This window comes from Pecten maximus, chromosome 5 (assembly GCF_902652985.1).
Source record: "Pecten maximus chromosome 5, xPecMax1.1, whole genome shotgun sequence".
Classification (NCBI taxonomy): domain Eukaryota; kingdom Metazoa; phylum Mollusca; class Bivalvia; order Pectinida; family Pectinidae; genus Pecten; species Pecten maximus.
This window is the reverse complement of record NC_047019.1, coordinates 35,607,995-35,680,083: the sequence shown is the minus strand read 5'-3', so window position 1 is coordinate 35,680,083 and position 72,089 is coordinate 35,607,995. Positions and strand designations below refer to the sequence as shown.

The 72,089-nt window shown below is 38.0% G+C and overlaps 1 protein-coding gene and 1 non-coding gene across 4 annotated transcripts; one reads left to right on the top strand and one right to left on the bottom strand.

The window, feature by feature from the left end:
* Positions 1 to 13,562: 13,562 nt before the first annotated feature.
* Positions 13,563 to 49,634, bottom strand: LOC117327900. 3 transcript variants are annotated; one of them, XM_033885131.1, is made up of 2 exons: positions 49,540 to 49,634; positions 13,563 to 21,453 (listed from the first exon to the last, which is right to left on the bottom strand). In XM_033885131.1, exon 2 carries the CDS (start codon positions 20,600 to 20,602, stop codon positions 15,686 to 15,688), a length of 4,917 nt encoding a protein of 1,638 aa, XP_033741022.1. In that variant the 5' UTR covers positions 20,603 to 21,453; positions 49,540 to 49,634; the 3' UTR covers positions 13,563 to 15,685. The 3 variants fall into 3 exon arrangements, with proteins under 3 accessions (XP_033741022.1, XP_033741024.1, XP_033741023.1); XM_033885133.1 differs by lacking the exon at positions 49,540 to 49,634 and adding an exon at positions 38,089 to 38,239; XM_033885132.1 differs by lacking the exon at positions 49,540 to 49,634 and adding an exon at positions 27,491 to 27,549.
* A 20,934-nt stretch (positions 49,635 to 70,568) lies between these two features.
* Trnae-cuc lies at positions 70,569 to 70,640 on the top strand. Its single transcript has one exon. It is a non-coding gene; the product is annotated as a tRNA-Glu (tRNA).
* Positions 70,641 to 72,089: the final 1,449 nt, after the last annotated feature.

The window sequence follows — 72,089 nt, the reverse complement described above, 5'->3', positions numbered from 1 at the left end:
ATCTGTTGTCTCCTGGTACGACCATTAGATCTGTTGTCCCCTGGTACGACCATTAGATCTGTTGTCCCCTGATACGACAATTGGATCTGTTGTCCCCTGGTACGACCATTAGATAAGTTGTCTCCTGGTACGACCATTAGATCTGTTGTCTCCTGTTACGACCATTAGATCTGTTGTCCCCTGGTACGACCATTAGATCTGTTGTCCCCTGGTACGACCATTATATATGTTGTCTCCTGGTACGACCATTAGATCGGTTGTCCCTGGTACGACCATTAGATCTGTTGTCCCCTGGTACGACCATTAGATATGTTATCCCTTGGTACGACCATTAGATATGTTATCCCTGGTACGACCATTAGATCTGTTGTCCCCTGGTACGACCATTATATCTGTTGTCCCCTGGTACGACCATTAGATCTGTTGTCCCCTGGTACGACCATTAGATCTGTTGTCCCCTGGTACGACCATTAGATCTGTTGTCCCCTGGTACGACCATTAGATCTGTTGTCCCCTGGTACGACCATTAGATATGTTACCCCCTGGTACGACCGTTAGATATGTTGTCCCCTGGTACGACCATTAGATCTGTTGTCCCCTGGTACGACCATTAGATCTGTTATCCCCTGGTACGACCATTAGATCTGTTGTCTCCTCTTGCGACTCCTGACATATTTATTGTTTTCTTTCTTATTGTGTACGCTTCCCTTCTCTGCTCTTCCTTTTCAATTAATCCAATTAATTGAAATATTGAAAATTGTACTGTTATATTTTTCTTCTTATATGACCCTGACTATTTCTGTTCTTTTAATGCCAAGTACACACAACATGCTGAACTGCCAATAGTATTCCATCTATTTCAACGCTCATCTTCACGTACATTGTAGCCTACATGACGTCAACGCAATAAAACATGACGTTCTCTTACTGGGGCGTTTAATTAAATCAAGTATAAAGTCTATCAAGTGCTTGATTCAAAATATGAATTTGCATCTTTATTAGAATAACAGTATGTGTCCATCCTGTCAATTTGCCGGTATCATTGTAATCAGTGGAATTTTAGTAGACGGGAACTTGTTGACAATACGTCAGCATTTTTAAAGGTATACAATATATATCATATTATATGGACATTGACAGTGATGTTGAAACTATACCTTTCTCACAAACACGGAATATCCGGCTATCGTCTGCTCACCTGAAATAGAATCTACCAAGCTTGTCCTCGATCCGGATTTGTTGACACCTTGTCAATTGGGTGCTTTATTAAATGAAATACAACAACAGAATAAGCAATGCCTAACTAACGTCTTTTGTTTCCAGCCTGTTCTAGACGTCTAATTACAATGACAAGAATACATACAATTGATTAGACTTTTCATTATTACCAAAAAAGTCTCACTCATCCTATCGTCTCATTTTTTTGTAATTTATGATTTCTGATGCAATTCGGAAACTGGTTTTTACACATTTCGGATTTTGTGGTAGACTTTATTATTTGAACTTTGTAAACAACTTTTGACCAAGTTTTTACTACTTTTCCATCTGCCTATCCTTACACATGTTTGCAGTGGCAGCGTCAGTGTGAAAATTCCACCATTAAATGTCACCAAGTTTACCAAATGACGTCGTAGGTTTCTTGTTACGTTTGAGCCTAAGAAATTCAATGTTAGTAAAACTTCAGTTGATTTGAAATGCTAGGTTTTCATGTATTCACTGATACCAAACTCCCTAAGGTTAACAAATTACTTCATGAATATCTAAATACTTTTATCCAGTATCAAGCTATATTGTGCCTCAAACACGTTTGGTTATTGTGTCAATATTTCCAATACCATAGCAACTAGAGATATAACCGGTTTTAATACCACACGTGTTCTAGATACCAGTCGATATCTACGGTATTGATTTAGCGAAGAATAATAAGGAGAATTAATAAATTATCTGGCGTAACGTTTTTGTGCATAAACGGCTTTAATTGAAAAAAAATGGTATTCCTAAGCGTGTGGAGCTCCGATTGCTCCATTTTGGCATCAATACTCACTATAGGGAAATATTTACCGAAGGGGAAGTGGACCCCAACATGTCATAGACATAATCAAAATGGGTAAGATACATTATGTTTTATGACAATAATATTTCTTGCAATTCGTTCAATTCGTTTCATAATATAACATGCATGGTTCTTAGAGAAAATTTGGGACGGTCTAAGTGCGTTAAGGCATGCCTGTTTCAACAGCTTACACAGATATGAAATGATTTGTTCTCGTGGGGTATTGTACAGTACATTTCTCTAGTAGGAACCAATTATTAGTCAATCAAATTCATTCATATGAACCTTGCAATTTGCACGTTTGTCTGATCAATTACCACTAGACCAAAGCTAATGAGAGATAATCAATCCATACTAAACACTATCGTAATGAAACATTGTGTCTGGTGTGTTTATTTGTTGGTATTTCGGTCAACATTCATCCTCAAGATTCAACCGCAGGACCTCACATGGTTTCCGGTACGTCACGACCCGCAGGGGGTTGTGACCATAGTATTCCCAGCCTCGCCTTAATGGTCACAATAAAATTAGGTACGCACCTGTAGGGTATGTCACCTCCGATATCTTATTTATTCCACTTATTTGTTTATTATTCTAAACAAATTTATTCGCGTATTGTTGAAATTTATAAGACTTTGATGAGTTGACGCTCTGATTTTTGACATGTTTATTTCTCCATGGAATGCTTGCAAAACAACAATATTGTCAGTGTATGGAACCTTAGCAAACCTACCTAAAACATAGCTTAACAGTACTAACAAGGTCTCAATTCAAAGTTAACAATTTCACACGGTAGGGAGTGAAATAGACTCCTATAAATCCTACACGGACGCAACGTCTGGATGAGTTGCAGACAGAGGTCATGACGCCGCGTGCCTCCTGACAAAGGTCATTACGTCACGAGCAGTTGTCTTGTTTCTGCTGTCAAGCGTCAACTGTGTAAAAACGTTAACTGTTGCAACTTGATAATATCTGTGTTTTTGGAATGTAAAGAAATCCGTAAGTGCATGAATTGTCAGGTGAGCAATGTGCATTTCTTTAATGAAACTCGAGTAAGAATAATGTGTTTTAAGACAGGTTCAATGTTTAATTCCCATCCTGTTTAGAACTGACGCTGAGTGTTGGGTGTTTTCTTTTTCTCTTCTTTCATTTAGAACAATTTTCTTTAAAAGGTTGGTAAACATTTAATAAATACGATATCTCTTGACCTATGAAATGTTCCCGTTTGACATATAGGGTACTTGGTTGGTATGTACTCTGTTACCCTACTCAGACCAATAAATACCATTTACAATGAAGTGTTAAAATGAACGAATAGCTACACAATCCACATGTAGATTATCATACACGTCATAGTAAGTGAAGACCATACTAAATTGTCCCTCGATATTTCGTGGTTACACTGAGTTTTATTGACTATATACTACCTGGGATACCAACGCCACAATAAAGGTATATACTGACACCAATTTCAAGACACACGATTAACTCTATTCTTATTTATTGAAATTGGAATTGAAATTTTGAGGTTGCGTAGTAAAATTTGTTTTGAGGTTCCGTAGTAAGATTTGTTTGGAGGTTCCGTAGGGAGATTTGTTTTGAGGCCCCATAGTAAGATTTGGTTGAGGTTCCCTGGTAGGGTTTTTTCGGGTTCCGTGGTAAGATTTGTTTTGAGGTGTCCTGGTAAGATTTGTTTGAGGTTCCGTAGTGAGATTTGTTTTGAGGTTCTGCGTCAAAATTTGTTTGGAAGTTTCCTAGTAAGATTTGTTTGGAGGTTCCCTGGTAATATTTGTTTTAAGGTTCCGTAGTGGGATTTGTTTTGAGGTTCCGTAGTAAGATTTGTTTTGAGGTTCCGTAGTGGGATTTGTTTGGAGGTTCCCTGGTAATATTTGTTCTAAGGTTCCGTAGTGGGATTTGTTTTGAGGTTCCCATGTAAGATTTGCTTTGAGGTTCCGTAGTAAACAATTTCTGAGGCTCTGTTGCAAAATTTGTTTGGAGGTTCCGTAGGAAGATTTGTTTGGAGGTTCCCTGGTAATATTGGTTTTAAGGTTCCGTAGTAAGATTTGTTTGGAGGTTCCCTGGTAATATTTGTTTTAAGGTTCCGTAGTAAGATTTGTTTGGAGGTTCCCTGGTAATATTTGTTTTAAGGTACCGTAGTAAGATTTGTTTGGAGGTTCCCTGGTAATATTTGTTTTAAGGTACCGTAGTGAGATTTGTTTGGAGGTTCCCTGGTAATATTTGTTTTAAGGTTCCGTAGTAAGATTTGTTTGGAGGTTCCCTGGTAATATTTGTTTTAAGGTTCCGTAGTGAGATTTGTTTGGAGGTTCCCTGGTAATATTTGTTTTAAGGTTCCGTAGTAAGATTTGTTTGGAGGTTCCCTGGTAATATTTGTTTTAAGGTACCGTAGTGAGATTTGTTTGGAGGTTCCCTGGTAATATTTGTTTTAAGGTACCGTAGTGAGATTTGTTTGGAGGTTCCCTGGTAATATTTGTTTTAAGGTTCCGTAGTAAGATTTGTTTGGAGGTTCCCTGGTAATATTTGTTTTAAGGTACCGTAGTGAGATTTGTTTGGAGGTTCCCTGGTAATATTTGTTTTAAGGTTCCGTAGTGAGATTAGCTTTGTGGTTCTAACCAACTTCCACAGTAAAGTTTATTTTGAGGTATTTGCCAACTTGTGTGCTAAGATTTATGTGTAATAAGGTATTGACTAATTTCTATTGTAATACTTAATGAGACAATATGAGCATATTGTCGCTCCCTATAAACCAATAACTCTACGGGGCTCATCACCTTTCATAACATTCAAGACAGGTCCACAAGTGTAAATGAGTTGACGTAATTGTTCTGTGATCCTTTCTTTATCTTCCTACGGAACCTCAAAACAAAATATGTTGCCTTCCGCGCTATTTTGTAACAATGACTATTGTCTTTTTGCTTGTAATCAAACAGGGAGTCTGGTAACTGTCTCTGGTTTCACCAACGGTCCATAACTTCCACATCATGGGAATCCAGCAAAAATGCTTTTTTTTCCCGTATGAATGCATTTATAATACTAGAAAAAAAATTGACGGGCTTTTTACCTACTTAGCAAAAATGACCTAAAGGCTTAATATTTAGTAAAAACTATTTTAGAACATTTGATAGGCTTTCATCCAAATTCTAGTTTTGAATAAGTCACACGGTCCATAACTTCCACTTCATGGGAATTCAGCAAAAAATACTTTTTTCCGTATGAAATCATTTACATATATAATGCCGTTACATAGAAAAAATAACTTAATAAGTTTAATTCCGTTAAGGAATATTGGTGAAACCTGCGCCAGAAGTGTAACTGTAAGATGTGAAACATGATGCTGTCAGCTCAAATTCTAAAGAATCTATTATCTAAAGAACCGTTAAAGTGATTACAGCAAATCTTCAAAGCATCGTGGATACAGAGGGAAACGCCCCCACGCTAGTGTTGAAAAGTGTACACCATTCCGAATAAAACGTGAGTAAAGGTGGATAACTCTTTCTGTATCGGTTTCTGTTCTCCCGTGTAGTAAAGTAGTACATGAGTATCTCGTATGTTACAGTAACTGTTTATAACCTATCTATTATAGACTACACCAAAGAGTATGACCGAGGATCCCCGTGAAGTTGTCTAGTGCAGCTTTCTCTCTCCCTTCGTGCCGACAGCTGACCATTTGAAGTCCACAGTAGTAGATTTCCAGACAACATTATCGGTACAGATCGAGTGCTGGTCGTGGATGTTGTTGTCGGGTAGCTTTAAAGTGTAGTACTAGCGAACGGAAATAAACTGGTTTTATACACAAGTGACATTTACTGGTTTATCTATGTGGACGCTTCATAATTTCCGGACGATTTTAAGGTTCCACTGGCTGGAAACTCTGAGCATTTGACTAATTTTAATTCCATTATTTTTGTAATCGTATAGGTGTGGGAGCTAAAACTTGGGAATTAATTATGTAACTCTATGGATGTTATGCATACCTATTAAAAGTAAGGAGTGATATAAGGGGAATAAGAACAGTTTCATGATATCTCTGTCAATGTTTCTCGTTTGAAACGTTTGTGGGCGAAAATAAAACTTATCAGACAGCAGTTTTCAGCTACGTAAACATTTTATCTTATATTTGCAATGTTTACAGCAGTGCGTGTGGGCATTGGAATATCGTTCTTTGCTACATTGAAAACTATTTTGCCAACGATTTTTTTTCAAAACCAATGTGAAAGATGGTCGCCAATGTGAATCACAAATATTTCCTACTTAAAAATCAATCACAGAGGATCAATGCGCCATAACACCATACAAATCCAGAAAATCTAGGTATATACCTTTAAGTATAACAGGGGGCCGCGGTGGCCGAGTGGTTAAGGTGTCCCGACACTTTAACGCTAGCCCTCCACCTCTGGGTTGCGAGTTCGAAACCTTCGTGGGGCAGTTGCCAGGTACTGACTGTAGGCCGGTGGTTTTTCTCCGGGTACTCCGGCTTTCCTCCACCTCCAAACCTGGCACGCCCTTAAATGACCCTGGCTGTTAATAGGACGTTAAACAAAAACAAACAAACAAACAAACAAACAAACAATTAAGTATAACACAGTAACCTGGATGTTTTACCCATTATTCTTCAAGTGGCAGGTCTGTTTCTCTCGAAAATTAAACCGGAAGCTGCGGTATATCAATACGCAGTTTCTTATGTCGTTATTTTCCCATAAATAAGTATTTTTTCAATAAAACATTCTCAAAAACTATTATTAAATTGATTCATAAATACTATACATTAGAAACTATTTCTTTCATTACGATTTAGGTTAGAGTTATATGTTACGAAAACAACTCTGCCCTTTTTACGTTGGGATGATCTTCCGGTTGGAGATGCTTTTTACGTTGGCATGATCTTCCGGTTGGAGATGCTTTTTACGTTGGCATGATCTTCCGGTTGGAGATGCTTTTTACGTTGGCATGATCTTCCGGTTGGAGATGATGGGTGTTGAAAAGAATAAACATAACATAAACTCGTGTTGAATTTAGAAATCTGCGGATATCTGAAAATAAAAATGCAATTTGTATCTTTTCATTGTCATAATTGAAGTATTAATTGATGGGTTGGCAACATCGTTTTGAACGATTATTGTAAAAATGACATTATTGGACGAGTCATGGTAACGTTTTCCACTCGATTTTTTTTAACATTTCCGGTATTGGGTGAAAGTAACTTTTTAACTCTAGATTTTCTAATTTTTGCATAACAGCTGCATTATGTAAGAAGAATCTTTGACAGTTTTTAAGTCAAGTAAAAACGTATTCAAAATGTAAACGTGACTGCAGCCCTGATATGACACGGGTTTAGCTGGTGTTAGTTGATATTTCTAGTTACATGAATAAATCCAATTTAAGGAACTTATTTCATACAGAATTTTGATTTCTGCACACTGTTTCTAATGTGAACAGAACTTTGAGGACGTAGAACCATATTTGATGTATGAGTCTCAATATAGTAATGACTTTTCCATTTTTACCTGTGTCGTGTCTTTTTTGAACATCTTAATCGAGCTGATGTGAGCTATATAGAAGAGTTGGACCCTGTATGTACCAGTATTATATGTGACCTATATAGAAGAGTTGGACCCTGTATGTACCAGTATTATATGTGACCTATATAGAAGAGTTGGGACCCTGTATGTACCAGTATTGTATGTGACCTATATAGAAGAGTTGGGACCCTGTATGTACCAGTATTATATGTGACCTATATAGAAGAGTTGGACCCTGTATGTACCAGTATTATATGTGACCTATATAGAAGATTTGGGACCCTGTATGTACCAGTATTGTATGTGACCTATATAGAAGAGTTGGGACCCTGTATGTACCAGTATTATATGTGACCTATATAGAAGAGTTATGACCCTGTATGTACCAGTATTATATGTGACCTATATAGAAGAGTTAGGACCCTGTATGTACCAGTATTATATGTGACCTATATAGAAGAGTTGGGACCCTGTATGTACCAGTATTATATGTGACCTATATAGAAGAGTTATGACCCTGTATGTACCAGTATTATATGTGACCTATATAGAAGAGTTGGGACCCTGTATGTACCAGTATTATATGTGACCTATATAGAAGAGTTATGACCCTGTATGTACCAGTATTATATGTGACCTATATAGAAGAGTTGGGACCCTGTATACACCAGTATTATATGTGACCTATATTGAAGTGTTGGGACCCTGTATACACCAGTATTATATGTGACCTATATTGAAGAGTTGGGACCCTGTATACACCAGTATTATATGTGACCTATATTGAAGTGTTGGGACCCTGTATACACCAGTATTATATGTGACCTATATTGAAGTGTTGTAACCCTGTACACACCAGTATTATAAGTGACATATATAGAAGAATTGGGACCCTGTATGTACCAGTATTATATGTGACCTATATAGAAGAGTTGGGACCCTGTATGTACCAGTATTATATGTGACCTATATAGAAGATTTAGGACCCTGTATGTACCAGTATTATAACCTTGTTGGATGCGTATACCCAAGCAGCTATTTTGAGTTTAAGGATTTTTCTTGTTCCTGATTGTCTTTGTAAACATTTATCAACTCACTAGTTATTTTGGCGTCATATATTCTCATCATGTATTGTTATTATATATTATATATTCTCATCATGTATTGATATATTTTATATTCTCATCATGTATTGATATTATATATTATATATTCTCATCATGTATTGTTATTATATATTTTATATTCTCATCATGTATTGATATTATATATTATATATTCTCATCATCTATTGATATTATATATTCTCATCATGTATTGTTATTATATATTATATATTCTCATCATGTATTGATATTATATATTATATATTCTCATCATGTATTGATATTATATATTACATATTCTCATCATGTATTGATATTATATATTCTCATCATGTATTGATATTATATATTACATATTCTCATCATGTATTGTTATTATATATATTCTCATCATGTATTGATATTATATATTATATATTCTCATCATGTATTGATATTATATATTCTCATCATGTATTGATATTATATCATCTCATCATGTATTGATATTATATATTCTCATCATGTATTGATATTATATAATCTCATCATGTATTGATATTATATATTATATATTCTCATCATGTATTGATATTATATATTACATATTCTCATCATGTATTGTTATTATATATTACATATTCTCATCATGTTTTGATATCACATATTATATATTCTCATCATGTATTGATATTATATAATCTCATCATGTATTGATATTATATATTATATATTCTCATCATGTATTGATATTATATATTACAAATTCTCATCATGTATTGTTATTATATATTATATATTCTCATCATGCATTGATATTATATAATCTCATCATGTATTGATATTATATATTATATATTCTCATCATGTATTGATATTATATATTCTCATCATGTATTGATATCATATATTATATATTCGCATCATGTATTGATATTATACATTATATATTCTCATCATGTATTGATAATATATATTCTCATCATGTATTGATATTATATATTATATATTCTCATCATGTATTGTTATTATATATTCTCATCATGTATTGATATTATATATTCTCATCATGTATTGATATTATATATCATATATTCTCATCATGTATTGATATTATATATTCTCATCATGTATTGATATTATATATTATATATTCACATCATGTATTGATATTATATATTCTCATCATGTATTGATATTATATATTATATATTCACATCATGTATTGATATTATATATTCTCATCATGTATTGATATTATATATTCTCATCATGTATTGATATTATATATTATATATTCGCATCATGTATTGATATTATATATTACATATTCTCATCATGTATTGTTATTATATATTACATATTCTCATCATGTTTTGATATCACATATTATATATTCTCATCATGTATTGATATTATATAATCTCATCATGTATTGATATTATATATTATATATTCTCATCATGTATTGATATTATATATTACATATTCTCATCATGTATTGTTATTATATATTATATATTCTCATCATGCATTGATATTATATAATCTCATCATGTATTGATATTATATATTATATATTCTCATCATGTATTGATATTATATATTCTCATCATGTATTGATATCATATATTATATATTCGCATCATGTATTGATATTATACATTATATATTCTCATCATGTATTGATAATATATATTCTCATCATGTATTGATATTATATATTATATATTCTCATCATGTATTGTTATTATATATTCTCATCATGTATTGATATTATATATTCTCATCATGTATTGATATTATATATCATATATTCTCATCATGTATTGATATTATATATTCTCATCATGTATTGATATTATATATTATATATTCACATCATGTATTGATATTACATATTCTCATCATGTATTGTTATTATATATTATATATTCTCATCATGTATTGTTATTATATAATCTCATCATGTATTGATATTATATATTATATATTCTCATCATGTATTGATAATATATATTCTCATCATGTATTGATATCATATATTATATATTCTCATCATGTATTGATATTATATATTCTCATCATGTATTGATATTATATATCATATATTCTCATCATGTATTGATATTATATATTCTCATCATGTATTGATATTATATATTATATATTCTCATCATGTATTGATATTATATATTCTCATCATGTATTGATATTATATATTATATATTCTCATCATGTATTGATATATTTTATATTCTCATCATGTATTGATATTATATATTATATATTCTCATCATGTATTGTTATTATATATTTTATATTCTCATCATGTATTGATATTATATATTATATATTCTCATCATGTATTGATATTATATACTCTCATCATGTATTGTTATTATATATTATATATTCTCATCATGTATTGATATTATATATTATATATTCTCATCATGTATTGATATTATATATTACATATTCTCATCATGTATTGATATTATATATTATATATTCTCATCATGTATTGATATTATATATTACATATTCTCATCATGTATTGATATTATATATTACATATTCTCATCATGTATTGATATTATATATTCTCATCATGTATTGATATTATATATTACATATTTTCATCATGTATTGATATTATATATCATATATTCTCATCATGTATTGATATTATATATTCTCATCATGTATTGATATTATATATTACATATTCTCATCATGTATTGTTATTATATATATTCTCATCATGTATTGATATTATATATTATATATTCTCATCATGTATTGATATTATATATTCTCATCATGTATTGATATTATATCATCTCATCATGTATTGATATTATATATTCTCATCATGTATTGATATTATATAATCTCATCATGTATTGATATTATATATTATATATTCTCATCATGTATTGATATTATATATTACATATTCTCATCATGTATTGTTATTATATATTACATATTCTCATCATGTTTTGATATCACATATTATATATTCTCATCATGTATTGATATTATATAATCTCATCATGTATTGATATTATATATTATATATTCTCATCATGTATTGATATTATATATTACATATTCTCATCATGTATTGTTATTATATATTATATATTCTCATCATGCATTGATATTATATAATCTCATCATGTATTGATATTATATATTATATATTCTCATCATGTATTGATATTATATATTCTCATCATGTATTGATATCATATATTATATATTCGCATCATGTATTGATATTATATATTATATATTCTCATCATGTATTGATAATATATATTCTCATCATGTATTGATATTATATATTATATATTCTCATCATGTATTGTTATTACATATTCTCATCATGTATTTATATTATATATTCTCATCATGTATTGATATTATATATTACATATTCTCATCATGTATTGTTATTATATAATTTATATTCTCATCATGTATTGTTATTATATATTATATATTCTCATCATGTATTGATATTATATAATCTCATCATGTATTGATATTATATATTATATATTCTCATCATGTATTGATAATATATATTCTCATCATGTATTGATATTATATATTATATATTCTCATCATGTATTGATATTATATATTCTCATCATGTATTGATATTATATATCATATATTCTCATCATGTATTGATATTATATATTATATATTCTCATCATGTATTGATATTATATATTATATATTCTCATCATGAATTGATATTATATATTATATATTCTCATCATGTATTGATATTTTTCACTTGGACATTATTCATATATGACATGTGTTTCCTACTCTGTCAACTGTTATACAGATGTATCTCTGAGTTCCATTTAACGCACTGCTCAGTGTTAGAAGATTGTGTTCAGCTGTGATGTTTTGTGGTAGCTCTAGATCTAAATGCTTCAGGTTTCTTGTATTTAATTAGAAGTAGGAGTTATCACCCTTCCTTCAACCGAATGTTGAGGTTTTTTTGTTGACGTAAGTTTGCAAAATGTGTGGGCTTCAAAGTATACGTACATGCCAATACGTTAATATTTTTTTTCTGTAGACAGATGATAATATATACAAATTGGGATACACAGGAAATTGGAGTAGCTTGCCTGCTGTCAGAGGGTACTAATAATGTTGTTTTAAGTCGTGCTAAGTTTGTTGTACATGCTGCAGGGCTTGTAAATACACAAACATCCCGCAGTCACGCAATGCACGCGCTTACTAAATATACATCATTGCCCTTCTATATATTCATTTTATCACTATCAACGGAAAACGCTATCTAAAACTCCACGTGACGCCATCGTAGTGACGCACGCGCGCATGCACGTACATGTGATCCGCGACAATCCACCTGTCATAACCTTTGACTACATAGGTTCAAAGCCCTTAGAATTTCGCCTAATCTCCGACAGATGGTATACGCATCATAGATTAAGCAAGGATCGTTTTTACTAACTAGATCTGGAAATTACGTCACTCGCTCTGATTAATGGCAAAGTTTTCAAATTCAAATATTTATTTGTGGAACATGAATGGCACACTTTTGAATATTTGAATTACAAGATAAATACATATATTTACATATGTTATTATGTAAAACGATTTTGATAATTAATTACAGGTTCTGTATATCACAAGGTTTGAAAAAAATCAAGATTAGGAACGACAATCAGAGTATCTGTGAACGGCGAGGTTCCCGTCTCCTTCGTGATGGCTGATGGTAGCGACCCCTCCCTGACCTACTGTAGTGTTAGACATTCCAGTCTGTTGTTACAAACATAGACCAGTGTACTATACTGTCGTGTCCTCGACAACAGAAAACAGACACAGTTCTCAGTGTGATTCTATATATTAAAATATACTTTGTAAAAACTAGTCATTCGATTACTATACCTGAAGATACAAACAACGTGTATAGATACTGTGAATATATATAATTATCTCGGAAAATGCATGAATTGGTTCGACGCACAGCAGTGACAGAATTCAAAGATATTTATTGTTTATCTATTTATATCATATATTAATTTCGGTCGATTGGTGTTTCTTATACCAAAATAAGAATCAGCCCCTAGTGTTCGGCCAGTGAAATGGATCGAGAACATCTGAAGCTTCTATGCGTCGCACCTCTCACGTGACGGGGTACCTTTCGGAACATGTCTATAATTATTGGTAATATGAGGTGAAATGGTTATAAATACACACACGACTCATTCAATAACTTAAAAATATTTGGATTTGTACGCATTGATGACATGAGCTATGTAAACATATTACTACAATACTCACACATTCTATACTTAAATCAAAGGGACGGCGATTTTTAAAACCCAACTGTCATTTGAAAAATATTACCTCAATATTGATGAATATATGTATTTTGGTTCAAAGTAAACCCACGTTCGGTTTTTGCCCAGTTTAGTAAACAAATTGATACAAATAGTACCAAATTTAGATATGCTGTGATTATGTGAATTAGTGTTGAATATCAGAGCAGTACCAGGATCATTTCATGTCATCCTTTGTCGACGTATGTAAACAAAATGGTTGTCAATCATGTTTAATTTGATTTTTTGGGACCCATGTTTTTCAATCAGTCAATTTTTAGTTGCTATGCGAAGATGGCCTAGGTGATCTTGATAGAAGTATCCCGCAGTCGTCTCCCCTACACCAGGAAAATGCAACGAGGGAAATTTTATTTTAATATGTGCCATTCTAGGACGTTACTACGCTAACAACCATTGTGTACTATTTAAATATTACAGACGGGTGACCACTAAATATGTACCATATCACAGTTGATATATTCTATAATCTATCACAGTTTGGGTAGTATTGCTTTTTGGGTATAGCTACGGGAGGATACAAATACTAATATAAATTATTGTGCATCTAAATACATGTGTGGAAGTATGATATCCAGAATATAACCCCGGCATTCTGATACGCCCTACATCGCTAACGTCTGTTTGTATAATACACAAAAGTTTTAAAATTTGACTATAACTTCAATATTCATTACAAATCAACATCAGGCCACGAATATCTGTGCAAAGTATGAAGAAAACTAAAATGATTTGCCGGAGTGATTTTATAGGTTTTTCCCTATATAACCTGTAGTAGATCGTTATAATAAAATCATGCTCGTACGCAATGCAGTTTTCTATTGGCAGGAATGGGAGCCAAGGAATATCGAGTTTCTATCATACTTATCAGTGGATAGTAAATCGAACATGTCAGATTCCGTCTCACAAACAGGACACGAAGCTTCACATTCTCAGCCTCAGTCTGGTCCAGACACGAAATGGATACAGAATGTAATAAAAGAGCCATGTTTTCTAAATCAATTTCTTTTAACTTTTACCACACCAGAGTGTTCGGCAGTGCAAACCTTAATTAACCAATCTGTAACACTCTCTTCTTCATCATTCTATTTCACGGAGCCAAGAAATGTCCTTGTTTTCAATGTAATATCATAATATAAATAATACTTGATGATATTTTGATATATTCTTCATAAGAAAGATCAGCTATATCATCAAAATAAACTACAGTACTGTATACTACAGGTTTATTACATTCTGTATCTCACGAAAAGTCTTGACAGGGGGATATAGGTTTGAGATCTGATTTATGAAGCGACGTAGAGGATCACATATCATACCGACTTAATCTACACGATACTGATTCTTACCAGGAAATCTGACAGCGTTCGATTGATACACACATTTGTACAGAGTAATTTATCATTCTATATCAATCTGTTTTAACTCGTGAGATTACATGGATCTGCATGGTGACCTCATCTATATATAGTAATCTAATGTATATTGTATCTATATTTGGATATTCAGTATCGGAATAGAGACTGAGAACAAATGTTTGTCCTCCCTCAGAGCCGAGAGGATCCGACACTCCTCCTAACACTAACAGGACACATTTGATCTGTAGTGCTGTCACATATTGTCGTACTGGGACGGTGGACGGTCACTGTCGGACTTGGACTGTTTCGGTTGGGATTTGGTCCCCGATTTCTTTTTCTCACCACTCGTCTGTGCAGTTTTAACACTCGGCTCCTTCTTGCTGTCTTTTAAGTCCTCAACGTTATCTTGTTGTATAGAAAACATCCTCTGCCGGACGTACACAAAAGCCTGTTTCTTTCTCGGCTTTGGAGACTTCGGTTTTGGTTGTTCTACAGCAGGAGGTTTCACAAACTTTTTGCCCGAGGAATGCCGAGGAGGAGGTGGTGGAGGCTGTTGTTGCTGCTGCTGTTGGATTTTCTGACGCGGTTGCCTCTGATCTGATGGAGTCTTTTTCTTTTTAGAATTTTTGGAGAAAAGTTTCTGCATAAAACCAGAAGGTTTTTTATCGTCATGGTCCTCCGGGTTGGTAATGTCGATATCCTCTGTAACCACGTCCAATGGTGTCTGCTCCGGTACGGCAAGGAAGGAAGCGCACGGAGACAGCCGGTTCGGGGGAACATTGATCCGAAGTGACGCGAAGTCCATGTTTCCTTCTGTTGAATTTTCAGATGCAGCCGACACAAATGAAGCCCCCGATCCCGAGTCTGAAGGAGGGGTGTTCGATTCAGTAATGGCCGGTAGTGGAGATTTCGGTTGTTTGGGTTTCACCATGACCGCTTCATTAATGCTATCGCCCTCTGCCCCGACCTGATGACACACTGGGATCTTACACCCCGGAGGAACACTTATCTTAGCCATAGACTTATTTGGGACCGTTGCTATCCTCCCGGGAGCCGAGTGAAAGCGGAGCAAAGGTAGTCGACTCGGACTGACTCGGCCACTTAGTTTCGGAGATCCATCTGAGTACTCCCTGGGTAAACTTTTCGATTTTTGCTCCGGGTCATCCATTGGTGGAGCCAGTTTACCTTTAAGTGTTGTAATCGGTTGTGCTTTCCTTCCCGGCATGCTGTCGTGTTTAGCATCCTTTGACCTACTGATTGATTCGGTCTGTGCTACTAGTTCCAGGATGTTCTTCCGACGGTCGTCATCAGAAGACGTATGCCGTGGTGAAAGGTCGCCATCTTTTATAAAAGAGTCTGTCATTAACGATCTTTCAGAAGAAGAAGTGCTGTCCGATCGTTTCCATGGGTAGTCAGGAGCTACCTTGCCGGTTGGACTTTGAAGCTTTTCAGACACATTCCTTAATTTCGAAATACAGGCAGCCATTCGCTCATCCATAAGGGATGAATCTGTATTGGTTGCCATGTCAACCGTCTCTGTTGTGCACGTTGAAGAGACTTTGTGAGCGACATCGCCGAGCGGCCTCTGGCCAAAACAAGTCTCAGCTATATGACGCGTATGACTAAATGTACTCGTGGATTTATCGCTCTTGGCCAGATCTAATGTCATAGTTCCCCTTGAAAAACTTCGCCTCACCATAGTGGACGTTTGCTTTTCGAAAGTAAGTTTGGGAATTGTGTTGATACCGATATCGCAGAGCACTTTACCGTCTTTCTCCTTTTGTAGAAGTTCCAACAACTGGTCCTCATCAGGGTCCTCGTATTGCCAAGCAGACGATATGACGGTCTGTGATGATGTCTCGGCCAGGGGAACTAGGTCCGTCGTCGTGCAGTCGTCGATCATTTCTATCTGGTCTCGATCATCCTCCATTGGCTCACTAGACGCTATATCGAACGCTGACTCTGGTATAAGGAAGAGTTCATCCCCTTCCACCTCGCTCATGAGGCCTATGTAGGGCAGTGATTCTGTGGACGTCGCCATGTCCGTACACTCTACGTCATATTTTTCTATTGTTTCGAGTTCCGCCGAGGTAGAGACAGATTTATCGATGAAGCATATTTCTGATGTCTGTGTGTTTACATCAATCAACGGGGTGGCTGTTTGTCCAAATGAAAGCGCCATCGTACCCCTCTCTTGCGTGTTGGTTGGTGTTGTTGTGGTCGAGTTGTCCATGCGCGGTACCAGTTCTTCAGAAGATATGTTTGTGGATATGTCCGAGTTTTTCACGGTGACAGTGTTGGTACTACTTGTCATGACATCCGGTGGCAGCGTCTCTGTCCACACCGAAGACGACACTGGCTTGAGTTTCTCGTACCAGTCATCGTCTGTAGACATGTAAGCGTCCTTAAGTAACACAGGGTCCGTATTTGTTTCGTCTGTCTCCTGTGGTATCTGTACAGACGTCTGTGCGTCCTGCATTTTGATTCTCTCCGTCAGCGTCTCGTTGTCCTGGACAACCACAATGGTTTCTGTTTCACTGTCTCGGAATTGTTTGGTCTCTGTATATGTAGCTTGGTCCATAGAGGTCACTTTCGTGGTCTCCACGCCTGTGTCCATCGTTGCAGGACGCGTTGGCGATATACCCGTATTTACCATCACAGGAGTCGGCGTTATCGTCCAGTTGTCTGAAGTGGTTTTTCGCGGCGTTACCGTCTCCTTGTCACAAAGAATTACAGATGTGGTCTCCGTGCTGGCGTCCTGTAACTGAACCTCACGCGATACGGACGCGGGGATGTCCTGTTCACTGTTGTTAGCACTTGGGCCCTTACTCTTGAACAATTTTGAAAATATGCTAGTACCCGCGTGCCACGATTTCCTATTTGGACTTGCGGACGGCGGTTCGAGTTCGTCTATTGACACCTGGATTATTTGGTCCCTCTGTGGTATTGGTATCGGGCTAGTGTTGGAATCCACAGTAATCGGAGTTATCTGGAACCCCTGATCACAAACTTCTGGTTTCATAGTCTCCACGCTTGTTTCTGTCGTTTCACAATTATCTGTACACATTGACCGTTCTGAGGTATTGAGTGCCTCAGTCCACGTACCCTTACTGTCGTGTATGATTGGTTGCATGGTGGTCTCACTGTCTATCATGTTAACCATGTTAGTACCAATACACTGGTCAGTCTGGCCCGCGTAATCCGTGCCCATTGACCGAGATATCTGATTCACTCTAAAAGTCTGAGTATCTACTGTACTCAGCTCCACGCGAGTACACGTCCCAAAACTTCGGAGTCTAGAAGGGTACGTGTATGTTGTCGCGTCACAAGTCTCGACCACGGGTTTATGTTCTTCGATTGTCATTGTAGTCTTATCGCGCATCCGACGGCGATGTCTCCTTCCTGGTTCATCGCAGTTGATTGGATCTAAAGCGACGGTACGCATTTCCGGTTTTGACAGCGACGTGTCATCACATGATAGACTCCGATTTGGCAGTTGTGTCAGCATTGGAAGCGACTTAGATTTGTCCTCCAACAGGCTGTCCCCCGTCATTGAGAGGTCAGTCTGTACTCGCTTGCTACGTATTAGTAGCCGCCTACGTCTTCTCGACTCCCGACTGTCGTTATCTGTGGTGTTCAGGACGATGATGTCCTGTATTTTCGGCGCCTCCCCAACGAATGGCGCTGTTGTAGACAGGTCCTCGCAACACTTGGCACATATACCTGATCCCGGCGTACCCGGATCACTGTACACCTGCAGACCCTTGTGAATCATGGGTATCGCCTGAGTGTTAAGAGCAACATCTGATGACGTCACAGCTGTAGAGGTCTCCTGATTACACGTCTGTACGGACGCCTTCACGCCGTTGCAGACAGCGTGGTCGGTTGACCGCCGTTTTCGCGAGGAAAGCCTATCAGTGTCCTCATTGTACCCGTTAGTAATAACATCACGTGTTTTCACGGGGCGTTCTTTTATCGGCACGACATCTTCATTTATCGGATCTGTCTGTGTGTCACTTGTTACAAGTTTTGGTTTCGACGGCGATTTTTCTAGTGAGCTTTCACTTTTAAAATCTCCGTTCGTAAGAAAGCCATTTTCATCTTTACTGGGGTCCTCCTGGAACGACAGGGTGCCGAATGTAACACTGCCAGGATTGAAATGTATATCTATCATATCGTCAGAAGGTAGAATAGGCAGGTTCGGCTCCATTAAAGAATGAAGCTTGCTTTCCATTTCACGTTTCAAAAGCAACAGTTCGACTCCTCTGTCTCTCATTATAATCTCAGTTAAGTTCGAAGCACTTTGCAGCTCGTCTACATTTTCTTGTAACCATTCACGATGTTTCAGAAAATCCGTAACATTTTCTCCAAAATACTCGTCGACACTTTTCAGCAATTCTTTCTCTGTTGATCGAACCTGTTGGATATAGCTTATCGCTAAATCTCGTATATTCTCGCGCGTTCTCTTCATGCCGTTTTCGCACTTATTGATAGCTTCTATGCGATCGTTTATGTCCGTTATCCTACTTTTTGATTCATCAAGTAGACCCTGCATAGAAGCTTTATATTTGACATAACCGTCGTTAAAAGAACATATATCGTGATCGCGATGTTCTTGAAACGTGCAGACGATACAGATACACGTATCACAAGGTTCACAGTAAAAGCGCACGATCTCCTCCGGGTGGGCCTTACACTCAATGTCCTTCTCGCCCTCAACGTCTATCAAACTGTGTTGCTGCGTTACCTTCGTCTCCCGGTGCAAGGTCACACAAGATTTACACAAAAGTTTCGAACAGTCGAGACACTTTGCACATGCCTCGTTGGAACGTTTTCGAACAGTATGGCATATTTCGCATGGCGGGATTTTCGAAGGTCGTCTCCTGTCGATGATTTCTGTCAGATTTGACAGGAGGAAGTTGTCTGGAAGTCGTCGTATTCCTCCCGTCGGAATTTCCGTTTTTCGACGACATATTGGACACGTGACGTAGCGGTTGTAAAGAGAGAACCGAGAGCGCGATCCCTCGGAATCCACGTGTTGCTGGAGACAGTCTATACAAAACGTGTGTAAACATATTAACGTTTTAGGGTTCTTAAATGGCTCAAAACAAATTTTACAGTGAAGGAACTGGTCACTGATCTCACGCATTAATTTATCACCGGTAGCCATCCTGTTTTAATGGTGATATATACCAGTAGTAATCTTGATGGCTAGTCCTAAATTAACATACTACTCCCATCAAGGGGATATATACATCGTATATGAGAGAAGATCAATCGGGCGTCTGCCTTGTATGTTGGCACCCTGGGTAATATTTTCTCCGCGGTGGGCGAAGACAGCGAGGGGAGATTTATGACACAACTGGTGTATATCCCAAACTTATCTTGTCTCGGAAGGAAAAAACTTTCAGGTTTCATGTTAATAACTGTCCCAGTAGGATACCAACAACTCGCATTGGCTTACGAACTCACAGGACATCACTTTTATCGCCGTCGATACTGGTCTATCCAATTTTAAACGCCATGACGTCACCGTGTCTTCCATTTAATATTGGAATCGCATAAAAGATATAGATGTTGGGAAACAGAGCCTTCCCACTGATCCACGTGTTGGTATAACCGACAGAAGGTACCCCCTTATCACCAGGAGGTATTGAGGATGATAACATTCACAACGGGAATGAAAAAAACTTAGTTTCCTCCAATCAGATATCTCCAAATTCACGTGCACTTGTTATCTTGTCAGAATCTTGATACCGCACTTTACAAATGTGTTCACACATTTCAAGGGCTAAGTAATTTCCAATGAGTTTTGCAGGTTTGTACTTTTTGTGTGATGTTTGTTTCGGTCGGTAGCAGATCTATGATATACCTACATAACTACTCTATTAACTCCGCCTTCGTACAAAAGAGTTCTTCCAAAGGTCATTTACTCCACGTGACATTAACTACCTGGTAATATCAAGGTCACAACATCACTCATGTCGTGTTGGAATCCATCGTTCATCATCCGTCCCGTACCTGAAAGTAAAAACAACAAATCGTTTATATCTATACTGTAGTATACGTGTGTCTATGACTGACTTACTGTATAGTATACGTGTGTCTATGACTGACTTAGTATAGTATACGTGTGTCTATGACTGACTTAGTATAGTATACGTGTGTCTATCACTGACTTAGTATAGTTACGTGTGTCTATGACTGACTAAGTATAGTATACGTGTGTCTATGACTGACTTAGTATAGTATACGTGTGTCTATGACTGACTTAGTATAGTTACGTGTGTCTATGACTGACTTAGTATAGTATACGTGTGTCTATGACTGACTTAGTATAGTATACGTGTGTCTATCACTGACTTAGTATAGTTACGTGTGTCTATGACTGACTAAGTATAGTATACGTGTGTCTATGACTGACTTAGTATAGTATACGTGTGTCTATGACTGACTTAGTATAGTTACGTGTGTCTATGACTGACTTAGTATAGTATACGTGTGTCTATGACTGACTTAGTATAGTATACGTGTGTCTATGACTGACTTAGTATAGTATACGTGTGTCTATGACTGACTTAGTATAGTATACGTGTGTCTATCACTGACTTAGTATAGTTACGTGTGTCTATGACTGACTAAGTATAGTATACGTGTGTCTATGACTGACTTAGTATAGTATACGTGTGTCTATGACTGACTTAGTATAGTTACGTGTGTCTATGACTGACTAAGTATAGTATACGTGTGTCTATGACTGACTTAGTATAGTATACGTGTGTCTATGACTGACTTAGTATAGTTACGTGTGTCTATGACTGACTTAGTATAGTATACGTGTGTCTATGACTGAGTTAGTATAGTATACGTGTGTCTATGACTGACTTAGTATAGTATACGTGTGCCTATGACTGACTTAGTATAGTATACGTGTGTCTATGACTGACTTAGTATAGTTACGTGTGTCTATGACTGAGTTAGTATAGTATACGTGTGTCTATGACTGACTTAGTATAGTATACGTGTGTCTATGACTGACTTAGTATAGTTACGTGTGTCTATGACTGAGTTAGTATAGTATACGTGTGTCTATGACTGACTTAGTATAGTATACGTGTGTCTATCACTGACTTAGTATAGTATACGTGTGTCTATCACTGACTTAGTATGGTATACGTGTGTCTATGACTGACTTAGTATAGTATACGTGTGTCTATCACTGACTTGGTATAGTATACGTGTGTCTATGACTGACTTAGTATTGTATACGTGTGTCTATCACTGACTTAGTATAGTATACGTGTGTCTATCACTGACTTAGTATAGTATACGCGTGTCTACCACTGACTTAGTATAGTATACGTGTGTCTACCACTGACTTAGTATAGTATACGTGTGTCTATGACTGACTTAGTATAGTATACGTGTGTCTATGACTGACTTAGTATAGTATACGTGTGTCTATCACTGACTTAGTATAGTATACGTGTGTCTATCACTGACTTAGTATAGTATACGTGTGTCTCTCACTGATTTAGTATAGTATACGTGTGTCTGTCACTGACTTAGTATAGTATACGTGTGTCTATCACTGACTTAGTATAGTATACGTGTGTCTATCACTGACTTAGTATAGTATACGTGTGTCTATGACTGACTTAGTATAGTATACGTGTGTCTATGACTGACTTAGTATAGTATACGTGTGTCTACCACTGACTTAGTATAGTATACGTGTGTCTATGACTGACTTAGTATAGTATACGTGTGTCTATCACTGACTTAGTATAGTATACGTGTGTCTACCACTGACTTAGTATAGTATACGTGTGTCTATCACTGACTTAGTATAGTATACGTGTGTCTATCACTGACTTAGTATAGTATACGTGTGTCTACCACTGACTTAGTATAGTATACGTGTGTCTATGACTGACTTAGTATAGTATACGTGTGTCTATCACTGACTTAGTATAGTATACGTGTGTCTACCACTGACTTAGTATAGTATACGTGTGTCTACCACTGACTTACTGTAGTATACGTGTGTCTATCACTGACTTAGTATAGTATACGTGTGTCTATCACTGACTTAGTATAGTATACGTGTGTCTATCACTGACTTAGTATAGTATACGTGTGTCTATCACTGACTTAGTATAGTATACGTGTGTCTATCACTGACTTAGTATAAGTGACATAAAGAAGTTTTTAAGTTTTTTTTTATAGTTCAATGAATGTTTTTCTTCACCCGTTACCTTCAATGCTCAAGAGTCTAAATGTTGCTATATTGTTCATAGAAAGTTAATAGGAATTTGTTATAATTAATTACCAACTAAACTCAAGCAATATGACAGTTATTCCAAATGTTGTAATCTCCTAGGCTTGACCTACGTGTCGGTTTAATGACACAATACAAACTAATCATAACTAACACCATTAATACATGTTTACATCCCCACGTATGTTCGTTGTGTTTCTTACTAATTATACTTAATGTACTTTTTTTTTATATTTCTTACCACTTCATCATCAGACAGTGGATCATACAAATGTAATACATTGGACATCGCTTTAAAAACCACCCTGACCCACACCGATGTGTAAGACATCAGCATTCACCCCTACTCCAATACAGTCTCGATATCTCAACGTCAACATCAAAAATCGTCATGGTTGATTAAATTGAAACAAATATAAACGTTGATTAAGTTGGTTTTATAAGACTTCTGACGGTGTGGCAGAGTCAGTAATTTAACAGCTGTGAGTGTTACTATCCTAGTCGTTATCCCCTCTCTATCGCGGCATCCTTGCGCAAAGGCCTCGTCAGCTTACTTCAGATAGAAAATGTGTTCCCCAATTACTTGATAACTACAGGATTTTAAACAATTCCCAGAATTCCGTCACTAAGCAAATCAACAATAGCCATGGTATTGATACAGTTTGTATTCCTCATACGTTAATGTTGTGGGAAATTCCCTGTAAAATCGGGTTTGTTTCTGTAAGCTGAAGAGGCTTTGGACAGTCAGGTTCCGGTGGTAAAGTTTAGCGGCCAATATAGCTGTTGTTTTAAGCCTAAATCAACATCTATGGAAAACAAATTTAGATAAGTATGACCCGAAATTAAGGAAGTCAAACAGTATGACCAATGTTTAAGTAATGAGATACGACTTCCTTGTAGCAGTACCGGCGTGAGCACCACCAAATGTACGTACATCTATGTACGACCAGTTTATACGATGAGTAAGTAAATATCTACCTACAAAACACCTCCGGCGTGTACATAGGTCTAGATGTGGTAGCTCGCCGCGAGGGGTTTGTTTCCATGGCAACGGCGCTAACACCCTCGTCAATTTCAGCCATGAAATATGTATCTATATGACGTTATATTTTTATGAATAGGTAACTGATAGTCTACATCCCTCGCTACACCCCTTCTATTTAGCCCCTCCCAATCCCAAACTCCGTAGGACGTTTTTGATGTTGCTATCATAAAAATTCCTATACAATCCTGCCCAATCAGAATAAACTTAAACATGGCCTTGTCAGCCTACACAATGACAGCTATCCTTTCTACAATAGCGAGAGCAGTTCCCAATTTAGCTTTCTTCTTTTGCCAAAACATATGCATGCTTTCTATCAAAGAGCGGTTTTGTGTTAAGAGCATTAATTGACGCATTGCACCGGTGCATTTAGTTTACGATACTTAAAATACATTACAAAGCGTTAGATTCGTTTGGTGTTGATTCAACAAGTCAGTTAAACTTTATTTAGAGTTCGTACAGTTTCAAGGTGGTTTATCGCGAGTCTTACAGACAACATAGTTATAGGTAGTGAGGCAAACACTTCTAATGTAATTAACTATACACATATAAGATAACATTTAGTAAGTAATATAGATTATATAAAATCAGGTGAACATAAAACAAAAAGCGTTCAGGCAGTTCCTACCGACCTACTGCAGAATGACATCTACTTTCCAAATTAAATTAAATGCCCTTTGTTTTTTGCAATTAGCGCTAAAATTGACTATCGCAAAAAAAAAAAAATCCGTTATGACACAATTGGGATTATGACAGATACTATAATACTGCGATACTTTATTATAATTATCATATTCTGCTAATGTGTACTAAACCAGAAATATTGGAGAAACTGACCACAGTAAGCAGCGAACATAATGATGTCACAATTGAGGTTTTAATACAGAAATGATTTTAGTCAATGAGAGATGATTAGAATCCTTGTCTATTAGTAATTAATAGTGGAGTTTTTCTGAGGTGATGATTTGGTTCTTTGACCAATACGAAAGTTGATATTTTTTCTCGGGTTTGTAGAACCACATATTCAATTTTTACATGTACAATTGTAAATACGGAATAATATTGATATCAACATTTGTAATATTTACAATGACAGAGGAATCGTACTACACTTTCTGTAAGAGAATATGTGACGTTAGAGTTGAGGTGAAGAGAATATCAATCTGTTGACTGTGACCCGAGGTCAATATCAGGAACCGGTAAGCGTGATTCCTTAACACAATAAGGTGGATGTCCAAAGACACAAATGATGAGGCCACTCACGGTCACTTTTATAGTGCTATCACCATGAAATACCTCGGCTACATACGGCAGTGTAATATCCCACGCAGTCACAGTACCCTGACGTCAACCAGTCGTCAAACGAATGGGCATGTTTAATGACCCGGCTAGTTGTCACACTAGAAGACACGTTTATCTGACCCGACCATTCGTCACACGTTTATTTGACCCGACCATTCGTCACACGTTTATTTGACCCGACCATTCGTCACACGTTTATCTGACCCGACCATTCGTCACACGTTTATTTGACCCGACAAGTCGTCACACGTTTATCTGACCCGACCATTCGTCACACGTTTATTTGACCCGACAAGTCGTCACACGTATATCTGACCCGACCATTCGTCACACGTTTATCTGACCCGACCATTCGTCACACGTTTATCTGACCTGACCATTCGTCACACGTTTATTTGACCCGACCATTCGTCACACGTTTATTTGACCCGACCATTCGTCACACGTTTATCTGACCCGACCATTCGTCACACGTTTATTTGACCCGACAAGTCGTCACACGTTTATCTGACCCGACCATTCGTCACACGTTTATTTGACCCGACAAGTCGTCACACGTATATCTGACCCGACCATTCGTCACACGTTTATCTGACCCGACCATTCGTCACACGTTTATCTGACCCGACCATTCGTCACACGTTTATTTGACCCGACCATTCGTCACAAGTTTATCTGACCCGACAAGTCACACTATATAGGGCACGACGTGACTTGATCAGTTTTAGAATTTCGTCGTTTTACGACGACGACAACAACAACAACAACAACAACAACAACAACAACAACAACAACAAAACCGACACATTGAACTGGAAATCTTACCCCAACGCCATGTTTAAACGCAATTTCGATTTTTATCTAGCATTGGGATTCATGAATAATTCAAAATGGATTTCCATAATTACACCAACTATCACTTCCTTTTCTGTTTCTATTCAGACAAATTCCAAAATTGGCAACAGGTCCAAGACATCAGTATCTGTTGTTAAAATACGTGCCAATACAGCGAGATTCCTTCATCATGATTTGTTGATTTTGGCAATAGATACAAATTCATCAATCGGTTAATTATAAATAGATCTTAATGCCAGACTCCAAATCTATGCTGCGTTATTCTGGGTTTGGCGCTAATGTAGACTGGTCCCTGTCTTTAAAATATTAAAAATCATAAATGATATCGAGCTTTTCAAACTAGGGGAAATAATCTTAGTATTAGAATGCAGCTAAAAAATTCCTTACGAAAATTAAGGGGCTAGTGTAATACACGGCAACGCATCATTTCTACAACTAGGGCATTATGGGAACGTATCCCAAAAACGGAAATTCTCACCAGCAATATTTCTTGAGATATTTGAGTGTTGATGGCAAATATAAAAATCTACCGCAATATTCTAACTTAGTGAACATCATTCAATATGTACTTAACTCACCTCTGAAGACATTTTTCGTAAAGGCTTGCAGCCCAAACTGTACCAAAATGGCGTCTATATACATGTTTGACGTTACAAAATGACATGACGTCATAATGTATGAGAGTATAAAATGGCGCCGAAATTTCGAACACAGTTTTGCTACAAGACAGGACAGAAGTAAGGCTAAGGGGAATCTGAGATTGTGGTTAATATCTAACATAAATCACCGTTGTCTTCTCACAAATCACTATTTAAAAGTCAGTTCTGGTAAATATAACATACTGTATCGAAACGATTCTCCAAGATACAATATAAATTTTTTTTTTTTAAATATGAATTTAGTTATAGGCACTGGATAGTTGTAGGATAATGAATTAAACTATATAGTACATGTTAGTATATAGGCCTAATTGAAAGAATAGAGATATTTTAACAAATGGTATTGTAAGTGGTTTTAAGAGTATAACTGTCCTGTTCCTAGTGTAAAAGGAGCAGGTCAGTGTGAATCTATAACAGGAAGCGTAATGACAATATCCTATCTACGGTCACCTCGAACCAGCAATAGCAGCGGCTCTATAGACATCTTACCACTTACGCTAGTCTGAGTTAGAATGGTCACATTTTACTCTTCATTTTCATACCAGTCGTAATGATACTAATGATAGCACGAAGGACATTAAAAAGAATATTTTCAATCAGGAAAACAAGTTCGACCTAAAAAATTGCCAATACATATCATCAAAAATTCTAAAGATGTTAAATTCAAATATTTAAAATATTACGAAATATTAAATAACCAGGTGGTGGGAACTTTCAGCAGCTGACACTGCAAACACAATCAGTATTATATAAAGTTACAAGCCCGATACGTGAAGGTGCATGTATTTCGATATTGGGAGGACAAACTTACTCCAAATGAGACATAGTGGAATATACTAAATATAAAAAAAAAAGGGGATTTTTAAGAGAATTTCTTTAATTTTGAAATTTTGAAATTTTTTAATCGAAAATCTTTTTCTTTCGTCTATTACTGTACGATCAGGTTGCGGAGGCTGTTCCCCTTGGATAAGCTCCATCAGCTAATCTCTAATAGCCAGATTGTATAAACTTGTATATCTGAAACCAGAGAAGTTTGAGGCCGTTACTGATCCAACAAGGCCCAAGTGTCTACTAAACAGGTTCCCAGAGGGGGAACATCACTGTTCGTCAAGCATTTATATTTACGATTAAATTGCATAGTTCTAATGTCAAAAAATTGCGGGCCTCATATGACTTTGACTGTTGCAAGGACGTAAAATCCCAACTACAGCCGGCAAAAATCCGGACACCTGTTTACCTACCTCCATCATAGCTGGCTTATCCTTATAAAACCATCACTATTAAATACTTGTATAAAAATGTTGTCGTAACACATCCTTGTTTTTTCGTGCGATCCTGTTCAAATGACAATTTGGGATTAAAATAAAAGTCAAGTTAAATGATGACCCATACGTCTCGTCCTAAACACGTCTCGTCCTAAACACCTTTTAACTGACTAGGAGAAAATAATTACTGAGGTTCTCAAACAACGTATTGTACACAGACAAAAGTTTGGCTGTAGTCGACTATTTAGGGTTCCGTGGGCAGTGCACCTTAGATCGGATTACTAGCTCGTGTCTGGGGAGGTGTAGGGGGCTGACTGATCACTGGAACAGCCGAGAAATTGCCCAGGTCTGTGTTGTTAATTCAGTTATGGGCTGGGTACTAGACACTTATTGGTTCCAGTACAAGAAAACCAAGACACACCAAGTACAGCGGTCAGAAGTCGTAGACACTTATTGGTTCCAGTACAAGAAAACCAAGACACACCAAGTACAGCGGTCAGAAGTCGAACTCCTTACAATATCTAAATAATGTTTTGATCCCGTGTGACGGAACGGCTAACTCTTCGAAAGACAAATGTTCGGATACATAGGATACAGCCCATGCCAGGCGCAGTTACAGTGTAAAATCAAAATAAGAAAGGTGTCTGTCGACAAAGGTCAGAGTGGACGTAGGAGGTACGGACATCAGACACACGATCAAAGTGGTCAATCTCGCCCATCTTTCACCATGGTAGTCCGGCCAATTTTCACTTTGTATACATGTAAAGTAGGGTGATGTATAACTGCTGTCGGTGAGAGCCATATCAGACAGAATCTCCGCGATATATACCCCTCCTCATCAATACAGCGATATATACCCCTCCTCATCAATACAGTGACATCAGACAGAATCTCCGTGATATATACCCCTCCTCATCAATACAGTGACATCAGACAGGATCTCCGTGATATATACCCCTCCTCATCAATACAGTGACATCAGACAGAATCTCCGTGATATATACCCCTCCTCATCAATACAGTGACATCAGACAGGGTCTCCGTGATATATACCCCTCCTCATCAATACAGTGACATCAGACAGAATCTCCGCGATATATACCCCTCCTCATCAATACAGTGACATCAGACAGAATCTCCGTGATATATACCCCTCCTCATCAATACAGTGACATCAGACAGGATCTCCGCGATATATACCCCTCCTCATCAATAGTGACATCAGACAGAATCTCCGCGATATATACCCCTCCTCATCAATACAGTGATATATACCCCTCCTCATCAATACAGTGATATATACCCCTCCTCATCAATACAGTGATATATACCCCTCCTCATCAATACAGCGATATATACCCCTCCTCATCAATACAGTGACATCAGACAGAATCTCCGCGATGTATACCCCTCCTCATCAATACAGTGATATATACCCCTCCTCATCAATACAGTGACATCAGACAGAATCTCCGCGATATATACCCCTCCTCATCAATACAGTGATATATACCCCTCCTCATCAATACAGTGACATCAGACAGAATCTCCGCGATGTATACCCCTCCTCATCAATACAGTGATATATACCCCTCCTCATCAATACAGTGACATCAGACAGAATCTCCGCGATATATACCCCTCCTCATCAATACAGTGATAAATACCCCTCCTCATCAATACAGTGACATCAGACAGAATCTCCGTGATATATACCCCTCCTCATCAATACAGTGATATATACCCCTCCTCATCAATACAGTGACATCAGACAGAATCTCCGTGATATATACCCCTCCTCATCAATACAGTGACATCAGACAGAATCTCCGTGATATATACCCCTCCTCATCAATACAGTGACATCAGACAGAATCTCCGTGATATATACCCCTCCTCATCAATACAGTGACATCAGACAGAATCTCCGCGATATATACCCCTCCTCATCAATACAGTGACATCAACCCATCTCTCAACAGTGAATATACCCCTCCTCATCAATACAGTGACATCAGACAGAATCACCGCGATATATACCCCTCCTCATCAATACAGTGACCCACAGACAGAATCTCAGTGATATATACCCTCCTCATCAATACAGTGATATATATCCCTCCTCATCAATACAGTGACATCAGACAGAATCTCCGCGATATATACCCCTCCTCATCAATACAGTGACATCAGACAGAATCACCGCGATATATACCCCTCCTCATCAATACAGTGATATATACCCCTCCTCATCAATACAGTGATATATTCCCCTCCTCATCAATACAGTGATATATACCCCTCCTCATCAATACAGTGACACCAGACAGGATCTCCGTGATATATACCCCTCCTCATCAATACAGTGATATATATCCCTCCTCATCAATACAGTGACATCAGACAGGATCTCCGTGATATATACCCCTCCTCATCAATACAGTGACACCAGACAGGATCTCCGTGATATATACCCCTCCTCATCAATACAGTGATATATACCCCTCCTCATCAATACAGTGACATCAGACAGAATCTCCGCGATGTATACCCCTCCTCATCAATACAGTGATATATACCCCTCCTCATCAATACAGTGATATATACCCCTCCTCATCAATACAGTGATATATACCCCTCCTCATCAATACAGCGATATATACCCCTCCTCATCAATACAGTGATATATACCCCTCCTCATCAATACAGTGACATCAGACAGGATCTCCGCGATATATACCCCTCCTCATCAATACAGCGATATATACCCCTCCTCATCAATACAGCGATATATACCCCTCCTCATCAATACAGCGATATATACCCCTCCTCATCAATACAGTGATATATACCCTCCTCATCAATACAGTGATATATACCCCTCCTCATCAATACAGTGACATCAGACAGAATCACCGCGATATATACCCCTCCTCATCAATACAGCGATATATACCCCTCCTCATCAATACAGCGATATATACCCCTCCTCATCAGTGACATCAGACAGGATATCCGTGATATATACCCCTCCTCATCAATACAGTGACATCAGACAGAATCTCCGTGATATATACCCCTCCTCATCAATACAGCGATATATACCCCTCCTCATCAATACAGTGATATATACCCCTCCTCATCAATACAGTGACATCAGACAGAATCTCCGCGATATATACCCCTCCTCATCAATACAGTGACATCAGACAGGATCTCCGTGATATATACCCCTCCTCATCAATACAGTGACTCAGACGATCCCGTATATACCCCTCCTCATCAATACAGCGATATATACCCCCTCATCAATATCGTGATATATACCCCTCTCATCATACAGTGACTAGACAGAATCTCCCGTGATATATACCCCTCCTCATCAATACAGTGATATAACCCCCTATACAGGATATATACCCCTCCTCATCAATACAGTGAATCAGCACAGGAATCTCCGCATACAGTGATATATACCCCTCCTCATCAATACATGAATCAGACGCTCCGTGATATATACCCCTCCTCATCAATACAGTGACATCAGACAGAATCTCCGCGATATATACCCCTCCTCATCAATACAGTGACATCAGACAGAATCACCGCGATATATACCCCTCCTCATCAATACAGTGACATCAGACAGAATCTCCGCGATATATACCCCTCTCAGTCATAGCATACCGCGATACCCCTCATCAATCAGGATTACCCCTCCTCATCAATACAGCGAAGTATATACCCCTCCTCATCAATACAGTGAATTCATATAGACAAATCTACCGGATATATACCCCTCCTCATCAATACAGTGACATCATGACCCAACTCATCACGTGTATATACCCTCCCATCAACACGGATATATACCCCTCCTCATCAATACAGTGATATTAGACAGAATCACCGCGATATATACCCCTCCTCATCAATACAGTGACATCAGACAGAATCTCCACGATATATACCCCTCCTCATCAATACAGTGGAATAACCTCCTCATCAATCATCCGGATATAGACCCCATTACCCCTCCTCATCATACAGTGATAGTACCCATCCTCATCAATACAGGATATATACCCTCCTCCATAGGCAATACAGTGCGATATACCCTCCTCATCACACAGTCGATATATACCCCTCCTCATCAATACAGTGACATCAGACAGAATCTCCGCGATATATACCCCTCCTCATCATATACAGCGATATATACCCCTCCTCAATCATCATAGACAGTCCGATATATACCCCTCCTCAATACAATACAGTGGATTATACCCTAAAATCCGTAATACCCCTCCTCATCAATACAGTGACATCAGACAGAACTCTCCAGGATATATACCCCTCCTCATCAATACAGTGAGATATATACCCCTCCTCATCATACGTGATATACCCTCACAGCTAGATCTCGTGATATATACCCCTCCTCATCAATACAGTGACATCAGACAGGATCTCCGCGATATATACCCCTCCTCATCAATACAGTGACATCAGACAGAATCTCCGCGATATATACCCCTCCTCATCAATACAGCGATATCTATCAGACAGAATCTCCGTGATATATACCCCTCCTCATCAATACAGTGATATCATAACCCCTCCTCATCAATACAGTCGGATTATATACCCCTCCTCATCAATACATCGTGATATATACCCCTCCTCATCAATACAGCGATATATACCCCTCCTCATCAATACAGTGATATATACCCCTCCTCATCAATACAGTGATATATACCCCTCCTCATCAATACAGTGACATCAGACAGGGTCTCCGCGATATATACCCCTCCTCATCAATACAGCGATATATACCCCTCCTCATCAATACAGTGACACCAGACAGAATCTCCGTGATATATACCCCTCATCATCAATACAGTGATATTAGACAGGGTCTCCGCGATATATACCCCTCCTCATCAATACAGCGATATATACCCCTCCTCATCAATACAGTGATATATACCCCTCCTCATCAATACAGTGATATATACCCCTCCTCATCAATACAGTGATATATACCCCTCCTCATCAATACAGTGATATATACCCCTCCTCATCAATACAGTGATATATACCCCTCCTCATCAATACAGTGACATCAGACAGAATCTCCGTGATATATACCCCTCCTCATCAATACAGTGATATATACCCCTCCTCATCAATACAGTGACATCAGACAGAATCTCCGCGATATATACCCCTCCTCATCAATACAGTGATATTAGACAGAATCTCCGTGATATATACCCCTCCTCATCAATACAGCGATATATACCCCTCCTCATCAATACAGTGACATCAGACAGAATCTCCGCGATATATACCCCTCCTCATCAATACAGTGATATTAGACAGGGTCTCCGTGATATATACCCCTCCTCATCAATACAGCGATATATACCCCTCCTCATCAATACAGTGACATCAGACAGAATCTCCGCGATATATACCCCTCCTCATCAATACAGTGATATATACCCCTCCTCATCAATACAGTGATATTAGACAGGATCTCCGTGATATATACCCCTCCTCATCAATACAGCGACATCAGACAGGATCACCGCGATATATACCCATCCTCATCAATACAGCGAGATATACCCCTCCTCATCAATACAGCGAGATATACCCCTCCTCATCAATACAGTGATATATACCCCTCCTCATCAATACAGTGATATTAGACAGGATCTCCGTGATATATACCCCTCCTCATCAATACAGTGACATCAGACAGAATCTCCGCGATATATACCCCTCCTCATCAATACAGTGACATCAGACAGAATCTCCGCGATATATACCCCTCCTCATCAATACAGTGACATCAGACAGAATCTCCGTGATATATACCCCTCCTCATCAATACAGCGATATATACCCCTCCTCATCAATACAGTGACATCAGACAGAATCTCCGTGATATATACCCCTCCTCATCAATACAGTGACATCAGACAGAATCTCCGTGATATATACCCCTCCTCATCAATACAGCGATATATACCCCTCCTCATCAATACAGTGACATCAGACAGAATCTCCGTGATATATACCCCTCCTCATCAATACAGTGATATATACCCCTCCTCATCAATACAGTGATATATACCCCTCCTCATCAATACAGTGATATATACCCCTCCTCATCAATACAGTGATATATACCCCTCCTCATCAATACAGTGATATATACCCCTCCTCATCAATACAGTGATATATACCCCTCCTCATCAATACAGTGATATATACCCCTCCTCATCAATACAGTGATATATACCCCTCCTCATCAATACAGTGATATATACCCCTCCTCATCAATACAGCGATATATACCCCTCCTCATCAATACAGTGACATCAGACAGAATCTCCGTGATATATACCCCTCCTCATCAATACAGTGATATATACCCCTCCTCATCAATACAGTGATATATACCCCTCCTCATCAATACAGCGATATATACCCCTCCTCATCAATACAGTGATATATACCCCTCCTCATCAATACAGTGACATCAGACAGGATCTCCGTGATATATACCCCTCCTCATCAATACAGCGATATATACCCCTCCTCATCAATACAAGAGAGTCTGTGTATTATCTCGTTATACAACAACATAAACAATAAACAAAATTAGATATGGCAAGTGCGCGTGCTGTGCCGGTCAAGGGCAGGTTTACGTGTATCGGTATATAATTCCAATTCTCCTCTGGATTAAGATTTATTGAATATTCCGTTCAGAACCAGAATAAGTTGCTGCCAATTCACTGAAGCTGAAGTCGTGCCAGAAGCCATAATGTTAAATTAAGACCTCGATGAAAATAAAAATTCATGTCGAAATCAATACATTGTACTTTATACGTCATTCAAGACTATATCTTTCAAATATAAAACAATATTCCTCTCTAGATAGAGTAGCATTCCATGATGCATGCGCTTCATCTAAACGTTCCAAATGTAAGTTGTTCTCCTTGAAATTGACAAGCTCTTGAAAGATCGTGATCCATAACGAGACCCCAATCGTAAGATGCTCAGAGATAACCTCGAAGGTCATCTACTATTTGCTAAGGTCACGTGAAAGGTCAACAAAGTTGTTGATCAACGGTAAATCACGTGGAAATGATTGCTGAATAGATATGTTCCTTATGACAGACATTAGTCTGAATCGTAACAATTATGTAAAGATGCTGGGATACCGCCCGCATAGAGGCCCACAGCCTGGGCCGATATACACTGCTCATTATATATATACAGCCTGGGCCGATATACACCGCTCGTCATATACAGCCTGGGCCGATATACACTGCTCATCATATACAGCCTGGGCCGATATACACCGCTCGTCATATACACGAGTGGCTAAATCAAACTCTCATTTACATCTATAAAAGCCCTTACACTTCTGTTATATATACATTGTATATTGTATAATGTTTTTTCATTGGAAGATTATCCCGAATTAAATCCTAATCATGAATATAACCGACAGACCGGAAACGGAAATCGTCTGTTGTTACAAGGCTAATCAGTGTTATTGTCTCAATGGACAAATCATCATAAAGTGCTGGTTAAAACTCCAAATAAAACCATGAACATATTTCCTGTCAATCTTATTAATATCTTACTAAGTTTGTACAACAATACCTCGACATAATGTACATTTTACTCGGTACGTGAGGGAAAACATTAATTTCCGGTAGATTCTCCATTCGTGACGTCACATAATTACATGATTCCCACCGTTTAATGTTTCCTATCTGAAAGTTAAAATTGTTTTATTCCGTTATAGTTAAGTTTGTATTATGATTTATTTGGACCGGTATCCGTTTTGAGTATTAGTTTTTAATGGACTGTGATACAGTTTTAATGAAGACATCTGATACAAAGGGACGTCACTCCGTACTGACAGTGGGTGTTTGTATACGTAATGATAATCACTCTGATTGTACACCAGGATCAAACATAGGGATTTAAATCAGATTTAAAATATATTTCTAAACTTTGAAATACAAATGTAGGTATATCTATCTACTTCACAGTGGCGATACGGCATTCCATATCCCTGGTGTTTTTTATTAATTTATTTCACGATATCTGGGGATCCAAACCATTACCGGGTCTTGTTTAGGAGTTTGAAGAATGATGACATTGAAGTTTACTCGCTGTTTTATTGGCGTCCACACGTCCCCGCTTATAATAAAATCAACTTATATCTGATTGGTAGGAGACATAACACTCCTCACACGTGTGTACATGTCATTATACTATACACGTAATATAGTGACATATTTAATTGGTTCATATCATTATACTATACACGTAATACAGGGACATATTTAATTGGTTCATGTCATTATACTATACACGTAATATAGCAGCATATTTAATTGGTTCATGTCATTATACTATACACGTAATATAGTGACATATTTAATTGGTTCATGTCATTATACTTTACACGTAATATAGCAGCATATTTAATTGGTTCATGTCATTATACTATACACGTAATATAGTGACATATTTAATTGGTTCATGTCATTATATTCGTTACACGTAATATAGTGACATATTAATCGGTTCATGTCATTATATTCGTATACACGTAATATAGTAGCATATTTGATTGGTTCATGCAACTATACCCTTCTCGTAATATAGTGACATATTTAATTGGTTCGTGCCACTATAATCTACACATAATATAGTGACACATTTAATTGGTTCCGTCGGCTATAATCTACAATAATATAGTGGTATATTTAATTGGTCCATGACGTTTTAAACCACATTTGATTAAGTTTGGTTCCTAATTGCTAACTCCATTTTCTGTGATACCCTTATTAATTACGATATAATCTTATAGGCTAGTATATCCGTGACATAAATTGACACCATTTGACATAAATTTCAGTATTGCCTCTCAATCTGAGATGTTCGTGACCGTATTATGGAAGGGACAGTCCGGAACTGGGTTCAAACATAGCATATCACAAACATGGCGTAGATATATTTTATGCCAACTGTGAATCTATATAAAACAGTACAAACAAAGCTTGGCTTGATAAAATAGCGTCAGTTGTACACATCATTTACAAGCGTTTTCGTGACTGATACATTTCTTACTTTTAAGTTACATATAATTTGTATCTGACGAGGTTCCGATTTAGAGAATTTGAGCTATAAAAAATTGCTAGGAATACTTACGATAACGAGAAGTTGTTCAACACGTAAATGGTCGACAGAGTCTGTTCACAGAGTAAAGCATCAATGTGATAATGTAGTCCTGTTCACGAGGTCGTATTGTAATCCTGTACACAAAGTCGGACTATAGGCGATACTTCCTAATAGTTTTTCCAACATACACATCAACAACACTCCACACACATAATATGCCTGGTTCAGAGAGAACGGTGCACCTCATACACATCAACGTTTACAGAGATGACTAAGCTTGTCATTGGCATCCTCCCATTGTCATGGCAACAGCGGGACGCTATGTACCTTGAGATAGGTACGTAGATGCCAGTAAGATTGAGAGCGACCGCACAGACATACTGCTCCGCCGAAACCGTGTGTAGGTATGAATGGGACTTAATGATAGTTGGCGGAAGGATGCCATTTAGATCAAGGAGTGAAATGTCAGGTAAAATTGACACATCGTCTAGAAGCATCTGAACTGGCGTTATCAAGCGTGCCTGAGATCCAGAGTCGAGATTGATAGAATCGAAGATACGGAGGTATGGTAAATGTATCTGAGGATATGCAGTCTGGCGGAGAAACCCGAACATACGAGACTCGCACGTCACGGACACACCAACAGTCACCAGGGGAGGTGTAGAACGCAGCACGCGCAGGAAACGGGCGCAAAATTCTTATTCCCAATTACCTAGATTCCTATTTACTTGTTTAAACGTCACGATTCGCGAGATTTAAAGGTATGTCCATTTGATATATCCAATAAGTCAAATCGTCCATTGTCACCTTGTGTTTAACTGAGTCCATTACACACGAGATTAAAGGTTCGTCTGCGAATCAGCCATTTATCCTCGCATTTACCTTCTGATTTGATGAAATAGCGGGCTTTTGTTTTTGCATTAATTGGCGATATTCAGAAACATGACTTATTTAATTGACATAAACCATTTGGATACGTAACCAATTAAATTAAGCCAAGGAAGCATGTAGTTATACCGACGTTCTATCTTCATTTGCTTACCTTACAAAACTTGATACAGCGAGAGAAGTCAGATTTGTACATCAGTATGATTATTTGAACTTCTTATAAAAAGACAATATTTTCAAACATTTCAGTCTGTAAAATAATTAGTGACATTTAAATATATATTCTAAATACTCAAAAACTGATGCTAAATCTACAGTTCTGTAATGAACACAATGAAGTTGTATTTTGGAAATAATTCAAGAATGTAGGCCTGTATAACGGGCTACTCTAGTGTTCTCTGGGAACTTCTCCTGTAAGTAAACGTGAACCCTCACCAAACAACCGCTTTATTGACAGTCCGACAGAGCAGAATGGTCTATGTCGAGATAGAAAACGAGGCTGGAGTCTTAACACGGATGATTCAAACAGATACAGCGACGTGTATTGTTGTGTAATCTATAAATATATATCAGGAGTAGACTAAAATTACATCACAAGGGAGGAGTATCTTGATGCGAACACGTATATGTGTGAAATCCGGATTCAGTGTCCGGGAATGTTGCCAGCGTTTTATATTCTTAAAGAAAACATATTGATGATTCAGATTCGTGAATTATCTTAAACAGATACGAGTTTATATGCGTGTGTGCTATGGATACTGTCCAGTGGGAACACCTTGCTAAACTTAGATGAAATTGATAGAAATAAATTTTAGAACATTCAATGTTTTTTTTTTCTTGGAGGCGTTTCACTTGGAAGTACGTCCGAGTAGACCTAACGTTTTGGCAGCCGCGCCAGTGTCTGAGGGACGACCTGAAGATTTGTCCAGTCCTGTTGACCTTGTTCAACATTTTACTGATAATAATTGTAATAAAAAAGAAAAGAGTAATTATGACGATTTACATAAAAAAAAAACAAAAAAAAACGGAATTTCAAGTTCATTATGCCAATCTAATTAAAATAAGACTTGTAATTTCCACTCCTCTACGATACACTGCAATACAAGTATTGGAGTGTATCGTAGAGTATTGTAGAGGAGCGGGAATTACAAGTATAATTTTAATTAGATTGTTCATTATCCCAAATATGCCTTACCATATCACATACAGATTGCGTAATTTAAAAAAATTATCTCTCGGACACAAACATGGAGAGAGGTTGTTTTGAGCCTTGCTGACGTCACTTCCTGTGTCCACATTATAATTCAATCGGACGTAACAGTCGTACTGTTAACATTATATCAGCTGTAAGAAAGTGTTTACATATTACCATGACAACGGACATTATAGTATCATCAGCTGAGGTTGAATTTTTCATGATAAGTATTAGATTTTATCTGTATACATATATATCAATGATTTATTATTTTAACCGTAACCTGACTTAGCACTGCTGGCATTTTTTCACGAGATATGTATTTTAGATAAACATGAGATGAAGATAGGAGATAAAACGCATTCATCGTAGAAAAGTACGCTGAGAACAAGGCAACCTTGGTATTACTGCTGTAAAAGAGCGTTTCTTCAGCATTTAAGGAACGCGAGAAAAAACATGACGAGATGATGGAAAATATGGACTAACTTTTATGTAGTTATGTCTGTATAAATGAAAATAGATAATACCTAAAACAGATTTATAAAATTATTTATATATCGGCGTTTAAGATTATTGTTAACCAGAATGATGTGTAGTTTAAATAAACCTCATCTCATCTAAACCTCAGTTTAAATTTCAAATGCAGTTATTTAAAAAAGATCAAATTGCTTTTATTTTTTTACACGGTATATTTCATTGCAAATCCATGCAAAATTAATATTATAAATTCATATTGTAAATACCGGCACTGGATCTACATCTGAATATAATACTGTTATATAACCCTAAGGAATATTAATGTATAACTGTTTATTTTTGGCCTCGGCCATTTATGCAGTTTAGATTCTAGTTTCAGTGTATATATTACAATCCAGTCCGGTGATTACAACACACCACCCAAGTTTGTCTATATCATCTATCGGCCATGTTCATCAGGTGTCTACTATAAAATCTAAGTCGGAATCGGACAGATAAGCCCCTTCCGGAAACATCAGAAACACGCGATATTAGAAATACAGCGGTCATTCACTGCCATACTAAAGTACATTAGATAACTGGAGAACTATGATAACAACTTTTAATTAATCGATAATTACACCCCCTTTCTAAATTTCAAAGGATATACTTCGCGTGCAAAGATCCCATTATATATGTAAAATTGATGAAAAGACTTAAAATCAAATCCCCGTTTTACGACTAAAAAACTCGCAAACATGCCCGAGAACAGTCATTAACTTTATCAGCACATGTGTGCAGTATAACAGGTGCCCGAATCACAACTGAACTAAGATTATAAATCGAGTGCACCCACTTAGTAGTTTACTCTTCTCCTGTTTAACGATGTTCTCTCCTGTAATGTTTAAACATTGTCATCTCGCGGTGTACTATATAAGTAAGTTACCTACTGTGGGAATTGGATTTAGTTGCAAGTTCAATTCAATTTAACTTATATGGCACCAAATCTTAAAGTGAAAGCAAGTTAAAAACCTCAACTCAAAATGGTATGGGACGCAGAGAAAAGTTTTATAATCAAGTCAAATACCGTTAATATTATTCAGCCGTTCCACAGAAATCTGCAGCGCAGCATTTCCTTTGAAAGCTGTCATGTTTTTTGTAAAAGTCCCAGACATCTATAGCATGCGAATGTAAAATTTGTAAGGCAGAAATAACAAACACCACAGCCCTTCAAGAGCATTAACATTGGGCATGTCAAAAATGTTTGAATAACTAAATTTTCTATTGAATTCCGTGACATAGGTTTTATCAAAGACGTTTGACTTTAGCAAGCGCCGCTTCGAGCCTGATGGTGCCAGCGTGACGCAGACGAATGAGAAATGACGCGAGTTCCATATGTTCAAAGACAATCAAATGTCGGAATCTGTTCTCAAAGTAGGACATCGCATGCCTTGAAATATTAAAGTCTTATCTTATAAACTACATATACATGTATATATTACCCTGACGTTTGTCCGTGTATGCGGCGTGTTTATAAATAACTCACCGTGAACAGAAGCCGCGTCTAAACGCAATCCGTCCATAGATACGGCTCCAAGTTTATACCTCACAAAGTCAAAAATATATCTTATTTAATTCTTATTTATCGGTTAATAAAAACGTAAATAGTACACGCGCACATACACTTTAAATCAAGATTAAACGAAAAGTAGATGTTTCCATATGAGTTTCTGTGAATTTTGAGTTAGGCCGTTACACCATGATGTATTACTACTTGTTTTAAACATGGTTACCGTGTCATCAAGAGAATAAAGCAAGGTAAAAAACCTACACAAATAAGACTATTGTAACTTTATCGAACAATTGTAAAGCAATACTAGTCTATAATAAAATCAAATGAGATTCATAGCTCGATGAATGCCATACCCCGATTGTCGGAAAGTCCAAACAAACTCACACCATACGAAGTAAGACACATAGATGTTTACTCACTATGATAAGGTATTAGCCCAGTTACAAAATACTCGTTAGTCTACAGGTAAGGTATATATATAGTACAAATGCCTACTTTCCATTCCTCGCAGAACGCAAATTACGGAGTGAATGAAAGATGTGTAAGTTGGAAGATATGTACAACAGCGAGGAGGAATTATGACGAGCCTGCTGTCTGTGGACAACGGATGTATTAATTACCGACGAACAGATAGCGCCAGTCGATTGGAAGGACAGATGTTGCTTCCGTTGTAACAATGACGGAGAGCTAAACGACCTCTCTCCAACACGACCTTCAGGCTGTTGGCCTTCGTTAAAAACCTTACGTAAAATGAAGCTGTTTGAGTGCTGATTTGAGACGTTACAAGTGTACAAGGTTTATCACTCATTTTTACCATAAATATTATTTTTGTAGACGGAGTATGTGTGTTTGACCTTGAGAATAACTATAAATAGAACTTCGTTGAAATGAAGCTGTCGTCCCCCTAGCCCTGTCTATCGTATCTTTCCTGTTCTGGAGAAGCTTTAAAGTTAAGGAAGCTTGGTTCGATGCAATTATTGAAGAGTTCATCCTAAAGTAGTCAGTTAAAGACAAAACTGGACGGTCGTTTCTATTCTGGATACTTGTGCACAATACGTACTTCCCCTTTGTCTGAATACTTTTCATTTGAACCATGAAATGAAACCATCATATCCAACAAATTAAGTTATCGCAAAATAAAATCAGCATTGTTTTACTGATAGGTATGTATTCATAAATAATAGAATTCAAAAACAATCTTTTCTGCCATTATTGTGTGTCTTTTAAGGCCATGACTACAGTCTAGATCATATGGAAACGGGACAAACCGAGAAAATCTCACATTTAGATGAAACATCGAGTGCGTGTAACTTATTTTGTGTATAAGGAGGTTGTTAGATTTTGTGTAATAAAGATTTTACAGATTAGCCTGACCGATATCAGCATTGATGAACCATTGTCGAAGGATATTAATAGTATGGCATATTCTCCCAGAAAAACGCAAACATTTGGGTAATGATATTCACAATGATACGAGTTCCATCTGGATTGTTAGGGTTATATAGAGAATAGAGACCCCGTCTTCTAGGATAACCTCAGTGTTGGTACCCGAGGGATCAGTTGATTGTAGGGTTATATAGAGAATAGAGACCCCGTCTTCTAGGATAACCTCAGTGTTGGTACCCGAGGGATCAGTTGATTGTAGGGTTCGTTTCTTCCCTGAATCTCTTTGTTCCGTTGGCTGAAGAAAATAACAGTTGTATTTCACGAAGGAACCCTACCTTTTAAAAGATAATGAAATAAATAAATAAGTAAATGCAATAGACAAAATGCATTATTCTTCATTTGTAACCTATTAGTAAAATTTTGGAATTTTTGTTTCGCTTAAGAAATTTACTCTTTTACATATCAATGATTTATTTTTTTAAATATTAGGGGTTTACTCTTACATATGAATCCTGAAGTAACAATCCTATGAGTACATTGTATTACAGACGACAATAATGGTACGATTGCAACGAACACCCTCCTATTTTAAGCTGTTCAATTACGGCGGTCTATCTCGATTTTCGGTCTTTAAATCGATAGAATATTAGTCTATATATCGATAAACTGGTTAATATCTTAGTTCAATCCTTATAATTTAATTCTGAAATAAAACGGATGTACCAATTTAATGGAGCAAAGATTTTTTCTTTGACCAAGCAACGGTTGTGTTTCAAAATTTCCACAATCCATTCGTTGGAATAACGGACGTTTCTATCTCAGTTATAGGTATGTTGTTCCGATATCCATCCGCAAACGACATGATAATGACGTCATCAAAACACGCGCTTGATAGACATACTAAATAAACCATTTGGAATCAGTGTAAAAACGCTAACCACGTGGTGTCAACTACCCAATGGGACGCACAGGTTTATTTCGAGGTGAAATAAATATCCATTCGCCTCCTCCGAGATAAGTATTTATTCTTGTGTTTCTCGCTCTTTTTCTAACACGGCGAGAATAAACACCAAACAGAACGCCCTCGTCGTTATATTTATATTAGATTTCTCAGTACCAGCAGATGGCATGTTAAGTCTGAAGGTTATGAAAATAAGCAATCATGTTTTCATCGTGTACGTTTAAATAGGGGTTTGTATCTGATGAACCAGACATAGCCCCCGTCAGCACAGGGAGGGAAGTTTACATCACCTGTCAAGACATGGTGATGTGTTGGCCAATAACTTGTACATTAAAACAACACTAGAAGGTAAATCTTATTTTATTTCTCATGTAACCAAGCCCTATAGAAAAACTCGTATGGACGATATTAACCCAAAGCAAAGGAATCGTTTGTGGGATAATAATAATACAATAACACACATGTGAGGGCTCTGTAAATGACACACATGTGAGGGCTCTGTAAATGACACACGCTAAATCTATAGAGACAAAACTAATTAAATTGCATCGTGCAGCTTTTTCGTCCATCTAAGTCTCGTCAGTTATGATAAGGGCCTAAAGGCACGCTGATAGTAAGGAGATGATCTAGGAAACTCGGAACATTGTTTGTCCTATCGACAACGAAGGACATTTAGGATGGCGTCTATTGTGTGAGAGACGTATACGTGTGGGGAGTGTGTGTTTTGGGAGGATGCAGTATGATCGTGTTTGTCTCCTTGTGATAGCGTGAAATTGATGCCGACATTATAGTGCTGTCTCACTGAACCATAGAGCCGAGGACATTTATTACATGTACACGTTGTAAAGTTCTAATGTGTACAACAACATCAATTACGTAGTTGTAAGTGAGGCAATGTCAAAGGAAACATTACCAAGAAGAAAGTTGCTAAGAGAGAGAACAGTTGAGATTCCCAATTTAGTCGCCTCTGACGATCAGGGGGCAGCAGGTACAATTCTGACACCCTACCTCCAGGACTGTTGATAGGGGCAATACCGTCATAATGACCTTTTATACATTCACTGACACATCAGTAACCGTTTACGTGATTATCGACACATCAGTAACCGTTTACGTGTTAAATGATCCATCAGTAACCATTTACGTGTTAAATGATCTATCAGTAACTGTTTTCATGTTAATCGACACATCAGTAACCGTTCACATGATTATCGACACATCAGTAACCGTTTACATGTTCATCGACACATCAGTAACTGTTTACATGTTCATCGACACATCAGTAACCGTTTACATGGTCATTAACACACCAGTTCCCGTTTATGTTCATCGACACATCAGTAAACGGTTACATGTTCATCGACACATCACTAACCGTTTTCATGTTTAGTGACACATCAGTAACCGTTAACATGTTCATCGACACAACAGTAAACGTTTACATGTGCATTAATAACCGTTTACATGTTTATTGACACATCAGTAACCGTTTACATATTATTGACACATCAGTAACCGTTTACATGTTCATCGACACATCAGTTACCGTTACATGTTAATCGACACATCAGTAACCGTTTACATGTTCATCGACACATCAGTAACCGTTTACATGTTCATCGACACATCTGTAACCGTTTACATGTTCAGTGACACATCAGTAACCGTTTACATGTTTATTGACACATCAGTAACCGTTTACATGTTCATCGACACATCAGTAACCGTTTACATGTTCATCGACACATCAGTAATCGTTTACATGTTCATCGACACATCGGTAACCGTTTACATGTTTATTGACACATTAGTTACCGTTTATGCTCATCGACACATCAGTAAACGTTTACATGATCAGTGACACAACAGTAAACGTTTACATGTGCATTAGTAACCGTTTACATGTTTATTGACACATCAGTGACCGTTAACATGTTCATCGACACATCAGTAAACGTTTACATGACCAGTGACACATCAGTAACCGTTTACATGTTCATTGACACATCAGTAACCGTTAAAATGTTCATTGACACATCAGTAACCGTTTACATGTTCATTGACACATCAGTAACCGTTTACGTGTTCAATGATCCATCAGTAACCGTTCACATCTTCATTAACACATCAGTAACCGTTAAAATGTTCATAGACACATCAGTAACCGTTTACATGTTCATCGACACATCAGTAACCGTTTACATGGTCATTGACACATCAGTAACCGTTTAATGTTCATTGACACATCAATAAACGTTTACATGTTCATTGACACATCAGTAACCGTTTTAACGTTTATTAACACATCAGTTACCGTTTACATTTTCATTAACACGTCAGTTACCATTTACACGTTCATTAACAAATCACCACTCGGCTACATGCTCTTATCACATTTACACATTAGATCATAACAAAAGACAGAATGAATCTTTACTTGTGTTTTAAGAAATAAAATAAGGTTTCATGTGTGCTATTTTAAGGATTAGAACATATTTTTCAATGTTTTCTTTAAATTGAAATGTTTATCAATATATGTTCAACTAATCAAGTTTGACGAATCAGAATAAATGCCAAGACTGGTATTTGTATCTTAACATCAATAGTTAGACTTTGCGCCCGATAGTTTCAATTTGGTCAATCCGCCTGGGAAATCTTCAAACAGTAAAATAGTTTCCCAATGATTCACCAAATGGTCTATTGTTAAATAAATAGTTTTTGTTAAATAACCCTCTGACGTGTAAACATTTCGATAAATCTAACTTCCGGTGGTATCTTGTTACAAACTGAATTTGTTTAGTTGGCAGAGATGGCAGAGGGAAAAAAACTCAGCTGTTTGGCTGTCACGAGCCATTAAGACCGTGCGTAACATGTATACGATGTATGCATGTAAAGCATGTGTTAGAGCGTTTTGTGAATGAGTGATGACACAAGTGTCCGTCGTGAGTATTATAGCGAGCAATACGTCCCGACAGTCTGATCATGTATACATTGTGATGGCGTCCAAGGGAAAGACTTCACCAGAGATCCTGTACATACATCTATCACCTCCATCACCTATAGGACTGCAGTGAAATAATACTGTATCGTAGACTTGTCAATTGAATCAAAATAGCAAATAGTTTATCAAACACAGAGTGGGGGACACTATGTATAGTTACATAGTCAGAATGAGAAAGGGTTTCATTGTTTTATAGAGAAAGCATTTCATATGTACTTTTTCTTCGTTATTAACGATCCCAAATATGAACCACAGAAAAACATCAATATCACCCTGGCAGGTAATATCTGGACAAATGGCATTCCTTCGTGAACAATTGATAAATAACATTCGTGAATTGGTGATATATCCTGTCCGTATATGTATATTTGTAGGAGCAGGTTTAAATGAACCCCAATGAAATATGAAATATGGAATTGCTGCCAGCGACCACAAACATCGCTTTGTAAGTTCAAAACTTGATTCAGATCAATTAAATCATTGTCGAAGTCGTGAAAATCTGCACCAAATTACAAGTGGTGAATGGTAAACATCGCAATTCCTATAATTCTAAATATCTGTTGATACTTGTAATTAAAGAGTTAAGGTAAGGACTCATAATTCCAAACTAACAGGCAAACTGTTCCATGTTATCATGACACGAGGCGTATTTAAACTAACCGGCAAATTATTCCGTGTTATCATAACACGAAGCGTATTTAAAAAGGAATCATTCCTTGCAATTCCGCAGAATAAATGATAAATATGGAATTACATCTGCAGAAGGCGGCATTAATGGAGTGATACCTGTGGCTGTCACCCCAGACTACACCAAAACACTGTTACGGTCGTAAGATAGACGTATTTCGCCTTTCGTAAGATAGACGTATTTCGCCTTTCGTAAGATAGACGTATTTCGACTTTCGTAAGATAGACGTATTTCGACTTTCGTAAGATAGACGTTTTTCGACTTTCGTAAGATAGACGTATTTCGCCTTTCGTAAGATAGACGTATTTCGCATTTCGTAAGATAGACGTATTTCGACTTTCGTAAGATAGACGTATTTCGCCTTCCGTAAGATAGACGTATTTCGCCTTCCGTAAGATAGACGTATTTCGCCTTCCGTAAGATAGACGTATTTCGCCTTTCGTAAGATAGACGTATTTCGCCTTTCGTAAGATAGACGTATTTCGACTTTCGTAAGATAGACGTATTTCGACTTTCGTAAGATAGACGTATTTCGCCTTCCGTAAGATAGACGTATTTCGCCTTCCGTAAGATAGACGTATTTCGCCTTCCGTAAGATAGACGTATTTCGCCTTCCGTAAGATAGACGTATTTCGCCTTTCTTGACGTCGATGACAGTCTGTAACAAGTACTTTCATCCCTGATGTTTCTATTTCCGATATATCTATTTGATGATATAACCGTCAGTTTATTTCGGTATGAAGTATCTACTAGGTGATAACTGGTTTGATGCCCTACATACGTGTGTGGGAGAAATTTGGTGTCTAATACAGACACTGAGCCAAAGGCAATAGATACCATAACGAACATGTTGGATTTCAAAATGATAACTCATTTAAAAATAGAAAAGTATTTTACAATTTCCTGATAAAGAAACTCCGGATAACATCCTTTACATACATAGACATTTAGCAAAGTCTAACATTCAAATGATTTACTAATGATATAATAAAATATAAATATACATCAATGTTATAAAATCGCTTGATATTTCATTCATTCTGTAAAAGAGAACAGAGTAGAACATACCTTAGAGACGTGACAGTGAGTGCCATGTTATGTAGATCCACGTGTAAATCTATATATATACCAAGTCGTTACAAACACGTTCACTGCTAATTGATTCACGAGAGAAAGCGATCGTGTACCCACTCCTAGACGTGTGAGAGCTAAGTACCAGTCTATTAGGGTTTTAATAGACACACCTGTTCAAACGTATATAAATAGACAGGTGTCGGTTAAGTCTATCACACCGTTTCCTCTTAATGTACGAATAAAAATGAAGACATCTTACCTTTGGTAGAACTTTAGAGAAATTTCATCGAAATGTCCTGTGGGCTAGAGTCCTACTCCTACTGTATATATTAAATGTGTTACGGGGAGCCTTACGCTATATAGCAACGCACGTCAAACGAACGGTAGCGGGCTGATAAGTAGGGCCGCAAGGGGGAGGAAACGGGAGGTGTACCATCCCTCTCTAAAACAACATATCTCCCAGACAGATGGAGAAGGGCTGATAACAGGCTTCTTACTTAGCCAACGGACGCAATCCTCGGACAATCCAGTCATCATTTTTTATTATTATATTCAAATTTGAATTACTGTCAAATTAATATCGGCTAAGTTTGTGAAAAATTGCTCTAAATATTCGCATATCGAACGATGAATTAATTCAGCGATGTTTGTATACAACGTGTTAGATTTTCGTGTATTGTATCTTCCCACGCAGAGAAACATAAGGAGATAACAGAGTATCCCCCGTTCTAGGGGAGATGCTGAAACGAACGCGACCCTAATAATCATTCCGTGATCCGTACTCAGCGGTGAGCAGGGAGGAAACGGATTTTTGTTTCAAGATGGTACCAAGCTAATCGTTTATGTCGAAGGTATTTTGAGAAATGCTCAAGTTCTCTGACGAGGATTAACTCGGATATGAGATTCAAATCGGATGGGAAAATACATCCTTTACACAGCCACCATTTACATATGTTGGTCCAAATGTTTTTTGAGCCAGGAGCTTCTGGAAATGATCCTCAGTGGAATTAATGGTATAAGTACATCTATATAGATCAGTTTAACTTGTTGTACCCATGATCACACCAAATAACGAGCCTCCGAGAACAGATGTAGCCGTCGTGTGTTGATCAAGAAGAACATGGATACAAAATATTATCACTAAAGATTACAAGAGAACGAAAATGAGTAAACAGATAGGTTTTATTATGTATTCTGTGTCCAAATAATTAACGTTGTGATAACTTATCACTACAGATATAAAGTCATAACATTAATAATCTCCTATGTTACAATGATAGACAACTGGTCACGCCCGGTGAACTTTCCAGAAGCATTTCTGTTTAGGGCAACATAGAATATAGCGCTAAAACGCAACCAAAGACTCGAAAAAGAATGATGATATCAAAAAAAATGAAAATATTAATATGATGTTATATCGTTATATTACCGATGAAAAGTTCTTAGAGTCTATCGGCTACCGATTCTACCAAAGACTTCAACGTGTTGATATCGAACAATTGAAATTTCACTCTATCAAAATGTGGGATTAAAAAACCTTTCAAAGGGAAGTAACTGCCAAAAAATACAAAGTTTTATTACTGATCTAATAGGTAAAGGAGATTAAAGAGGGAACTGTTTCCGAAGTGGGGACCCTTTATAACGATTAAAACTGACGGGTACGACAACCATTACAATAATTACTCGTCTACACAAACTTAATATTCCTACTTCACGGTGCAATCCGCCTGGTGCATTCCCCACCTGTTTGGCGTGATGTACCAGACCCCAGGTTAGACAGGTGCGCTCGTTACAAAAGATGGTTAAGTATTTAATCTCCGGGAAAGACGTCGCTAATTTGTTTTGATCAAGTGGTTGTTGGACTCTCCAAAATGTTTGATACATAAACCCGACACTTTAAAGAGATTTTTCTCTAAACTGATGACTTCAGGGAGTCATAAAGTGATTTAATGAGCATACCTTTCTTATATTATCTATTTTTCGAGTGCTTTAACTTGTCTACACATGATGGACTGACTCAGCTACTGGAATAACCTGACAAGTTTTCGGAGGCCAGTATTGACAAGCTTTAGTGGTCTTAGAGACAAGGTTCCAGGTAGACTTTGCCACAATATCCCCCCTCCTCCTACTTCGCACCTCATCAAGAACAATTAATTACCCAAATACCACCAAGGTACATATGTTGCAAAGAACATGATAAAGTTGTTCAGTTGTTCCACGCCTGCTCTCCGGTACCAGTACATTACCAGTAAGGCTGTACTGTTGTACACGGTGGTTACCAATCCGAGGGAGTCGGCTTAATGTCCGACAATAGGGTCTAACAATGTCTTACTCTGTGTATCTTTAGTAAGCATGCTTCTAGTGTGTCCATTACCACTATATTATAAACTACTAAATAGACAGATTGCTGGTCACAATACATTAATGGTAAGTATTAGTAATATAAAATCAAAGACGGCAATGCAAACAGATATAGCTCGTGAAAACTTTCGGGTGAGAGGAGGGGGGTGGAATGGGGTGGGGGGATATGATGCTGGTAACTGAATCTAAATATTTGTCCCCCGAGGTTAGGGCGAGGATGAATGCGAACTGATGTCTGATGCTCTTATGCAGATAATTTAATTGATTATTCATTTTTGTGGAGAAAATCTCGACTTGAACACTTTGACAGGGAGTCATGGTGCCAGTGTAGCTCAGTAAACGACAGAAAGGGATTTCTATTACATTGTAATGTTGTAATCAGTCATTCCACGATGCTGCATATAGAGTTGGCTTTGATATATTTTTAAAGAGAATTATTTTTATGTTTTACAACCGAATGTTTTATGCATTAATATTAGCATCACGTTTTGTATTTTGAGTTGTAACCGCTATGAACGGCTCCAGTATCTTCAAACTTATGAAATGGGGAATTGTCATGTGTTTCATCCTATAATAGCTGATCAAGGAGGGCTCCAACAATTGTGTACAATCTCTTATCTATAGCAATTGTAGTCAATGGGTTGGTTTTATTTTCTTTCTTTAGTTCCCACAGTCGTGACACCGTTGAGAACTTGTTCGTGCTTCTAGAGGTGTGATTTAATATTTAACATGGACGTAGTACGTTCCTTAGAAGTTGTGAAAAGATCCAGATCGTAGAGAATGCTGCGCCTGATTTGCATATATACATGCACATTTTCCTTCCATCAATTTTTTAGTCATTGTAAATGATCAGGTTGTGACAATGACATACAGAAATCCTGTTTATACGGTGTAGATGTAGAAACAGAAGTTACTTTATATAGATGTGATCTTGATTCAACGATGAGCATAATCTGCGCATGTACACCTTTCATTTATAAAAAATGACAGATTCCATATATTATTTTGTTTTTATTCATTGAAGGAACGGACCTGTAATTCACATTTACGCTTATCATCCCACAGGCCATGTTCAATCTGGACTAGTCTTTCATAGCCTGGCAGTTGCACGTGCAGGACATGTACATAATCATGACCAGTGGCAGTGAATGGCAGGAATCTCGGCGCGTTCCGTGTTTTCTAAATCAGGACGGCGGGGTGACTGAGAGTAACGCCAGGTCAGAAGGGTACCAGTACCAAAACAAACCGTTGTAACACAGTGTTTCCGGGCTTACATTGTCTGCTTCAATAAAAATCTATTAATTACATTATCTCTTTGTAGAGATAGTTTTCTTTCACGTAAAGACTGTTTTTTAACAAAAACGCTAATTTTCGTGAATGGAGGACTATTTTTCTCGTGTGTCCTTGAAGAAATCTTCGGTATGACCAATCGAAAACTTACTCTGAGAAGGAGAGGGGGAAATATACCTGTTGTATCGGGAATGGGTCACCGGTGTTTTCTGTTTAGGGGACAATATAGAGATCAAAAATCCTAAAACTTGTCTGATTTATTCCACAACATGTTTATCACATGAGGCGACTGGAAAAAAAATCATACAGCTGTTACGGGCCAGACATGTGGACATCATACAGCTGTTACGGGCCAGACATGTGGATAGCATACAGCTGTTACGGGCCAGACATGTTGATATCATACAGCTGTTACGGGCAATTAAGACATCAGGACATCATACAGCTGTTACGGGCCAGACATGTGGACATCATACAGCTGTTACGGGCAATTAAGACACGAGGACACCATACAGCTGTTACGGGCCAGACATGTGGACATCATACAGCTGTTACGGGCCAGACATGTGGACATCATACTGCTGTAACGGGCCAGACATGAGGACATCATACATATGTAACGGGCCAGACGTGTGGACATCATACAGCTGTTACGGGCCAGACATGTGGACATCATACATCTGTTACTGGCCAGACGTGTGGACATCATACATCTGTTACGGGCCAGACATGTGGACATCATACAGCTGTTACGGGCCAGACATGTGGACATCATACAGCTGTTACGGGCCAGACATGTGGACATCATACAGCTGTTACGGGCAATTAAGACATGAGGACATCATACAGCTGTTACGGGCCAGACATGTGGATATCATACAGCTGTTACGGGCAATTAAGACATGAGGACATCATACAGCTGTTACGGGCCAGACATGTGGATAGCATACAGCTGTTACGGGCCAGACCTATGGACATCACACAGCTGTTACGGACCAGACATGTGGATATCATACAGCTGTTACGGGCAATTAAGACATGAGGACATCATACAGCTGTTACGGGCCAGACATGTGGATATCATACAGCTGTTACGGGCCAGACATGTGGACATCATACAGCTGTTACGGGCCAGACATGAGGACATCATACAGCTGTTACGGGCCAGACATGAGGACATCATACAGCTGTTACGGGCCAGACGTGTGGACATCATACAGCTGTTACGGGCAAGACATGTGGACATCATACAGCTGTTACGGGCCAGACATGAGGACATCATCCAGCTGTTACAGGCCAGACATGAGGACGTCATACAGCTGTTACGGGCCAGACATGTGGACATCATACAGCTGTTACGGGCCAGACATGAGGACATCATACAGCTGTTACGGGCCAGACATGTGGACATCATACAGCTGTTACGGGCCAGACATGAGGACATCATACAGCTGTTACGGGCCAGACATGTGGATATCATACAGCTGCTAAGGGCCAGACATGTGGATATCATACAGCTGTTATGGGCAATTAAGACACGAGGACATCATACATCTGTTACGGGCCAGACATGAGGACATCATACAGCTGTTACGGGCCAGACATGAGGACATCATACAGCTGTTACGGACCAGACATGAGGACATCATACAGCTGTTACGGGCCAGACATGAGGACATCATACAGCTGTTACGGGCCAGACATGAGGACATCATACAGCTGTTACGGACCAGACATGTGGACATCATACAGCTGTTACTGTCCAGACGTGTGGACACAGGGGCTTGGCACGATTTTCCAAATGATAGTCTATATATATATGTATATAGTATCAAGGGTAGTAACTACAAAGAGGGGGAAGACGAACGTATTTTAAAAAAAAATAATTTGTCGTATTCTGCGGGTCAAAAATCTTAGTGACACATACATTACCTTAAAGAGAAATGTTTTATCTTTCCAATGAGTGTTCGATGAACAAAATTGGCCAAGTATTATCCAAGTTATGACCTGACGAATTCGGAAATAGATGCTGAAATGGCTAGGTCGGAATCTCCCTGTCCGGTTGAATAGTCGCCTCGCCTCTAATGGGTACCTTAATAACCATTCAGAAATCGAAAAATCGACGCTTGCAGCGGTATACAGTAACCATAACTATGTCAATATAGGATGTCGGTTGGTTATGTTATCCGTCATGTGCCGTAGCCAATTCCATATTACATCACCGAGCTTACCGTCTTCAAAAAGAACGGCCATCTTTCCCTAACCTTTCGCGACTTTGTTTATGTCGTTACAGTGGTCGTACAGCCTAGAAGCGTTCCGAATGAAGGGAAAGATGGCCGTTCTTTTTGAAGACGGTAAGCTCGGTGATGTAATATGGAATTGGCTACGGCACATGACGGATAACATAACCAACCGACATCCTATATTGACATAGTTATGGTTACTGTATACCGCTGCAAGCGTCGATTTTTCGATTTCTGAATGGTTATTGAGGTACCCATTAGAGGCGAGGCGACTATTCAACCGGACAGGGAGATTCCGACCTAGCCATTTCAGCATCTATTTCCGAATTCGTCAGGTCATAACTTGGATAATACTTGGCCAATTTTGTTCATCGAACACTCATTGGAAAGATAAAACATTTCTCTTTAAGGTAATGTATGTGTCACTAAGATTTTTGACCCGCAGAATACGACAAATTATTTTTTTTTTAAATACGTTCGTCTTCCCCCTCTTTGTAGTTACTACCCTTGATACTATATACATATATATATAGACTATCATTTGGAAAATCGTGCCAAGCCCCTGTGTTACGGACCAGACGTGTGGACATCATACAGCTGTTACGGGCCAGACATGAGGACATCATACAGCTGTTACGGGCCAGAAATGTGGATATCATACAGCTGTTACGGGCCAGACATGTGGATATCATACAGCTGTTACGGGCAATTAAGACATGTGGATATCATACATCTGTTACGGGCCAGACATGTGGACATCATACAGCTGTTACGGGCCAAACGTGTGGACATCATACAGCTGTTACGGACCAGACGTGTGGATATCATACAGCTGTTACGGACCAGACATGGGGACATCATACAGCTGTTATGGGCCAGACATGTGGATATCATACAGTTGTAACGGGCCAGACATGTGGACATCATACAGCTGTAACGGGCCAGACATGTGGATATCATACAGCTGTTACGGGCCAGACATGTGGATATCATACAGCTGTTACTGGCCAGACATGTGGATATCATACAGCTGTTACGGACCAGACATGTGGACATCATACAGCTGTTACGGACCAGACGTGTGGACATCATACAGCTGTTACTGGCCAGACATGTGGATATCATACAGCTGTTACTGGCCAGACATGTGGATATCATACAGCTGTTACGGGCACATGAGGACATCATACAGCTGTTACGGGCACATGTGGACATCATACAGCTGTTACGGGCCAGACATAAGGACATCATACAGCTGTTATGGGCCAGACATGTGGACATCATACAGCTGTAATAGACCAGACATGAGGACATCATACAGCTGTTACGGGCCAGACATGAGGACATCATACAGCTGTTATGGGCCAGACATGTGGACATCATACAGCTGTAATGGACCAGACATGAGGACATCATACAGCTGTTACGGGCACATGTGGACATCATACAGCTGTTACTGGCCAGACATGTGGACATCATACAGCTGTTACGGGCCAGACATGTGGACATCATACAGCTGTAATGGACCAGACATGAGGACATCATACAGCTGTTACGGGCACATGTGGACATCATACAGCTGTTACGGGCACATGAGGACATCATACAGCTGTTACTGGCAATTAAGACATGTGGATATCATACATCTGTTACGGGCCAAACATGTGGACATCATACAGCTGTTACGGGCCAGACATGTGGACATCATACAGCTGTAATGGACCAGACATGAGGACATCATACAGCTGTTACGGGCACATGATGACATCATACAGCTGTTACGGGCAATTAAGACATGAGGACATCATACAGCTGTTACGGGCCAGACATGAGGACATCATACAGCTGTTACGGGCACATGATGACATCATACAGCTGTTACGGGCAATTAAGACATGAGCACATCATACAGCTGTTACGGGCCAGACATGTGGATATCATACAGCTGTTACGGGCAATTAAGACATGAGGACATCATACAGCTGTTACTGGCCAGACATGTGGACATCATACATCTGTTACGGGCCAGACATGTGGATATCATACAGCTGTTACGGGCAATTAAGACATGAGGACATCATACAGCTGTTACGGGCCAGACATGAGGACATCATACAGCTGTTACGGGCCAGACATGTGGATATCATACAGCTGTTACGGGCAATTAAGACATGAGGACATCATACAGCTGTTACTGGCCAGACATGTGGACATCATACATCTGTTACGGGCCAGACATGTGGATATCATACAGCTGTTACGGGCAATTAAGACATGAGGACATCATACAGCTGTTACTGGCCAGACATGTGGACATCATACATCTGTTACGGGCCAGACGTGTGGACATCATACAGCTGTTACGGGCACATGTGGACATCATACAGCTGTTACGGGCAATTAAGACATGTGGACATCATACAGCTGTTACGGGCCAGACATGTGGATATCATACAGCTGTTACGGGCCAGATATGTGGACATCATACAGCTGTTACGGGCCAGACATGTGGATATCATACAGCTGTTACGGGCCAGACATGTGAATATCATACAGCTGTTATGGGCAATTAAGACATGAGGACATCATACATCTGTTACGGGCAAGACATGTGGACATCATACAGCTGTTACGGACCAGACGTGTGGACATCATACAGCTGTTACTGGCCAGACATGTGGATATCATACAGCTGTTACGGGCCAGACATGTGGATATCATACAGCTGTTACGGGCACATGAGGACATCATACAATTGTTACGGGCCAGACATGTGGACATCATACAGCTGTTACGGGCCAGACGTGTGGACATCATACAGTTGTTACGGGCCAGACGTGTGGACATCATACAGCTGTTACGGGCCAGACATGAGGATATCATACAGTTGTTACGGGCCAGACGTGTGGACATCATACAGCTGTTACGGGCAAGGGGCCGCGGTGGCCGAGTGGTTAAAGTGTCCCGACACTTTAACGCTAGCCCTCCACCTCTGGGTTGCGAGTTCGAAACCTACGTGGGGCAGTTGCCAGGTACTGACCGAAGGCCGGTGGTTTTTCTCCGGGTACTCCGGCTTTCCTCCACCTCCAAACCTGGCACGTCCTTAAATGACCCTGGCTGTTAATAGGACGTTAAACAAAAACAAACAAAGCAAACTGTTACGGGCCAGACGTGTGGACATCATACAGCTGTTACGGGCCAGACGTGTGGACATCATACAGCTGTTACGGGCCAGACATGTGGACATCATACAGCTGTTACGGGCCAGACATGTGGATATCATACAGCTGTTACGGGCCAGACATGTGGATATCATACAGCTGTTACGGGCCAGACGTGTGGACATCATACAGCTGTTACGGGCCAGACATGTGGACATCATACTGCTGTTACGGGCCAGGCATGAAGTCATTTTAACAGACGTTGATTTATCTCATACCTAAATGACACTAGAGAGATTCCAACACTTTAGATTTCCCCCTCATTTCTTTTCTGTTCCTCCTATATGAGATTTGTTTTCTCCTGTTGGTGCCCTCACGAAACTACTCTTAATAAACTCTATTCATCCATTTAACACAAGGCCCCGAAAATTTGTGTGTGAACAATGCGTTTCGTCATGGAGTGGAATTTGAATTTCTTTTCCCCCCAAACTCAACTTTTCTCTGTTATTTCAAATAGCTGATGTGAGTTGTACGTAATGCATGTGTCAATAGTCCTTTTGAATTCAATATTCACGATTTCAGTCGTTAATAAATGAACTAGGATCAATAACAAGAAATGAAAAAAAGAAAATTCATTTATTCCGCGAGAACTGCGACTCAACGTCTTCACTGTCGATAACTTGTTATGGAATGGGTTTTTCAAGATGGTGGACCAGGATGAGCGAAGAAGGTACATGTATATCTCAATTTCAAGCTACCAGATCAGATGTTTGTTTACACATTGTGACCATGACAAGTACCGTACTGAGCTCAGAAAATACCAACTTTCAAATCATATAATTTATTCATTTATTTATTTATTTTTATCTATTTTTTGTTCAGTTCCAAAACAGTTGTCAATCCATCGTGAAGGTGATTTGATTTTGTTCAACCAATCCATGGCACTTTTTCTAAAACATGGATTTTACAAGGTTGGACCAATCCCTACCATAAACAATTTGTTTATCTCTTGTTTTCTAAAAAGTACAGGCCTGTGGACATTAACAGTATATGACATGTTATCTGATCTCACCGGGAGTATTTCTGACAAGGTAGAGAAACATTTGACCATTTAGAAAATTCGGTATTGGCAAATTATCACGGCGGATGCGCCTCGATTACGATTTCAACAATTTGTCCAACTTTACGATGGAGCGACACGTATTTTGGAAATTGAACGATAATTATAAACAATACTATAATCTGAAGTTGACATTTTCTGAGCTCAGTAGGGTACTTGTCATGGTCACAATGTGTAAACAAACATCTGATCTGGTAGCTTGAAATTACGACCTACCTTCTTCGCTCATCCTGGTCCGCCATCTTGAAAAGACCATTCCATACCACGTTATCGACAGTGATCTTAAGTTAGCACAAAACCGGAAATATGGACGAATAGATAAACTATTAATGAGTCATGTTGATGGCGTTTTCAAGTCTAACTAAAGTGTTACATTTCGTTTTGTTTACACATCAACATGCTTACATGTACAATGTACTAAGGTGCTTGTTTCAAACAGTTAAAAACAGATACTGGAAATACGTGCAGGCATTCTAGCTAGATGTGCTAGAGGAGTAGCATTAATGTTGGTACCCGCGTGCCGCACGTGAAGCTAATTGATGTGGACTTTTAACGCCTCTGCTATAAATGACACCATGAGATATTCCAGAAATCTGGTGATTGATGAAGATTTTAATTCAGGATAAAATAAACTGGGTGTAAAAACAGGTTGATTTAGGTATATTAGGGTTTTTTTTCTCTGTGAAGTTTATTGTAAAATGAGGCCTGCATTTTGTAGAGGTTTGTACATCCCCGCAACAGGCAGGTGATGTCAACAAGTCGAGGGCAACATACATCACGAAAAACAGGAAAATACGGGGAAGACAGGGCGATACAGTGGGGTGATTATGGGTGGTGGGGAGAGAGGGTGGGGTTGGTGGGAGAGAGGGTAGGGTTGGTGGGGAGAGAGGGTAGGGTTGGTGGGAGAGAGGGTAGGGTTGGTGGCAGAGAGGGTAGAGTTGGTGGCAGAGAGGGTAGGGTTGTGGCAGAGGGAGGTTGGTGGCAGAGAGGGTAGAATTGGTGGCAGAGAGGGTAGGGTTGGTGGGAGAGAGGGTAGAATTGGTGGCAGAGAGGGTAGGGTTGGTGGGAGAGAGGGTAGAGTTGGTGGCAGAGAGGGTAGGGTTGGTGGGAGAGAGGGTATAATTGGTGGCAGAGAGGGTAGGGTTGGTGGGAGAGAGGGTATAATTGGTGGCAGAGAGGGTAGGGTTGGTGGCAGAGAGGGTATAATTGGTGGCAGAGAGGGTAGGGTTGGTGGCAGAGAGGGTAGAGTTGGTGGCAGAGAGGGTAGGGTTGGTGGCAGAGAGAGAAGGGTTGGTGGGAGAGAGGGTAGGGTTGGTGGGAGAGAGGGTAGGGTTGGTGGCAGAGAGGGAAGGGTTGGTGGGAGAGAGGGTAGGGTTGGTGGGAGAGAGGGTAGGGTTGGTGGGAGAGAGGGTAGAGTTGGTTGGAGAGAGGGTAGAGTTGGTGGGAGAGAGGGTAGGGTTAGTGGCAGAGAGGGTAGAGTTGGTGGCAGAGAGGGTAGGGTTGGTGGCAGAGACTAGGGTAGGGCTTGCAGCAGTTCAGTTATGGTCTGTATGATGTCCCCTAAGCAGAGACACAGCCGCCAATTCATCAGTCGCCAGTTCCCAGATGCTCCTTAACAGTATAAGACATAGTAGAAAACATCTCTGATATTACAATGGTAGAGCCATACTTACTGTCCTCTTACTATACGGCGAGATACAGTGGACATGATACCCCTTCTCAGTAGTGCCTATGTCAAAATAATGCATTGTAATAAAAACACGAAAGTTCGTTTTTTCCGGAATTGGACCATAATTTGGAAAAAGGATCAGCTGTTTTCGTAAACAAATAACTTGGAGAAAAAAAATATCCAAACTGTTTTTTTACTTAATCTCGACACGAGTGTTTTGGAAGCTTTTATCAGATCATAGTGATTGACAATTAACCGCAAATTCGACCTTAAGTCAAATGTCTCTACGTCATATCCGGTTGAAGGTTGATAAAAAGTTCGAAAGAAGATCGAATACGATTTATCAATGAAGGAAACAGCAGGAGTGAGCGAGTCTGGTAAATATATAACCACAGATAATGTCTGGAATGTGACATAGTCTGATCGCTATCGCCAAACGTCTGGTTAGTTTTCTCTCTCGGTATAGTTTCTAGTTGTCCCAATTAAATCTATAATAATGACCATTACGTCTTTTGATTTCTTCTATCTTAACGATTAACTTTTATAATGTATTTTCGCGATTTTGATTTATTTCTTACTTCTCATCAACAAAACTTCGCTAATTAAAACGATATTTTTTTCAATTATTACAATGATATCAAAACAGTGTTTTGTTTTTGATGGAAACAGATTTCAAAGAAATATTTAAAACAAATTCATAGATATATCATTTGAAAAAATAGCAAGCGCCTGAGTCCGTGACTTGTGTTTTTTTGTTTGATGGAGAGACAAGATAAAGTTAAAGCGGATTGGCTGTTACCCAAACCACTATTCTTCACTCTCTGACTCACACCAGCTTCCACAGCAGCATCAACCCTGTTGAGTTGGCGCCAAATCTTAATCCGTACAAATTGATTTAATGCAGCGGGATAAACAAACAGCTTATTGCGAGGTTCTTATCAATTAGTAATGTATTATACTGGTACATGGTGTTCTAATGCAAATGGATATGAAAAAAGAGACGAGGTTACGATATTGGTAGCGTAATTGATGTAATGTTTATATTATATCGTAGACAGAACTAGTCATTAACACTGGTTTCTATGGTATGCCATTCATGAAGAGCTCAGAAAACAGGGACACATGTCACACGTGCTTCCCGGAGAAAGTATGTCGACAGTTTAATGACAAAGCGAACGTGTCTGGTCGTATAGTTTCAGAATACTAAGTTGTTCAGTTTTTTTGGTTTTTTTTTAAACATAAGAACAAATTAACAAAGTACTTACATTCCGCCATTTTCTAACCGTAGGGATTTGCCAGTGTGAATGGGAATCGGTTACATCTATTATACATCATGTGACTAGTTTCCTGTACATACCAACATGGATATTTTTGAGAAAAAAAAGTAGTAGTTATCGAAATCGAAGTATTCCCTGATAATTTCGACATTAATCGTTCTGTATTGTCAGGGATAACGTCATACATAGAGCAGCCTAACGCCTAGCCCGAACTTCCTCTGGCCCTGACACCATGCCTGGTGTAGGGGCCTATCCGGGTCAGGGTCAGGGCGAGAGGAAACTCGGGCTACCTAACGCCGTCCAAATGTTTGTTTCTAACGAAGGTGTCGCATTTTATTAAAGACGAGAAGGCAGCACTCAGTCCTCTACCGTTAATATCTACTGAGACCAGAAGAGGGAATACAAATGTAGTTTCTACTGACGTGTTCATACAGCGGAGGAAGAGTGCATTAAAATGTAGTTTTCACTGACGTGATCAGCGAAGGAAGTGGGAATAAAAATGTATTTCTACTGACGTGTTCAGAATTCAACTTCTACTGACAGTTATAACGTGCAGATGAGTTTGCTTTGACAAATTACACCGTCTTGATATACCCGTACTCTATGACATCATATATTTCTTTAGGGATGTTACTTACATACGTACTTTAATACGACTTTACACGTTAATGATAGGTTGATACCGTAGAATGAATTGTGTTTGGTAAGTAGGACTAACAGTCGTGATACAAGTGTTGAAGACTTGTACGTTAACAAAGTAAATGTATATCAGTCATATTGTAGTAACACATACAGTAACAAAACAATTAGTTGACAGGCACGTGTCAAAGTGATAATCCAGGTGAGAATATGACCAGTCCAATATCAAACATAACACTATCTTTCTGGTAAAAGTAAAGTTTTGATAAATGATATGTTACTAACTATGCTTTAATCAGATTCCATCAGTCTTTGGCAGAGTTGGGCTTAAATTCGAACTTTCCCATGTTTGTGTACTGCAGCTAACTGGAACATCACATATGTGCCAAATTGTGTAGGTTTTTGATGTGATATTTAATTGGCTTACAAGTACCTGCATGACAAAATGTTGTGTTCTGAAGTGATTAGTGGAAAGTACAGCTATTTATTTAAATCTCACTATGAACGTCGTGAATATTTAAATGTAACTAAAATCGTTACGAATACTTTTATGTTACCCGAATGGCATTCATATTGACAATAAATAAATGAATAAATAAATAAATAGATAAATAAATAAATAAATTCATTAATTAGTTAATTAATTAACCGTGCTATAGTTGTATTTACCATTCATATGCTGTTCTGTAATATCCACCGTCGTTTATATCATCAAGTTATTAAAGACTCTTACTATTATATTTATTTACTGTAAGATTTTCTTGAAAGTCATTATCACCTGAATGTTTGATGTGAAGTCTTGATATGTAATATTAACGTACAAGCGTTGGCGTAACGTAGGTCAACATGGCGCCAAAACGTCACGTTTTCATAGTCATGTTTTTTCTATAACGTAGTCCTGGGTATAAAATCCAGATTAAAGCAGAATTTATGGCAGACAACAACATAAAACATGTTCATGGCGAACACTTTATTATGCGAATATATCCCAGCACTATCTCTAAATCTGTACAATCTGTATACATCGAGCGAATTGTTTTAAATTTTCACTTCAGAACATATTTACAATGTAAAGTGTATAAGTACGCCATACACTAGACTTGCATATATACGTCATGCTCTGGACGTGTATAATATATAAATCATACTCTGGACGTGCATATATACGTCATACATTGGGCGTGCATATATACGTCATACTCTGGACGTGTATATATACGTCATACTCCTGCCCTGCAGGTAGGGCGTAAGAATTGTACCTGCTGCCCCCATTGCATGATCGTAAGAGGCGACTAAATTTGGGATCTTATCTTTTCTCTTCTTTCTTAACAACTTTCTTCTTCCTAACGCCTCCCTTGACAATGCCTCACTTTTGGCCTTTAGTTGAGCGTTCGCCGCTGTGAGGAAGGCTTTGGGTTCTGTCCCCTAACCGAGACATACCAGTGTCTTTAAAAACGGTAGTTGCTGCTCCTGCTTAGCGCTCAGCATATTTGGAGTGGGACGACTGGTTCGCCCGTTGTCAGTATAATGTGACCGGGTGGGGTGTGCTGCTGGGTGTCTTCGGCAGTATGCATCAGTGAGGTAGCACTATAAATCGGCAAAAGTTCCGGCCTATCACAAGGAGACTTAACACGAACATACCGCAGCCTTCCAAAACACGCATACGCACTCACCACACGCATGCATGTCGCACGCACGGGAGACCGTCCTTAAATGACCTTAGCTGTTAATAGGACGTTAAACAAAATAAACCAAACCAAACCAAACGTCATACTCTTGACGTGCATATATACGTCATACTCTGGACGTGCATATATACGTCATACTCTGGACGTGCATATATACGTCATGCTCTGGACGTGTATATATACGTCATACTCTGGACGTGTATATATACGCCATGCTCTGGACGTGCATATATACATCATACTCTGGACGTGCATATATACGTCATACTCTGGACGTGCATATATACGTCATGCTCTGGACGTGTATATATACGTCATACTCTGGACGTGTATATATACGTCATGCTCTGGACGTGCATATATACATCATGCTCTGGACGTGTATATATACGCCATACTCTGGACGTGTATAAATACGTCATGCTCTGGACGTGCACATATACGTCATACTCTGGACGTGCATATATACGTCATACTCTGGACGTGCATATATACGTCATAATCTGGACGTGCATATATACATCATGCTCTGGACGTGTATATATACGTCATACTCTGGACGTGTATATATAAATACATATAATTCCTTCACGACACCTTCCTGGACCATCCCACGTCTATCAGTTGTGGTGTTAGACTGTGGAGTTGGTAACGCCGACCTTGGCAGACCTATGAACCTTATCTTTATTGGCTAAACTCTGTATTGGAACGGACCGTGGTATAAACGTAATGTTTAACGCCAGTCCAGAACTCCTAGACGAGCATGTATACCTGGAAACTTATCAGATCCAAGCATTTCGACACAGCACATCGAATAGCTCGGATTTCATTTCAGATCAAAGGGAAAATTAATAATTGTATCGATCAACTGCATGTATAGATTTACTTTATCATATACCCAACCTTGATGAGCGTTTAGTAGAAACTATATTTCAGATTTTTGTTTGTTTAAGAAAACGATAGCATTCAATCATTGCTAAAGTAGACTACATCGACAGCGACAGTAAAACATCCACCAGTAAAACAGACTTGTTATAAAACAGACTTGCTATAAAACAGACTTGTTATAAAACAGACTCGTTATAAAACAGACTCGTTACAAAACAGACTCGTTATAAAACAGACTCGTTATAAAACAGACTCGTTATAAAACAGTCTCGTTATAAAACAGACTCGTTATAAAACAGACTTGTTATAAAACAGACTTGTTATAAAACAGACTCGTTATAAAACAGACTTGTTATAAAACAGACTTGTTATAAAACAGACTCGTTATAAAACAGACTCGTTATAAAACAGACTCGTTATAAAACAGACTTGTTATAAAACAGTCTCGTTATAAAACAGACTCGTTATAAAACAGACTCGTTATCAAACAGACTTTTTATAAAACAGACTCGTTATAAAACAGACTTGTTATAAAACAGACTCGTTATAAAACAGACTTGTTATAAAACAGACTCGTTATAAAACAGACTTGTTATAAAACAGACTCGTTATAAAACAGACTTGTTATAAAACAGACTCGTTATAAAACAGTCTCGTTATAAAACAGACTCGTTATAAAACAGACTCGTTATCAAACAGACTTTTTATAAAACAGACTCGTTATAAAACAGACTCGTTATAAAACAGACTCGTTATAAAACAGACTTATAAAACAGACTTGTTATAAAACAGACTTATAAAACAGACTTGTTATAAAACAGACTTATAAAACAGACTTGTTATAAAACAGACTTGTTATAAAACAGACTTGTTATAAAACAGACTCGTTATAAAACAGACTTGTTATAAAACAGACTCGTTATAAAACAGACTTGTTAAAAGATAGCATTAAATCAAAGGAAAATAAATAAAAAAAATAAACACACCAGAGAAGAATATAACTATTGTGGGGGCGGTTGTTAAAAATAATCATTTCTATGATAACAACCACTAACTGTTATAAATTGTATGTAGGAAGCGTACAGACCCATGTCTACAGTATGGTGAAGCATTTATAAAGCTCCATCTACTGATGTGCCGTGTAGTCTCACAGATAAGAATGTAGACGCGATAGTTTACTGGGAGGTGTATGTTTCATTACGTAAGAATAACACAAAATTGACATTGTCATATTCGTATGACAGGGACATGAGAATTATGATTACTTCTACAAACAAACATCTTCGGTACGACAGACAAAAAGGTCAAAGGTCATCAGAGTTTGGAGTTCAAGAGCTAACATGTGAAAGTAAAGCCAAAAAGGTCAAAGGTCGCCAGAGTTTGGAGTTATAGTGCTACTAACATGTGAAAGTAAAGCCAAAAATGTCAAAGATCAAAGAAAAAAAGAGGGTAATATCGATATGCTCACAAGTTTGTAAAATCGATAAACAGACAGCTAAATAGGAAAAATATATATTTACAATAAGTCCCTTTGAAATGTACAATAAGAATAAGACCACGGGTTCTGGAAGTACAGGCGTCTTCTGTTTAATCAATGACATCCGCCACGCTAATCTAGGTCAAATCCCGGTTAGGTCCCATCCTGGTTAGGTCACACCCCGGTTAGGTCACCACCTGAAATGAGAGGTGATGTGAGGTATTACACACGGAGGTAGCTCTCAATGAGATGAAGATGTCGACATTTTCCAATGCCCCTCATCAACCTTCACCTCTACAACCCCAGTACTGTTTAATGTCCGTAGTCGACCACTAGGATATAAAAATACTTTAAATATGGAAGAATGGATGCTATTTTCTAGAATAGAAAATTAACAATTGGGAAATGAAATCATCACTTTTATCATACAGCTTGTAAGCTGCCCATGTTAGCTACGTTGAGACTAAATATCGACGTAAACGGTTGCTTTTAAAGAGTCTGTGGTGCCATGGATTTCTACAAGTTACGGTCAACAAAAAAAATCTTAATATTTGAAAACAACACAGTGCCATGTATATAGATGATAGGTAAAATTGGAGGTTTTGTAATGTCGTTGTCTGTTTTGATACGTTCAGCAACATAATCAGCGTTGTATGAAAAAAACACCAAAGTCGACAATGAAAGGGGAAGCATATTTTGTTCCAGTTGGTATACCAATAGTTTATTGAAAACACAACACAGAATACTTACATCATAACGAAAATGTAGTTTATACTCAAAAACAACACAGAATACCGACAAAATAACAAAAATGTTGTTCTCACTCAAAATCAACAGAGAATATTGACATAATAACAAAAATGTTGTTCTTACTCCAAATCGATACAACGAGAACAAAATATGAAAAAGATCATATATAGACTCTCGTGGTGGAAACACTGGGTAAAAACAAGGATAATAAGACGACGCGTTTCGGAAGAGCATGCGTCTCTGCTACGTCGACGTCATCCTCCTTTGTGACAACGGAGCACCTAGACATAAAACTTTCCAATGGTGTACATCGACCTGTATCTCTCGAAACTTTGCAGTGTTGATCTATAAGTCAGTAGTCGGTATAATATTGCCACCAAACTCATTAAAGATGTTGTCGACCAGAAATTCGCCTGATCGCAACCTCGGTGTATTTCATCAGGGCCTAAGTCTAACGAAATAAGCTGCAAAGTACTCATAGCGTCGCCTTTATTGGAAAGAAATCTTCCAAAACAAGAGATCGAAATATGGGATAGGGAATGGTATAGTGCCGAGGGTGGATTCTCACTTCAGCGTCATTTAGTTATGAGGTTTAGAAAATTCTTAGGTTTACCGGTCAACCGATTAGATTATAAACTGCAGTATGATTCACTGCACATACCAGTGACTATGGTTTCCTTAACACTCCTTAATTTAAGAAAATTCCTTGTAATTACAAATGTTCCATGGGAAAGCATTGATGGATTTACGGGAATATCTTTGTGAATGAAATTTCTTTAAATTCAGTTATGTTTTCATATTGAAAAGTCAAAGCGATAGGATTTCCTTAAACTACTTATTCTGGGTCAGAATAAGTCGACAGGGTATGTAACGATACAGAAACCATATGTTAAAGAAAGCCTACATGGCAGTGAACATATATTCATCTCAGATCGCTCTGTACACAGCGGTTTAGCGGAAAATTTACTTGAGACAGTCAAAAAACTTGATTTGAGAAAGAGACGGTACTTGTAGAGAATGCACTGCTCTCCAAATCTGTAAAATTAGCGTCTGCTACTCACGAATTATCAAATCCCTTAAGTCGTCACACAACTATGTCCTCCAATACTAGGAGTTCCTTGGAGAAGCAGATCTACCTTGAACTAACTTTGTCAGCATCTATGGGGACTCTGACTTTGGGAGAGATTGGAACATTCCTGTATAGTAAGCATCTTATTTCAGTGTTTTGCTTCCAGAGTTGACATTTACGCGTAGACGAAAGTAAAGAAATACGAGATACGGAAAAACTGGGTTTTTTTTTATTGCGGGGAAAATAGGTGGTTATATACATTGTCTCTAGGAATTTCCAATTGATGCTGGTAATTTGTTTATCAAATTTGTTCTCGAGAAACTGTGATATCAACATGTTTATCAAAGTTTATCTTTGAAATCTGTTGTAGCATACTTTTGACATCGCATGTGAGGTGATATCATTTTTGAAAAAAAAATCTTGCTGTCCGGTTGATAATTTTGAAAATTTACATATAATTGCAAAATATGGACACGTTGTAATAGATCTTGAATAACTGCAATGGTTTTCTTTTATTTGTAGTTCCAGTTGTAAATTTAACACCAGGAAGGAAAATGAAATCCCCAGATCCTGAAAAAACGACTAACTACCTTCACCAGCCCAACAAGATGTATTGTTTAAAATGTCGTCATACTATAAACACTGAATGATATTACTGACGTGACCGGTATCATTATCTAGAATCTTTGAAAACAATTTTAATAGGGAATGTATACGTCTCGTGCAATTCCTTTGCTACATCCATGTAGCGGCTAATACCTGCATGTGTACACTGTATAAAAACCCATACTAGTGCCTTAAATAGTTTTACATTATAAGATACACAATACATAGATAAAATATTAACAATAGAAGATTGAGAAAGAAAACGATAGGGAACCGCTAATCTACAGATGTCAATAGAGGGTGTTCAGAGAAAAACTGTGTACTTATTACAGTTTTACTTTTAACGGTATGTTGTCCTAAAAATGGGGCCATGTGCTCTCAGTAACTTATGATTGAATGTCATACAGGCAAATAATGGTCAGTGTCTTTGATTTATTTTCTGATAGCGATTTTAAAATAAATCATTATTTTTTCAGTTAATGTAATCTTGTAATCTACCAGCTGTTTTTATACCTAGGTTTGTCGGCACCGAGCTACTTTTAAATGTTGCGCCTTTTACGACGGCAAATAAAGCTTCTTTAAGCCGTGGTCAACACTATTGTGACATACTTTTAACTCTTTATAGGTCCGTATTAATATATTCGGTTTTATGTCTATATTATGCCAAACAATTTGTTGACGAAAATTTACTTCCTGCGTAGAGAAGAAAATAGCATGATCAGAAAAAAATACATGAATGCTTAATCACGGACATATACTAACCAGAATCTTATACACGTCCTTGGCTAAACAAAGGGTTTATGTAACCAGAATCTAATACACGTCCGTGGCTATGTATACCGGGGTATGGCGGTCCCTCACAACACTAAACAAACAAGACGGTAACATTCATATGATACTTACATACATGTTTATATGTGTGTGTGTTTATGTAATTAAATGATAACAATAAAGCTGTAAAACGGCTCATCACTAGAACTAAAATATATTTTTTGACAGAGTGAGATTGGTACAGGAACCGTGTTTTCCGTACACGTGCATAACTGCATGTCCCAAGTGGTCTAGTGGTTAGGATTCCGCGCTCTCACCGCGGCGGCCGGGGTTCGATTCCCCGCTTGGGAAGGTATTTTTACAACTTCTCCTGATTTTTGCTTTTTATTTATTACAAAAAACAAAAAAAAAACCCAAAAAACTGACAACATCGAAAATTAAAAAAAAAAATGTTTTAAATGTCGCACCTTAGTTATATGTTTATACACTGCACGCCCAACAAATTGTAAGTATAGACACAGGGACCTGTCATAGGGACATTACACGAATCCCCAACTCACGGTCCACATTATATATATAATAGAACTATAGATATGATATAATTCCACCGGGCTTCATGAAGCTGATGGACCATTGGTTGGGTACCAAGCCCCTGTTGTCTTGTCATTTTAACTATTTATCGGGCTTTATTCCGCCTTTTAGCTATCTATCAACAACTTTTCTGGATTTTTGTTATCAATAAGATATCTGGAAACCCGAAATTGTAAAAGTCATACATTCTTAAAACAAACTGAGGTCTGGGCTTTCCCGTAGGCTGTTCTCGTTAGAAGCAAGCTGCATGTTTGGAAACTAATCTAAACATGATTTAAAAGAAATGAGTAATGTTTACTATATTTGTATATAGATTATAATATCTGCTGTCTTAGATTGAATCATTTAGAATTGAAAGTAAACTATATGAAGTATTGACGTTAGCAGTAAATGCTATAAAACTCTGTCGTCGACACGAAAGAACTACTTACTGGATATACTCCCAAATTATTATCTTTTCTTTCACGTTTCAATTCAGTTTCTTTATTCTGTAAGCCCTTCAGCCAGCTGATTAAAGTTAGTGTTGGATGCTTACACACACAATTACATTTAAGTCAACCACGTAATTCATCAATAACTTACACCATATGCGATATACATATACAGTAGAGTGGAATTAGATAAATAAACAATATTGGGATTTCTAGTACCAACAACAGACCCAGGAGGGTCTTGATGCTCCCCATCGGCTATTTATTTGTGAGTTTTTTGTAAGACTGATCTCTTTTCCTTTTTTTTTCTTTTTTTTCCCATTTATTCATTCGAACAAGGAGAACCTAAATATGAAATATAAAAGATATCTAAGATCTATTAATTAGAAATAGCAATACTAAACCTAAAGCCTCAGCCATTTCATTTTTTGGATCAGCCTGAAAATCAAATGGGCACAACTAAGGACCAAGGGGAACCTACATATGAAGTTTGAGAAAAATATTTTCGGCACTTAAGAAATGACGGTAAGAAGGAATGTTTACGTTCGAAAGGATCACGATCACAGTGCAATTTGAATAGTTCACCTATCTGTTCAACAAACAAAAAAGTTTCCATCACGTCGACGAAAAATTAATCGCCCATCAGCGACATTTGCTATTATTACACTTTGAGACAAAATTCCTTAAATATGAACAACAAACTTAAGTTCAAGAATATCACACTGAACGTATCAGTGTAGTGATACAAAGATAGGTATGATAGGACAGTGGTACAATA

Coding starts and splice junctions, on each gene's coding strand:
- LOC117327900 (XM_033885131.1), bottom strand. CDS start 20,602: ATGGCTACCGGTGATAAATTAATGCGTGAGATCAGTGACCAGTTCCTT.